The following is a 71,899-nucleotide window of genomic DNA, read 5'->3' as shown; positions in this document are numbered from 1 at the left end:
ATGGTGAGAAATTGAGAAGGAATCTAAAGGTGACTGCAAAGTCCAGCTTGATTAACGTCCCAAGGCACCAACTTCTGATTTTAAACCAGAATAGAGCTGCGATAAGGTAAACTTGTGCGTTAACGGAAAAGACCAGTGATGTCCTCGACCGTCCCGACAAGTGGACTCGGATATGTGAATCGTTCGCCGGCGACGATGGGCTCAGCCCAGTCAAGTGCAACACGATTTCGACTTGGGCGTTAAGTGTTCTTGGGAGAGCGCGCTTGAGATGCGAGAATGACGAGTGGCGCGTGCGTCGTATGCCACGCAGTCTGCCTTTGATGAACGCCTTGAATCAAGAAGCGGAAGCAGGCTTAAGCAGTCAGGGTCGTTCGTGTTCTTGCCTTAATTAACATGAAGGGGCAGGAACGTATCCAAGGCGGCCCAGGTCTCCCGCTGCCCGAAAACAAGTTCAACCCCCTCCCCCCCCTCCCACCCCTGTTTTTTGGCAGTGCTCACCCAGCTGCCAACATCCAGCCCCTCCCCCCCCCAAAAAAAAAAAAAAGAAAGAAGAAATCACCTTGCGCCCCTCCCGAAAGAAATCCCTATCTACGTGCCCGAGAAGTGGGATAAGTGATACGAGAAAAAATAGCACAGGGTGCTATCTGCTGATAAGTATTGCAACAAAAGCTCGTGCTTTCACCGTGGAAAGCTGGCTTGGTTTTACTCGGTGACTCTAATAAGCCGAGAGGTTTATCTTTTTGCCTGATTCGCCGGAGGATGACATCATGAGAGGACGTCGCAAAAGGGAATTTTCGTAGAAGTCCGAAAGGGGGAAAGAGCGGAGACTACGTTTCCGTCGTTCTCAGCAAAGCAGCCACCTTTCTCTCCAAGTGCACCCAAGGGGTCATATGTTATATTGACGTTGCTTCGGGCTTCTACTGCTTTTAATACCTCTTGGCCAGTTCGTCTGGCGCGAAGGCTTCGGCGTTCGCCTGCTAACGCTAAGGTCGACAGTAAGATCCCGGCCACGGCGTCGATATTTCTTTGGAGCAAAATGCGCAAAATATAACGGTGTCAGCGGATGTTGTTGTTTAAAATTGCCTGGAGACCTCTACTGCGGTGCCGGTCATAGCCAATGTGTCGCAAAAACCCTGAATTCACAATTTTTTCAGTCTCCCCTGAAGGAAACATCATAGAAAATTCCTCCATATGAAAGCAAACGCCTGCTAAAAACCACCGCTACCAGCCGAAGGACACTTGATGAATTCACAGTCACAACGTCTGATGAATGCATTGCTACGAGAAGGTAATAAAAAACGCACTTCCCTCCGCAGCTAGTCCTCACGTGTAACGGCGTCGAGTTCTATGGGCCGCAGCTGTGTTTGATATGGAAGCTGGAGTGGTGGGGCTTGTGTACAGACCGGCGGACACACTTGCCAAGGAAGAGTTAGCAATTTTTGCTCTTATCGGCAGATTTCTTCAAGTTTCAGTTCGCATGAGAAACCTCTTCTGCTGAGCCCCTCTTGTATGACCCTCCACGAGATAAAATAGCCATCACCGTTACGCACAGCAGGCATTGCCACTTCAGCACTGATATCACTCACGCTACCCGCCCACTGACCTTGCTCGACGCTCCTCGGCCCGCACTTACTGGGACAGAGGCAATACCTACTGATGTTGTTTTTTTTTTCCGGAAGCACTTAAGAGTACACACAATTCTTGAAACTGCAGGAACTGGTTCCTTGCTTATCGACACTGCAATCCTTGGAATACTTGCTTTTACAGAACAACCATTCGCGCTGTCAAGAACAGAATGTGCTTCGAAGGAACAAGAGAACACATGGCAATGCATTCAAGTGCAAGCGGATGCCTACAAGAACTTCGTCGTACTGGCCTCCTTCATTCACTTAGGAGCCCACTTTAGTGAAGAATCGTATAACCTGCAGATATGTAGCGTTCTGCCGTCCGAAGTTAAGTAAGCGACTCTTCGTTCTCTTTCCGTCAAAACGAACTGAAGATCCTGAGCGATGCGATAGACTAAAATCGGGCTGTGTGATTTTTGCTTCTTCTATTTGCATCGACGCACACACACACTGTGTCCTGTGTCCGACGAGGACTCACACTGTGTCCTCTTTTACCATGTCAGTTTCCGCTGCGCAAACCTGTACAAAGCATGTCTTACTAACGTGCCCAAACCTTAAAAATTCATTTTGAACATAAACGTAAATATGCCGGGCGTGATCAGTATAATTTCGAATAAAAGTTATCCCTTGTTTGTGTTTTCTTCTGCAGAGTGTCGGCGCTGTAAAGGTTTTTCCAAGCACAACCAACTCGGCCAAACTCTCACGCTTGTGGACGACATCTTTTTCTGGTCGACAATCATCGCATTTTCTCCTCCTAAAGCTGTTTGGCTCAATCACGCGCTTAAGAACGCCTGAAACACGTGCGTGTTTGAATCTTTTAACTATTGTAAATCACAGTAGGAAGTAGTGAAAGAAAGCTTCTGCATGTTTCCTTCAACTCGGCTGAAGCAGTTAAAACACTGCCCTACTGCAGCGTTTCATATGAGCGGCGCATACGGAATAACCTGAATGCGGAGATCTTATGATCGTATGATATGAAATAAAGAAGGAAACCTGTATGCTCTCCATACGTTAATCGTGTGGTTTCACCATTTTTACCGCTAAGTTTCCGCACGCTTCACATATTATATGTATGGATGCATGCGGAGTAAATTTCAAGTTTGTTTCGCGTGCGAACGTAGTATGGGCCGTGCACACTGTGTTTTTTGAATATGGCTTCCATATGAGCCATACAGGAAACATACGGAATTATGGTAGTTGGCAAATGGAGTTCTTCATAAATAGTGCTCGATGTTCATGTTATCTACGGCGTACACTGCACAAACTAGTTAGATACCAGAGTACTATTTGCAACAGGCTTGGTCGTGTTGACATTTGCCTCAAAAAGTACATGATATTGCTTTCATGATGTCATTAGTGAATATACTATGTATCCTCTATCAGGATATATACCGTAATTGGTTCCGCAATTGGCGAAAGTTATGCACTTGCAAAATGATGTCGAAAATGCGCGACGTTTACGCTAAGCATTGTAAATCGCTAAACTGAGCAGGAGGGCAGCGCCTCCTTTCGGAGTGCGCTGGCCTGTGCGCACTGCCTACGCACTTTCAAAAACACGAGACGGTCCCGCTTTTTTCGGAGCCTTCCAATGCGGGACCTCGTTTTTTCATCTTCATCTAATTTTCATCGTTTTAACCCCCCCCCCCCCCCCCCCTAAAAAACAGCTTCCCTGTAAAATGCACTCTCTTTACTTTGTTCATGCTAGTGATCCAAAGCTTGCAGTATCCATGAGCAAGGATGCAGTTCCCAATGTTTCAAGCACTCTGCGTTTTCTTGACGGCATCTCGGAAAAAAAAGACAACATCAGTGCGTATTGCCTCTGTCACTGTAAATGCGGGCCGATGGGAGCCGAGCAAGGTCAATGGACTGGTAGCGTGACTGATATCAGTGCTTAAGTGGGAATGCCCGTTGTGCGTGAAGGTGATGGCTATTTTATCTCGTATAGGGTCATAGAATAAGGGTTGAGCAGAAGGGTGTTTCTCATGCGAATTGAAACCTTGAAGAAATATGCCGATAAGGGCAATAATTGCAAACTCTTCCTCGCCACGTGTGTCCGCTGTTGTATATAAGCCCGACCACTGCAGCTTCCGTACCAAACACAGCTACCTACCAACGAACTCGACGTTGTTACAGGTGAGCGCTGGCCGCGGTGTGAAGTGCGTTATTTAATACGTTCTCGTAGCAATGCACTCATCAAACATTGTAATTAATGTAATTGCAAATTCAAGAAGTGTCCTCTGGAAGGCTGTGATGGTTATTTGCATGTGTTTGCTTTTTTCATCTGAAGGACTTTTCGATCATGTTTCCTTCAGAGGGCACTGAATAATTCTAAATTGTGGGTTTTGCGACCATCCACTATGACATGCGACACAGTAGAGGTCTGCAGGCCATTTTAAAGAACTCAAGAGGTAATCTGTTATAATAATGTTGCTACCTGCTTCTATTGGTTTTAATTCCCACTGAGGCGCCCGTCTGGTGCGGTGGCTCATCGACTTCGTCTTAATGCTGCATATACAAACGGCTTACGATACCGTTTTAGACAAATGGACAGTCCGCACTGTGACAACTGTGCCGCGATAGAAACTGTGGAGCATATCTTGCTTGAGTGCCCTGCATATGCTAACGAGCGTGCGTACTATGAACATTGCATGCAGAAGCTCTGCTCAGTGCCCCTTACAATGGACAAAGTTTTAGGTCCCTTAGCCTGCCTTAGGCAACAGAGACTTGCAATGACTTTTCTATTCACATATTTAAAAGACATTGGACATCTCGATAAGCTTTAAATTCACTAGCACGTCACCTTCATGCATTCTTCATGCAGTGAACTTCGTCAGCCCATTTGACGGACTATGCACTCCATCACTCCATAGGTTACATCAAAACTCGCCATTGCATCCTTAGTACCCATTTTATGGCCGCATTTTATCTTCGTTTTTTTTTTACCTCTTCCACTCTGCTCTCCTTCTGTCTTCATCTCCCAAATTCCGCTCCCTACGCAGAGTAGCATGCCAGCGATTTTTAAACGCCGGCTAAATTCTCTGCTCTTCATTAAAGAGTCTCTCTCTCTCTCTTTGGCGTTCGCCTGCTTACACCAAGGTCCAGAGTACGATCTCAGCCGCGGCTACCGTATTTCGATGGAGCCGAATTACGTAAAACAACAAAATACGCAGATACTTAGTAGAGCTGTCCACTACGGCACGTCTTTCTCCCTTCCTTCTCTCACTCTCTCTTTATCCCTTCCGTTATGGCGCGGTTCAGGTGCCCACCCAGATGTTAGACGGGTACTGCGCCATTTCATTTACTCAAAAACCAGTTTTTAATTTTCAGTTTCTTGTGGCGTGCGGTGTCAGCGTAGGCTAAAAATCCCGGGTTGTAGGAAATTTCAGTGCCCACCACCCCGCCTGGAGTTACCGCATCGCCAATCGAAAGGATAACAACCTATGGCTACGAGCACAGGAACTGGGCTTCACCTCTGTTACTGGCTTGGGTTTTTTAACATCCCCTCACGTCGCACGCCACATGGAAATGAAACAAAAATTGGAATACAATAGCGTAAGAAAATGAGGACCAGGACACGCAGAAGGACGGGACAAGCGCCAAATGATTGGCGCTTGCCCCTGCTTTTGAGTGTTCGGGTGCTCGGTTTTTTGGTCATTGCACATTTGCGGTGTCTATTCGCCTAATAGCTAAAAGTAAAGTCTTGTTGAAAATTGTTTTTTTTTTTTGTGGAAAGGAAATGGCGTAGTATCTGTGTGACATCTCTTCGAACACCTGAACCGCGCCGTAAGGGAAGGGATAAAGGAGGGAGTGAGAGAAGAAAGGGAGGAAGAGGTGCCGTAGTGGAGAACCTGCGTATTTTGCAATTTCGCGTATTTTGGCTCTATGGAAATACAGGAGCCGCGGCTTAGGAGCCGAAAACAGCGTTATTACCTCCTGATTGCACTTCGAGCTTGGAGAGAAAAATGACAGCTTTGCTGAGAAAGTCAGAAACGAAGTCTCTGCCTTCTTCCCCGTTTCGGACTTCCACGAAAATCCGCTTTTGTGATGTCCTCTCATGATTTCATATCTTCAGCGAATTGCACAAAAGGATGAAAGGTCAGCGTAGGCTATCTTCGTGGGGTCTTGTCCGCAAGATGTGTCGGCAGCAGTTGCGAAGAACTCAGAAGAGGTAGGGTAAAACGAGTGGTTGTAATCGAAAGAGAATGATGTGAGGATGCTGCGCAAAAACGAATTTTCTAAACCGGATTAGTAGTTAATTAATTAGAGCAGAAAATCTAAAGAAAGTGGGTGGAGCTAGGGCAGCGAGTGGCGCCAAATTTGAAAATGCCGGAAGTGTGGGACCACGTGAGCGGAAGAGTGGGCGGAGAAAACGCATGGTACCAAATTTCAAAGCCCGAAATGAATACTGAGATGCAACGAGTGAAAATGCGTAGGTAATCGAAGTTCAGTCACTAATTAATATGTATAGAAAAGTGTAAGAGAGGCCAACACGGGCAAAGAGAATCGATGAGAAACGACGAGTGCCGAGGAGGCTTCAATGCTTTCGCATTACTCCAGTGCGGGTTACCGCAGTGTTCTCTGAACGTTTTTAGAGACATCGAGTGAAACTAAACTGGCTTTCCGCGGTGAAAGCAAGGGCTTTTTCTGTAATGTTTACCAGCCGCTGGCACTCGATACTCTTCTCTTATCACTTATACCCCTTGACAGGCATGTAGACAAGCGTTTTTCCCGCAATGGCCACAGGTCATTTCTTCTATGTGGCAAGGGAGGGGGGAGGGAATTCTGGCAGCTGGCTGAGCCCTGCCAAAGAACGGGGCAGGAGGGGGTATGAACTTAATTTCGTATGTCTCGCCTTGGATGCCTGCCTGCCCCTTCATGCTCAGGTCTTCGAGGTGCCTCAGTGGTTATGACGCTCGGAAGCTGGTGCGAAAGACGCGGGTTTGATCCCGGCCACGGCGGTAGAATTTCGGTGGAGGCGGAATTCTAAAGGCCCGTGTATTGTGCGATGTCAATGGACATTAAAGAGCCCTAGGTGATCTAAATTTCAGCAGCGCTTCACTACTGCGTCCCTCATAGCCTGAGTCGCTTTGGGACGTTAAACCCCCATAAACCAAACCAAATTGTCATTTTCACTACGACCACAGCTGTGAGGAAGAGAACAAACGACCCTAATAGTTTAAGCCTGGCTTCCGCTTCTGAATAGATGACCATCATCAAAGGTGGTGGTGAAAAACATTAATATGCAAAGAGAGTTTGAGGGTCAAAAACCCTGCTACATGGTCAGTATCCTTAGACCGGGACACCGCACGACGAGGCCCCGTCTCGCGCCCGCTTTACTACAGCCCTTTGGGACTCCAGTGTGGAGCAGTGAGGAGGGCAGTCTCCCATGCCTGTCGGGTGGGGGTGGGGGAAGGGGGAAGGTGAGGATTCTGAGTACATGCCCACACCATGTGAAAGATGTCGCAGATCTCTCCACAGTGCGGGCAGCGCCCATCTGTGTTCGGATCGAAGTGTTTTGCTATGGCAGGACAGAGAAGAGTTCCTGTCTGCAGGCGCCCCTGAGTTCGCTCCTCCGCCTTACTCAGCCCCTTGGCAGGTACTGGGTAGAGACGGTGGCTGTCGCAATAATGAATTAGGATTTCGCGGAACCGAAGAAGCAGTTGATGAGCTTCTGAGCCAGGAGAGCTAGGATGAGGAGCCCGGTGTGTGAGCGCTCGGGCAACCGCATCAGCGGCCTCATTGCCTCGTAGACCCTGGTGGCCAGGAGCCCAGATCACTTTTGTGCGAGTTGGATCGGCGGGAGCGCGTCTCAGAATTTGGGAGGCAAGAGGTGATATTTCGCCTGCAAGATAATGTTCACAGGCCCGGCGAGAGTCTGTGATAACCGTTCTCGATTTTGGATCGGCAGCGAGAGCTATTGCGACTTCCTCCGCTCGTGTTGAATTTGGGGCCCGAAAAGATAGCCCATCGACATTCATTCCCCGGTGGACTACGGCAGCCGTGAAGAATCCCGTGGGCGACAGCCCTGTGATGTCCACGTAGTAGACGCCCTCTTTATATCCATACTGCCTCTCAAGCGTGCGAACCCGCGCTTGTCGTCTGCCTTCATGTGAAGCCATGTCCATGTTACGCGGGAGCGGAGCGACCAAGAGCATGTGGCGCCACAGCACCGGGATGTTCTCCGTCTCCTCTGGTATGCATGTGTGTTGGATGTGTAAGCGGTTTAGCAGGCGGCGCAGACTGCGCGGTATACGAAGCACGCGACATTGTCGCGTGTCAGGAGCGCTCTACTGTTTCGACAACACTTAACGTCCGCGTCGAAATCGTGTTGCACTTGACAGGGCTGAGCCCATCGTTGCCGGCGAATAATTCATATATCCGGGCGCACTTGCCGGAATGCTCGATTATGTTAATAGTCGTTTGTTTTTACTCACCATTCTGGCTTATCGTAGCTCTGTTCTCATTTAAAGTCTCGAATTTGGTACCTCGGGACGCTCATCCCCCAATCAAGCTGGACTTTGCAGTCACCTTTAGTTTGCTTTGCATTTACTTATCGCGAGATAGCGTTCAGAAAAATGGTAATCGCGTGTAGAAGGAAATAAATTTTCGTTCTAGTCTCCCTTCTTTTTTCTCGTTTTTTTATTGTGTGCCTGTGCACTACCAGCAAGAAAACCGTGACCGAGAATCATGTTCGTCATTACAGATGCCCAATCTAAGGAATATGAAACGCCTGATCACAGTGCTTTAGTCCATTCGTTTACGTTGTTGTCAGAGACGAATATATGAGACGCTTGTTACGATGTTATGTGCTTTTTTTAGAGTAACGAAACGTTAGCGACCCTAACTCAAAACGTTCTTCGGTGTGTGAGCGCAAACTAACGACGTGTGGGTGCCAGGACCTAAAGAGACTGACCACTCATGGAAATTTCCTGTCTCCTTTTCACCCGCAGAAGCAAACCAAGAAGCCATGAACACGGTGAACAGGCTCCTGCTGGTCACCCTCCTTGCGATGGCCGCCCTGTGCAGTGCCGTCAACGCCAACACGCGGGCCGGCTCTGGCGGATTAAGAGTCGGGCACGGAGGGGCCTTCAGCCTGGGGTACGGAGGTGGCTTCAACCGAGGCTACGGAGGTGTCTTCAACCGAGGCTACGGGGTTGGAGGCTACGGAGGCGACTTCAACCGAGGCTACGGAGGTGGTGGCTTCAACCGAGGCTACGGAGGTGCCTTCAACCGAGGCTACGGAGTTGGAGGCTACGGAGGCGACTTCAACCGAGGCTACGGAGGTGGTGGCTTCAACCGAGGCTACGAAGGTGCCTTCAACCGAGGCTACGGAGTTGGAGGCTACGGAGGCGACTTCAACCGAGGCTACGGAGGTGGTGGCTTCAACTGAGGGCACGGAGGTGGCTTCAGGCCAGGGTTCGGAGGCGGAGGCTTTGTAAGAGGCTGATGCGGATTCACAGGTTGAGGCTGAGGCTTGATGCGCACGTGCCAATATGTCACAGTGACGAAGCTTCCAGACTGACGCGAAATAAATAATTTGGCAGAAATCGTATCCGTCGGCGTTGTTTACTGACAGTGAGCATTTTCTTACATGGTGAGCGTTCTAATTTATTTTATGAGGAAAATATTTTGCACTGTCTCGTCTATTCGTGAGTGTCATATAGTTTTAACAACAAATCGTGATACGTGGATCCTATTGTTACTCTGTGCGAGGCTGCGCGGAGTCACCCGATTGTGTATGTGTGTGCGGGCCAGCTGCCAACTCGATGCCATGCGCGACCGGAACAAAGACTGCGGCACTCTTGCTGCGGCACGGAGCCCATGCATGGGATTTATACGTGACTGGGCTCGTTCTCACCTCTTGACGACAAACGTGGGCACTGCGGCATAAGGAAGCCACTATCGCGCAGCAAAGGAGTTGTTTGGTAGAGCGTACTCCGAATAGAACAGAATATGACCAATTTATGACAATGGCTTCCTTCATGTTTTTGACAGCTTTGATAGCCGTACTGTGAAACCCACTACTATAAGTTCAGGTCAACGCCTACTGTTGCACTGTGCAGCTCATGTGTCGCGTTGCCTCACACCCTCCGTGTCTTGTGGCCGTACCGACGACTCCATAAAACTGGGAGGCTCGTGGGGTTTAGGCGCTCTTTTTCACTTGTTATTCAGATAGCCAGCTTAGATATTCAATATTCCCGAAACGTCTTCTAACAAGTTTTTAAAGCGACAGTTTAATGATTCATTCCTTGAGCAAGCATCGTTTCTCTTTACACTATTGCCTACGGCTTTTACCGAAGTATTATTTGCGTATAATATATTGTCCGGGCTACAAACAAAACTTTCAAGGTGCCGGTTTATCTCATGTAATTAATTCACCCGTTTCTCTCATTTATTTCCATCAGTTGTCACCGCATCAGTTGATACTCGCATTAAAGCAAGTGACTGAGCTTTACAAGCGTAAATTTCTAGCATACTTTGCGAGGAATAAAAACTGGCTGCTGATAAATTTGTTGCGGTTGCTTAAGAACTTTGCTTATCAAGTACAGTTCTACATGGCATGAATGGTCTGCATAGACAATAGTAAAGGCTTACCTTTAAGGCTGTTAAATTTGCCATACACTTTCCCTCATGCCGGTGTGATCCTTTTCTGCCCACGCGCGGTATGCTTTTTCTTTAAATTTGTCACTCTCTCTATGCACATCACCTTTTTCTGTGAGAGAGCTTTTCGAGAGTACTATTCGCCTGAAGTGATAGGAATTTGCACTGAAGAGCGCAGATCCTATGCTCTTGCAAGAAAGAGACTAAAGACTTATAGACAAGACAGTAATGCAGGCCATGCGCTTTCCTATTTAACAGTGCGCATCTGACTGTCTCACAAAGCCAAGCATGACATGCTTGAAGTTTTTTTTTTTTTACGGACAATATCAGCCAACAATCTTTAGGAAGCGGCACAAGCACGCAACTAGGGAAGTAATAGTTTTCCTTCACACGGTAAAAAATTCTTCCACTCAAATATCTGTTTTCATTTCAAAAAAGAAAAAAAACTACTCCCTGTAAATACCCAATTATTCTGCACGTCACTTTTAGAAAGAAATTTATTTAAAGTAGGCCTGTGACCGGTAACTTAATGATTATTGCGGGTTTGTGTGGTGATGTAGCTCCGTCGGGTCGTGTTGGGGGGGGGGGGGGCATTAATATTTCGGCGGGGGAGCCCAATTAAGGTCAGAATTCTGAATCACGTGGGGTACAGTTCGAACTTGAAAGGAAGGACTGCGCTAAAAATACTACAAAGAAAGTACTTGAAATGGGGACCTAGAAATACACACTCGAATTTCTCCATTGAAAGTTTTTGCGGTAAAATAAACGATAAAACGTTCGCTCATTCCTATATGTTAACTAGCAAATCAGGCGCATTTAATAATGAGCTCACCAGCTGTACTCAACTGCCTGTCACTTTGCATTAGCCGGATTTTAGCAGAGCACGTCGATTTTTTTAAGCTTCGCATAACCCGGCTGAAATACCCTGCATACTCTAAGGTGTGCTATGAGCAGTGCAAATTTTCACATCTGTAATCTAACCGGTGAACTAACAACTGATATAAAAATGTACATGATGTGTACGTTTCAATCAACGGGCTTCTTGCTTTCGTCTTAGAGTGCAATTGTCCAGCTTAGCTATTTATGAGCAAGGCGGCACTGCAGGCAGGATCAGTACCATCATCACAAGCATAACCGCGTACACTGTGATGTTCTGTACACTGATCCCGCTGCTTCTCTAATTCCTGCCCGCAAATATATATATCTAGGCAAGGACAACTCATGGAGCACTGTTTTCCGTGGCCAATAGCGACCGAGCATCTTAGAGGGAACTGATTTGAAATGCGTTGCTGATATGGCATCATCTCTAATTTCAATCTCGATATGTACCGCAACCTTAACGCTACAGGTCAAGCGTATGGCTTGATCTCATATGAGCGTCGGAGAACTTTGGCCGCTGGGTACGAGACCGTGCTAGGGTGGCTAAAGGGCTCCCACAGTCCTCAGACGCCTCAAACATACCGTGAAACATAGTCCCCGACCCAGGGACCAACTCTGGGCGGCGCTAATGACAGTCCAAGCCACGCGCTCGAGCATAAGGGTTAAGTGTCCAGGTGACAGTGCTGAAACAGACCGCACTTAAGTATTAGCTGGTGCGGCACTGGAGTGAATAATGGGCCCAATGCACTTTTGAGCATACATTAACATCAGATTGTGTTTCAGCCGAACCAATAGCACGACTTTGACAGATAATTTTGTCGCGTGCAGCACTGTTCGTTCAATCAAAAATCAAATCAGCCTAATATTTTCCCTAAACAACATTGCAATTTGGTGCGCAGCATGGGGAAGGGATGCTAGCAAAACAACCCGTATCAGTTTTGTTCATCAAAAGGTACCGTACACCTTCGCTGATAGTCTAGAGGGTAGAGCTTTAACGTTTTTAGACACTGTAAAACATTTGTGACGTTCTCATGTAGACTAATATGATTCATTTGTTTTGATAGTAGGGTTCATTTGCAGCCTAGTATCAAAACAAATGCGCCGAAATTTAGATGCGTCACCACGCAGTTACAAACTGCGTATAAAATATACTATCAAGTTATACTTGATCAAACCAATGCCGTATGCCCTCAGCAACAGTTATTATATTGGTAGAGAGAACAAATAAACCGCATGAACTATAATTTTATTTCCTCCATATACTCGCCGTACTACGCAGTCACTCATCCACGCCAACACTGGTTCATACACCATCTCGCTGACATGCACGAAGTTTCTTTTTGTATTACTTGAACGCAAACAAAGATAAAACAAGATATCTGGCCACCATTTCAGAACTTGAGCAGAACCAACCATGGTAAGTGCATCCGAAATTTTTCTTTGCGTTTCGACGCATTTAAATGTTATTTTGTTTTAAAAAAAGCGTTCAAACATTGGAGCACCTTCTCGATGCAATTGTCAATATTCGATTCCTTGGTGCATTTTAAGCCAGAAATAGTATACTCTGACACGCGTAGCTCAGCGTGTGATTACTATACTCTTCCTCTAAAACTTGGATTCGCGCTTTTAATTATTATTTATTTATTTATTTAATATACAAACAAATAAATAAAGAAACTCTGTGCCTCCATACTGCTTGAACTGTTTGCAATGGTTTTCTGTCCCTGCATATTTTTGCAGGGACAGAATTTTGCCCGTCCCGTCGAATTTTTGCCTTCACCGCGCACTTTCCTTTGCATGGAATTTTTTTTTGCGTTGGCGGTTTTTATTTTTTTGATGCCTTATTACATCGCAATAATTAATGAACCGCAATATATATTTATTGCTCCCCTTTCAATTTTCCTTCGCCTTCTGTCTTGTGACTTACTTTTGTAGCTTGCTGTATTAAGATGTAAACAGAAGAATTTCAAAACATCCGATCTTTACTGTTGATCGCCGAGTGATATCATGCATCGGGGTGCGCAGGTAGCGCGACATGCAGCCGCGGCGAGGTTCCAATCCGGTTGCGGTCGTTAAGAAAAATGTTTACTGTTTGGTACAATATAGTCAGGCAGAAAATGCTGCTTCCGACACTGCTAGTTGCGCCTTCAATTCGCAGCAACTTGGGCACGGGTTCGTTGGTAACTTCGGAGATTTTGCCTAGAATAGACCCTGAAGCTATTTCATGCTTAAAATAATGATGCACGCAGTGCTGAAAACCATTAATTCGCTTATGACATCACACAGTGATTTAGCCCTCACAGTTAGAAAGAACCAAGCAGATATGACTTTGGTTCGGTAGGTCCTACACTCTCGGCACCGAAACCATTAGAATGTTCCCTCTATGACCCTTTGCAGAAAACTGAACTAATCGTGCCTTTTATTTGCGAACGGAGTAAGCGCTCCAGGAGGGGGTTGTAAATTTAAGACGTTATAAACGGCCGTGTTTGCATTCAAGCATGTTTTATCCGCAGCGCAAATGCTTCTCCCAACTCCTCGAATTGACCCGGCCCTGGTATAACTACAGCAAATCTGTCCACGCTGATGTGCTAATTTATATGTCCACCTGACTCTCTGTGGCTCTTTTTGTACGTTTACCTTACCGTGAAATCAACTCCGTTACCCAAAGTTCTCGTCGAATGAAGATGTAGTCACTGCGAAGCAGTCATTGCTGCATTTCGCTTCCTTTGATATTGCCTGCTTTGCTTAAAAACTTAAAAAAAAGCCTGGAAATTTGTGAACGATGTACTTGACCTTCGATGCTATATAATGCCACCTGGTGTTCTCAGGTGGCGCTGAAGTGTCTTCGAAGACGTTGAAGTGTCTCGCGCTGGCTGGCTGGCTGCTTGCTGTATTCTGCCGGTTAGCGACCTGTCGTCCTATTTTCCGTTACATATTTTGGTGGAGGTGCGGGGTTACAATATTGATGAAATGAAACGAATTTCAAGAAAAAGAAATCTCGCTTTATTTACCAGCATTGTTGAAGCGACCTAGAACGCAACCACTATAGCAGTTTCTTAACTCATCAAGGCCCGTCAGATGATTAGTTAATGGGCAGCAGAAGACAGCGTAAGAATCAGTGGTAGGAGATAATGCTCATATGCGATAAAAGCATTCAACGTCACTTAGTAGATTACCAAGCATTATTAGAAAAAAAAATTCAGTCTTAATTTCTCATCCTTATTTAGAACCCCACAGAGGTTGGCTGGCCATAAATTAGGCTCCTGAAAGAATGGGCAGGACACTTTTTATGGCCGCATGTTTTCCGGCAAATCTGCGTCCGCCGGAAGGAAAGGAAGACCCGAGGATGGCGCGTCCTTGTTCGTGGGTTCTTTGGATTCCCTGCACATTTCTTTAGGGCTACGCTGCCACCAAGGAGACCAGCTGCGCTCGTTGGTAACAACAACGGTGCCGGTCTTCACGAATTCTATGATGCGTTCTGTCACAGGTGTTGAGCATTCCCGCAGAGGGAAGTGTCCAGCTCCCTCGTAGTAGATCAGAGCAGATCGCTTGAGCCATTCCTGGTTGTACCTCGCAACGGGCGTGGTGATGAAGGCGTCGCGTTCTCCCCAAAGTATGAGCGTCGGCACTTCAAGCTTGTAATAAGGTAGCTTGTTCAACTGGTCGCTGTCGTTGTTGAAGGCGCGGTAGTAGTTGATAGTACCAGTAAGTGCTCCTGCAAACGAAAAACGTTTTTTTTTTTCATTAGCAGGTTGCTTGCATCAGCAAGACTATAATACGCAGGAGCGGAAGGCATGTCTTTACTTTGCCTCATGCACAACAACAATTTGTGACTGAAAATTGCAGGAATATTCAAGGACAACAAAAATGAATTACAATAATGCGTCTGGAAATAATATTTCTTTATACGCACGCAAAAAAGTAAATTTTAGCAGGCATTAGAACAATAGTCACTGCCGGTTCTCACATCAAAAGCCAATGGTAGCCTGTTCCCCTGTTTCATTGTTATTGGAAATTTAATAATTGAAAGTTCAGACTTATGCTCATATTGCAATGTATTTATTTGTTCTCCCAGAGGAACAATATGCATCTTCATTCTAGGAGACACATGTAGCTGCGAACAGCAACATAACTTTGATTACTTGATGGCAGCGATTAAGATTCTGGTGTAAACAGTGACGTGGCACTTTATGAGAGCAAGAAAAAGGTGTATTCTCAGTGGCAATGTTTAATTTCTACAGTGACAGCTGTATGGTTCCCGTTCAACGTCACAGTGCCGTCGGCACCGTCAGCGCACTCTGCGCTTCAAACCCCTATATACACGCCTGATCCCCACTACGCCAACTCATGACTGCTTACTGTACGTTTTCTTTCTCAATTTGCATCAGTATCATGTGATATGTTGCATACAACTTTCAGTCGCACTATGACGTAGATTTGCGAAAATTCGGCAATTATCTTTAGAGATTAAAGGCGAAGGCGCCAGTAAGGTGCTGACCTGCCAGGATTGATTACTGCTCAAACTTGAGATTCCGGAACCTTACTTGCGCTGCCAGTTATGGTATGGAGGGACTGCTTTGAGTACGCAGTCGCGCCTACACTCTCAACGCCGCGCTCCCTTTGACTACCGCTCGTTTTATTTATAGCATAATTTTCTAGTGATAATTTTATAGCACTCAACGTATGTACCTGGCTGCGAGTACATGTACTTGTGGGCATACTCCTCCCTCTCTGTGAATCCCTTGTGCGCTTTGTCCAAGAATTCCAAGTCTTTCATGATGAGGTACTTCTCCGGAGTGTCAGGACGTCGGAACGGAAGCATGTACCTGCGCATGTGAGAAAGGTGAGGGAGTGGCTGCTGAATCGATTTTGGACAGGCTTCGCGTGTTTCAAGACGTGTAAGTTGCATACCAGCAAAGTGAAGACTCAGTTGCTGTCTAAATAAGGCCTTTTATGCGCACTCTGAATACGAACTTCTACATACGCTTGTCATTCTGCGGTTCCGCTAAGCTGAGTGATAAACCACATTCCTGATTTTGGTGCACCCTATCTTTTTAGACATGAACCTCTAAAAAGCAAACAAGTTTGCAATATTATTCCGGGAGACCCATTCAGAAAACCATGCCAGTTTTGGCAACTGTGCCAGTACATGGAAGTTTAAGAACTCATTATGCATCCCTATTACCCTATAATTAAGTAAAGTTTTTGCCAAATACGCACGAGCAGCTGCTTCATATATTAGTGGGAAAAATTTATATTACACTAGTGAAAAAAGCTGCACTTACATTCACACTCATCACAAATAACTTATGCGCCACACGCAGCTTGCACGGAGTGTTCTCCGTTCTCAGAAGCATCTTTCCGTTCTCTGTGTTAATTGGAGGGCTAACCTTATAGGCCATTCAGTGCAAAATGACACCAGTTGTGGTGCATAATCGTAGATCATTTAGTAGCCACACGAGGATAACTAACGCTGTAATATTCTGCACCGTCATTTATAAATCTACACCATGACTCGCTGCTCTTTTTTCTACATGCATTGAATGTGGCCGCCATTGTACAATTTTCGGATAACATGTGTGCAGCCATTACTCCTGCGCGCGAAACTACGAACCATTAAAACAGTGGAAGGAGGGTAATAATGAGACTCTCAAATACTGACACCCAGGCCCGCCCGGTTCATAGAAACGGATAGAAGACGGACTCACCAGGACATCCTCATCTGAGTTGGGCTCTTGAACACCTGCTTCAGAAACGCCTTCGGGTGCATGCCGTTGATGATGACCATCCTGTCGATCATCGTCTCGTGGAGTGTGGCGAAGCAAAAGCTGATCATGCCACCCCAGTCGTGCCCCACGAGGACAACCTTCCTTGTGTGGTTGGGGTCTGCAGTGGATGAAAAATAAAATGATCTGCGGTGTTAGAAAAACTGCACACCCACGGCGTGTCTTTCTGAATGAAGTTTCATGTAATTTTTATTATTGCTAGCTCTTCTTGTCATTTGTTTCTTTAAGTGTGAACTAGAAATCTGACAAACTTGACAGTCGCGGGCTTATGCATGTGAATAGAATTCCGCATCACCATTTAATATTAGATACCTTCCCTTGATCTTTGATTCTTGGTGTCATGCAGGCCTGTTCTGCAGCTCTCAATTCGCGCTTCCTTGTTTATTCTTCTCCAGTGGCCCTCACGAAGGCGCCAGGGAAGAAATAATGCTACGTTCCGGTGAAAAATAGTCCGTCGGGAATGAAAGAAAGCCCTGTATAAGTACTTCACGCCTAGTTGCAACACGAGTTAACGTAGTGCTTTCAAACTTGTCGCATAAACGAATCCTGAATGTAAGCGCAGTGCGAAAATTCAAGAAGTTCCGGCATCGATGGCGCCTCATAATAAACGCTTGCATTATAGTCACGGTCTTCGGGTTAGCACGATCACATAATTACGTGGCAAATTTTAGTCTCAGCTGAGTTTACGTGCTTAATATTTGACTAGGCATGCTTAAGAATTGCAAGAACACCTTTTCGGGCGACTACTTACTTAGGGCTTCGAGCAGTCCTTTCACATCTCCAACAAGCTTCGGCATGAGGTACTCGGCTGTATCAGTTGGTCTGGTGGTGTTTCCGTAGCCGCGTAAGTCGGGTGCCACAACACTGTGATGGTCAGACAGACGTATAAGACATTTCGAAAAAAATTATGCTCTCATTACTGGAGCCAACACAAGCAGACTGATTTCTGAACAAAGGATAGATATATGGGAAATAAGCAGACTGCGCAGAAGAGGGAGACGGGACATAGTTACACTTTAATAAGTTTCACACTAGGGTTCAAAGGGAAAGCTCTTCGTGCACAAGATCGCTTCATGACTTCCGACCCATCTGTGCTGTCAATCTCGATATATTCAGTAATCAGCAAATCACAAATTGATTGTAAGTACACATACCCGCGAGAATCCTTATGAATGATGACCCAGACATATACTAAGATTATTTTCCAAGCGTACTGGTCTGAAGAAAATATTAGTTCGCTGCTGTCACTAGGCATGTAGTAATGTGGCACATCCTCTTCGGTGCTAGAGTCTCTTCTTTTTATCGCTCAAGAAAGCTCCGGAAAACCGGCTCTCGAAAAGGTTTCTATGACTACTTGCCCGCTTTTAGGTATAACTAGTGAGAACAGTAGCAGCATCGCAGTCACCTCCAAGTTTCATAATAAGTTTAGTCTAGGGACATCCGTGAGTACACGCCACTCGCAACATTAGGGCGGGGTCAGCGAGGACGTTACGTACAGTGAACAGGTGCAGCCTTTATTTTTGTAGAAACACCGTGGTGCTATCTAAATCTAGGCGAGTGCAATTAACATAGAAAGTCGTTTCCATGCCTGAGGATCTCGCGTTTTACGGGAGCTCTTTTGAGTGCAATTTCTGTTTCCTTGTTTAACAAGCATGAACATTAAGAAACGAAACACATTCGCTTATATATCTACATAACCGAAATAAATATAACGATTATGATGAAAACGGCGCTGAGTGAAGATTTGTGTATTGAGGACGTGGTAGAAACTACACAAATGATAATCTGGGAGAGGTTTTGTGCAATATTCAAATGTTCCCAAAGAAGCCAACTTTAAAAGTTTTTCTCCCATTGGACATTACCTTTTTACAACTGAGGGAGGGCACCCGCACATCGTTTTCAAACGATGGGCACCCGCACATAAAAAACGCGCGCTGAGACCACTTTTTTTACCATGGTCGGAATGTGAAAGTTTTTATTACAACGTTCCTATACAGCTGCGACGCCAGTTGCCTGGATCGAGTCCCCTACGCAACTTAACACCATCTTATCCTACACCAGCTTACCGCAGTTACCCCGTGCTCAGCGCTTTCTTGACACCGTAAAAGGGGCTTAAGTCTAATGTAGAGATGTTTACGTCCGAGAGAATCACGTGGCCAGAAACATATCTAATGCAGTAGCTCTTCACAGTCATTATAATAGTCATTACCTGATCAGCTCACTTCCACACAGAGGAGGCTCTCGTTGATTTGTGATAAATACTGACGCGTGCCTGTTGCCTCTACTATATCCTATAAAATTTCCTAGCCTCCTCTCCACAGCCTGTACACTGTTCTCTGTTTTTTTTCCTTTAAAAACCACTCTGCCTCTTTCATGCACTGCAATTCATTGGTTTAGCACTACATATAGAGCCAAAGTCCATTTCGTCCTCTTTCTTTCTGTTTTGTGTCCGAATTCTACCCCTGTAATAAATGATGTGTGCTCTTCAATTCCGTTTCCAGAAGGTATCACCGTTGAGTGATCAGCTCACACTTTCTATTGGACATTTTTCCCCAGCGTAGTTGGTCCTTGTATCAAATGCTTCCTTTAAGTTTGTTTCCCCTTCTCAAATGCAGCCCATGTAGTGTACACTCTAAACACGAATGTGCCGAAATCGGAGTATACAGGGGGAATAACTTTTGCACTAGCGCTCTCACTTTTACGGAAGAGAGTTTTTTACAGCGTTTACTTCTTTTTTACACCTTTCTGCTTAGAGTGCAGGTAACCGGAACAGACTCTTGGATAACCGACCTGTCTTTCGTCTCTATCACATTTAGGTCTCTCTCTCTCTTTGTTTTTACACCAGTGCTGCGAAACAGCTGACACATTTAGGCGAAGCTCCTTTCCTAGCTTTTGACTTCTTAGTGCTCTATGAAGGCGGCAATAAAAGGTAGTAAACTATTCCGAACAACAAAACCACTTGGCTCTCACACCAGAGGTTTTATACATGGTACGCCGCGATGGCTTAGTCGTTGTGATGATCGGTTCCCAAGGTGGCCAAATGCGAAAGCGCGGAACGCAAAAGCGCCTGTGCTCATTGCGTTGTTATTTAAGGTAAAATTGCCCCCAGTTGGTTCAGATTAAACCAAAACCCTCCACTACGGCGTCCCTCATAGCCTCCGAGCATCTTTGGGACTGTATGCCTCATCATACCAAGTGCAAAAATGCCTGTGTGTCTCTGCGTGATAATTGTTTATCGCGAGCTAGAGAGCACCACCTGGTCGAAATTAGTCCAGTGTCCTCTGCTGCGGCCAGTTTTTGTCAAGCCCTTCTTTTCCTTCCCTTACGCTCTGGTCACCGCTATGAAGCAGCTACTGCACCTTTTCCTTAGCACATATCGTACCCCCATTGCTCTCGATCTCTCCAGTAGTCACATAGTTGCCCTACAAAGCACGAGTGCCACAAGCCTGCTATCAAGCTGGCAGCCGGATACCGCGGCGAACCTCTGGCGGCGCCGTGGGCCCTTAAAAGCTTATCTCTCATCTTAGAGTGAGAGATAGTGAAATGGCACAAGCTATAGTGTTGTGAGACGCACATTGGCGCGCTCTGGAATGGCTTTCTACTGACTTTTACAAATCATCTTGAATAGTCTCTTATTTCAAAGCGCACAGCATTTATATATATATCACTGGTACAAACAGTAGCTGCAGCAGCGGCATTATCCGCAAATAATCCTGCTTAGTTTGTTCGCCATGTACCCTATTTTGTTTGTTTGTTCCCTTAGTTTGTTCGCCATATACCCATAAAACCTGTGCTCTACCTGTGCTCTTACCTCTTTGGTGCTCTACGTCCTACTTTTGCTCTTAACAGTAAATTAAATATAGATCTTTAATCACCGTAAGAAACTGATTTCCTTTGCGAGCTTTCTATTCTGATTTCCTGGCTAGTTTTATATTACAAGACGGAACTGAAAAAAAAGTAAAACTGCACGCACCAGAACTCCTCGCTGAGCTTTGGTATCTGCCTGTTCCAGATAAACCAGAAGTCCAGGAAACCGTGTAGCAAGAGCAGCATAGGTCGGTTGCCCTCTGCGTCGCAGCCCCTGGTAACGTAATGGACTGTGATGTCCTGAGTAAGAAGAAGCTTGCGTTAGAAAGGCGTTTTTTTATTATTTACCAAAAACACGCATCACAAAACCACGATTGGTTGCTTCGTTTATGACATACAGAAGCGGTCATCACAAGTGGCCTTTTTCATTACATGATGCGTCTGACATTTGCTTTATAACGTCACTTTGCGAACGAAACGTGAATGAGAGGCGTACGAGCTTCAATATGGATGCTGCATTAATAATAAATTTGCTAGTCACAAGCACCGTGTTGCGATTCGTATACCCCGCTTGAAAAAATTATTTGCAATGTGATTTTGGCAGAAATGTTTCGTACGCTTCTTAGCATCACTTAGTTTATCTTTACTGGCACACCACGGTTTACCAGATGCATATTGTCGATGCAGAGGGGAAACGCTGCTCGAACACTGAGCCGTGACTGTTGAGTTTGGATGGCGGCTTGGAAGCTCATGTGCTAAGATATCAGAGTACGCTTGGGGCCCACGGTGTGCTTTCCGTTGGCAAGTTCTTTATTTTGCAAATGATGTCTTAATGACATGCATAAATACATGAAATAAAATGGCGATTGACACCGAACCGTGATAAATTGAACGGTGAGCGCTGCCATTTCCATAGTCTGCCTTTGGAATTGTTGCATTAGTTTTGCAAGCTGATTGTTTTTGTTTTGCCAGGTTGGAACGTGTGCGTTAAGGCGTGAGAACTATATGGACACTGCATGGAGCATCTTTTCGCGCTTGGCGTTAGCGGGGAGCGTCCCGAGAGCGTTCACCCTATGTTCGACCCGCCGCATGTTTGTGGCTCTTGCTTCCAGCGTACGTGCAGCGTTCAGAGCACGAGGCTCCACCTCGGCTTCATCTGTGGCCCTCCTGCAACTCGACTTATGCACAGCGTCGCCTCTGGCTGTTTTATCATAACTGTGGCGGCTTCAACTGCGCAGACGCGCTGGATGCCGCGAAAACTAATCACTTCTACATGTTTTCTCGTGAGACGTTTTAATGCGTTTAGTGCCATTTTGCTGGCACTGTTCGGCCCACCTGACGACGACAAAGTTAGCGCGAGGTGGGAGTCATTGCCTATGTCCAGAGAGGAGGGAGATTCACGTGATCACGAATGTTCGGTCCTGACACCGGCCGCCGCTCAACGCATAGGCAGTGGAGCTTCCATCTAACGATAGCAATGTGAAATACAAACTGGCTAGGCATCTTTTAGAATGTTCTTTCAAAGTGGTTAATTCTTAATAGAAAGGCACAGTTCAACAAACGTAGGCGGCAGAAATTTGTATAATACTGTAAAGATATTGATAGTGCAGGTTAGCTATAACATTGTTCAAGGTTATCCCGAACATTCATGCTTGCTACATTGGCAATGTTCCTGATATTGCAAGTCCTTGTCCTTCAATCCCAACCTAGAAAAACCTCTGCCTTTGCGCTTTTGATACCTTCAGAAACGGCCAAAATTCAAGCATGTCAGGCGCAATAATGTCAGCAAGTCGGGCTTCGATGGCAGCCTTACAAGCACCAGCACCAGATACTCACCGATAGATTGACGAACTTGTGCTCTCCATACTGGGGGCTGTCGAATTCAACTGGATATGTCCGGTTCTTCGGAATGAGGATGGACTCTCCGTGGAATAATACGTTCGTTTTCACGTACGCTTTCATCCAGATGCCCATGCTAGTCGCGATGGCAAAGAAGAGTGCTTTTCCAAAGATTGTGAGCGCCATTTTCGCAGCTGGTGCGTTTGCGCAGCGCCTGGAAAATGTAAAAAAATAAAATATCCCGGTTTCTGATGTTATTATCAATGAGCACCGCTGGGCATGCTGTGGTATGTTAAGGTTGTCCCTGCAATGAGGCAACCATGAGTGATCTCATTTCTAATGCTGTTCACGAAGACGAAGCCCTTGAAGGAAAAGAGCAAAGTATTTCATGGCATTCGGAAAACTGAAATAATACTGTATTGGGAGCCGTTTAACAAGAAGGTCTTTCCCATTTGTTTTCGTCGTCATGGCCTGTACTATACTTGAACATTTAACATGGGAAAGTAGTTACGTTTTCCGCATTTGCAATCTACATTTTATATGCATTATAGCGCGGTATTAGTTTCTTTACACAACTACATGGCATAGGCATACCAGTTCAAACAGAAACAAAATCATGCACGTATCATTCTGTGTATTCAGTCTTTTCGGTTAGGTACCTTTCAAGACGAGCTCAATTTTGCGTTAGCGCTTTATTTCCCATACAAAATGTTAGGGCCTTGTTTACTGTAGAATACAATCTTCATTGGTTCGAAAAATTAATGAGTAATTGACTATATTTCGCATGTCCAACATTCTCGGAGAAAAATTTTGGAAATCGGAAAATTGTAACACATTGTTAAGGAAATTTTGAAGATAATGGCGCATTCTTCTGATATGCAGCGAAATCTTTATTTTAAATTGTTTCCATCCTTAGCATTGAACAGTTAAGACTTCCATAGAAAAGCAATGAGGAACTTTCTTGGCGATCATCGTAAAAAGGTTAATAGAAAAAAATACAAGTCTCCCGTCGGGTGATCTCCAGATATATTAATTCTTATAGTGAAATCTCCCATTATTTGAAAGAACTGTGATCATGAACGGCTTTCAGTTCAAAAACGCTTTTGTCCAGAATTGTTTGGAATGTCATCTCATTAGGCTTCGTTCGTGTAACAAGTAAAGCACTGAGCGTATGTAAAAAGCGGAAGCTAGAACAATTCCCATGATGTCTTTCATATACGCACTGAGTAAAAGAAGTCATAAAGCACTTACTACGGCACACTACAAACAGCTGACAAAATGGGTAAAAATTCAGTATCCAGACACACACAACCGGCGTTAGAATGAAGTACTTCATCCTAAAAGAACCAGACAGACAATTAATGAACCGGTCTTAGGCTGCTTGTACTTTTCTAAAGAAAGCATAAGCTGCGCAATTTACAACTTTTACTCACTAGTATTGGAAAGCCTTTCGTACTGTCTAGCGTGATATATTTGCTTAAGTGCAAGCTTGGTTGTCGTGTAGACCTCAGTAGATTGCGCTGCATGCAGATGACCCTTCTCACTGGCTTGCGATTCGACATCGGCATGGCTTCTATCTATGCCTTCTTTGGGGAAGGTCATGGGTTCGATACCGGGAGCCGTATTTAGAAGGACGCTAAAGCACAAGAACTCCAGTTCTGCTGTGCCATTTGGGCGCACGCCACAAATTCTAAATTAATATGAGGCCCTCCCTCGTAGCCCATAAAATGCTTCGGCTCGTCAAACCGTACAGTTTACAATTTTTCGGACCTCCTGTGGGAACTCTTTTCGAATTCCATGCGTAACACTGAACAAAAGGGTAGGTGTGAATGTTGTTATTACATCGCTTGATCATATTTAGCTCGCGTCGCTGTGGTGGCTCGGTGCTTATGGCACTTGCGGCTGACCCGAAAGGCGCGGGTTCTACCCCGGCCACGTAGGTCGCATTTCGAAGGGGGAGAAATGAGAGAGTCCTTTGTACCGTGTGATATAAGTGTACGTTAATGAACACTAGGTGGTTGAAATCATCCGTAGTCCTCCACTACGGTGTCCCTCAGATACTCAGTCACCTTGGGGCGTTAATAGTATAAGACCAAGCCAAACCAAACCATATTTAGCCCGCATCGCTGCAATGTGAAAAGCGCTCAATTAATATTTGAATTGAATTCTTGAAATTCAAGCTTCTGAAATACTTCAGTGATAAGCTATACGAGTCACTTTTAAAAAAACATTCAAACGACCCACTAACTAATATAATGCAGGCACACAGGCTTCGAACATTAGAGTAAAGAGAAAAATTTGAAGAATTAAATTTCTTTATCTTGAGCTCAAATTTGTGAACAAAAATTCGCAAGTTAAGCTGTTTAACGTCTACATGGTCAACGAAAACTTTGCCACTCTGATTCACTAACCGCGTTCATTGCCAGAGCTGCTGTATTTAACATTCTTCCTTGCCTCTACTCGTATAATGTTCTCAAAAAATGTTCTCAAAACGACTGTACACCGTTGCGGTACAGTCGTTTGCAGAATGCGTTTCGTTGACCACCATGATGTTTTCTAGAGCTTTTTTAAAACTCTGGTATATGCTCAGGACTGTGCAGGCTACAGAAATTTGCAAAAGCATGTTGGCACTGCTTACCTTCAGAGAGTGCCCTCAGGCTGCGCCGACTGACGACTGGTTTCAGTGTGCCTGGAAGCCTGCTTGCCCCGGCCCAGAAGCCACAGCAAACAAGCGCGCCGCCAGCCGCGTTTATATACAAAATGCGCGAAGAGTGGACAGACTGGATAAAGGCAGCAGAAAGAGAAAAAGAACGAACGCTAACCTTCAATGCAATGTGTATAGATAAGCTTTAAACCGAATGCTAGCTTGTACTCGGACCAAAGTTGCACCAAGCTAGGTAAATGAGAGCAAATCAAAGATCAGTGATCAGTGCATTGGTCCTAGTTCCCCAGAAATTTCGTCGCAGTAATCACCTGTCGATTCTTTGTGGATGGTGGGTGTGCAGCTAATGAAACATCTCTTGACCCAATTTCTGGACGCCCCGTTTATCGTTGTTTCCCCTCAACCGATCGCCTTTCGCTAAGGTGCAAGATGACTGCAACATTACAGGACAAAAGAGTGCGCACCCTTATTGACCAGACATTGCCTGTAGCTTTCAAACTGTTACACCGAAAAATGATCAAAGTGCAGATAAAAGTTAATGCGCAAAATAAATATCGTGGCTGAATGGTTGGGGTGCAGTAAGCGCGTATAGCATAGACAAATGAATAGGTACTTGGCCCCGGATCCGTGAACAATAATCGGTAATGATAAGGTGCTGGAGTACGTTATCAGCGGCGTTGACCTATTTATCATCTTCTCCACCTGTTGTAACAGTTCCGGTATTCAATAGACGAGTTTCTGCAATGCGCAGAGCTGAGATAAGCAGCTGTTCGACCTCTGTACTCGTCCCTTACGGGACAAAACGGTTCAGGTTGGAAACCAACTCACGTGACTGATTTTGTATATCCACCAGGAATTGCGCTAAAAGACGACACACGTTAAGAAGAAAGGTCGAGCGCTTGTCTTTGTTTTTTTTTTTTTACTGTGTGCTACCTTTAAGAGCCATTTCTCATAATTTCAAAACGTAGAAACCAACTCGCCTAACAACGTCTAGCGATGTGAGTGAAACTTCACAATTACACTTACACGAATTGCGTTTGTTTTACGCGTGCACTAAACCAATAAGAAATAATGATTTCTTTGGCATCTATAAAAAGCGTTTTAGGCATTTATTATTTTTTATTCATTATTTAATGTTGTCACCGACAAACGCACCAAGAAGCGGGAAGCACATCCGTTTTCTGGGGCGAGGCTCGCCGACCAGCCGAGCTCATTTAAGACAAAGACGACGCTCGGCCATGCGCTGGTAGACACAAGGTTCGGCCACCAGGTGGCGCCGGCAGAGTGTCAGCAGTGTGGAAATATTATTATTATTTTATTAACTACGGCAAGCCGGAATATAAAATAGATGACCATTCTCAGCATTCACAACAATTGATTGAAACCCTTTCTTTTAGGTAGGATAGCTCAGTGGCCTCTTTATTGGGAGAGGAAGTTAAGACACCGGTAGTGCGCACAAAGGTCTGCATGGATAGCATAATCCAATGCTGTAGGCAGCGGATATCAAGGGTAATGTGCCGGGCGTGGATTTCTTGTAGTCCGACCCGCTTCCATAAAAGGTGATAAATGGTTGTACAAAGATATTCGCTTGATAGAGTGGGAAATCCCCCAGAGGCCCATGAATTTTTTCGAGACAATCGTCTTTGTTCTTATTGGAGTTGCCAAAGAAGTACATGCATTACCTCTTATCGAGGCTAGATCGCATATCAGAAGAATGTTGAGGCTTGTATGATGGGCGGTACGCAGCTAAAACATTGCGCACGCCAGTTCCGTGGGGCTTGATGTTCTGCGCAAAAGAAATGTGGATGCCACGAAGACCATGTGACCACTCTTACGATTACGGAGAGGAGGGCCAAAAGTGAACGGGGAAGCAACCTCTGAGGTTTTCTCGGTGTGCGACTATGAAGCCCACGATATTATACGGATGTCTTCGACTATTTTCCAGTGTTTCAGGAAACAGTCTAGCCCTCTGAGAGAAAGCTCTTTATCGCACGTGGGCATGTCCCCAAATACCCCAACATTTAACGCCGCGTAATACGGCCCTGGAGTAGTCGGAGGTGAAGCTTACAAGTGCACACCTGGCCGAATAGGCAGCCCTCCTTGTCATCACCAAAAGGTCGGCAGAAGCCTCCGCAGCCCTGACTGAGGGCCCATTCGCAAGCTCTGCTACTATCATCCTCGTGAGGCCTTTCTTTCTCTTTCTTTCTTTCTTTCTTTCTTTCTTTCTTTCTTTCTTTCTTTCTTTCTTTCTTTCTTTCTTTCTTTCTTTCTTTCTTTCTTTCTTTCTTTCTTTCTTTCTTTCTTTCTTTCTTTCTTTCTTTCTTTCTTTCTTTCTCTCTTTCTTTCTTTCTTTCTTTCTTTCTTTCCTTCTTTCTTTCCTTCTTTCTTTCTTTCTTCCTTTCTTTCTTTCTTTCTTTCTGGACTATTTAGAGAAAATAAAGAACCGCATAGTGGCCAGCGCAAATTACCGCAATCTGGTAAGTAAAAGAAAGAAAAGACGAAGATTTGGTTTATGGTTTGGTTTATGGGGTTTAACGTCCCAAAGCGACTGAGGCTATGAGAGACGCCGTAGTGAAGGGCTCCGGAAATTTCGACCACCTTGGGTTCTTTAACGTGCACTAACATCGCACAGTACACGGGCCTCTAGAATTTCTCCTCCAAAGAAATTCTAGCCGCCGCGGCCGGGATCGAACCCGCGTCTTTTGGGTCAGCAGCCGAGCACCATAGCCACTGAGCCACCGCGGCGGCAGAAAAAAAAAAAAAAAGACGAAGAGTTCCGGAAGATCGAAAACTCCTTTCTCGTCGAGGTGGCACAAAATAACCTCGCAGCCAAGCCGGTAAAGAAAGTACGAAAAGAAGGAACTTGATCTTCGTAACCATATTATCATCCAGTTGACCACCACGTGTAGTAGAAACATACAGGAAAGAAAAAAGTATAAAAACAATTCAGGGCAGCTGCTGACTGTATAATTGAGTTCAGTTCTGTATTATTCAACTGAAAATATCTGTAACGCATTCATTGCAAGCATGAGGCGCATACACCGACATATGAGCGAAAGGCAGTTGTTTAGAAAACGTATCCCGTCCACAACTTTCAGTGCAACGTAACTGATGTAGCAGTGTGTGTTCTTAATGGAATCTACTAGGTGAGGAAATTTCACTCCGTAAGTGGTTAATGTACCATCTGGGGTAAAAGAAGTAGCCCCCCCCTCCCCCCCACTTCAAGTTCCGACCGTGGCAATCTGCCTAGGTGGGCCAGCTGACGAAGAACTTCGGGTGTCGAAACGTACCCAGTGCGCCGATCTCGACACCAGAAGTGTTTTGTGAAGCGGCGAGGTAGAGGGGGGATCTCTTGCTTTTGCCCCCGATGGTAGGTATGGCAATTAGGCGTTGTCCAGAACCACGAGCTTTTAAGAAGTTAGGGTCCCTTGGCGGATGGCTCTTGGCGCGTGGTATACGTAGATGGCGCAGTCACCGTCAGTGAGTTTTTGTAATGTGGCTGTACCGTTTAGTCCGCAAGCCCGGACCATTGCCAGGGATTGCTGGCAGCGATGCAACCAGACGGCATCACCCTGCTGCGCTACTGCAGCGGGGCGTTGTCTGATAGGCTGACGCAACATAGCTGCTTAATTGCATCACCGACCTCTGCGGCGGCTCGCGCCTCTGCTTGCTCGTCTGGGCGTTATCGACGCTCGTGCGGAGGTGAGTTAGACTGCGCAGCTCTGGGTAGCCTAGCCTCCTGCTTTCAGCAGGCGTACAGCTGAAGGAAACTTTCGTTGTGAAACTCTTGGCAAAACAAACGCAGGAGAGAGGCAATGTACCACAGTGCCACCCGAGCGAACTGGGATTCTGCACAACGCCATCGTGTTCGTCTTCGCGTTTACCGTGCGCGACAGAATCTGGAAGATGCTGCGGATTTGAACGGCCTCATTCCCCAGTAGCGCATATGGAGTATGGAGGCGCAGTTAAGCGGCCAACAAGCGTTGAAATTAGCAGCGTTCTTGATGGTTGCCTTTTTTTTCTTAAAAAAATACATACTCAAAGCTGGGCTGCCTTACGCTTTTAGATAAAAGATCGCACTGGAAAAGTAGCTGACGAGGAATGGGGCGGCTTTATTAACTGAAATCTTGACAGCAAAGCCAATTAATATTTCGTGCATGAATTAATATTGTGACGAAGACGAAGCTGGCAGTGGCGCGGGACGGAGCGCCCGTGCTAGGCCAGCGGCCATTAAATCATCTCATAGCCATGGTTCACCACGTCTCATTCTTCGGCTGGCCGCCGCGTAACATTTGGTGTGAGGTGCTGGGGTCCCTTCATCGCCATCCTGGTCACGGAGCTTCGGCGTCCTGGGCCTGCCATGGACGTCGGCCGTGAGTACCTGGTCAGCGCCGCACGGCCGTGCCCCAGCCCGCCCGACCTGAACCGACCTCGCCGCTCACCCCAGCCCCGTCCCCCGCCCGGACCACACGACACGACGACCCAAGACCCGACGGACCCAAGACCCCACCGACCCAAGACCCCACCGACCCAAGACCCCACCGACCCAAGACCCCACTGACCCAAGACCGAAACGTGAAGACACCGCCCCCCTGCCCCCGCCGTTCGGTGCGTCCAGAGACCTCGGCCGTCAGCTCCTGGCATCCTACGGCGCGGATGCTTCGTGGACCGGGACTCATTCTCTCATCTTTCTCATCGTGGCGGCCAGCACTGCACCATCTTCTACATATTGTTCGATCCTTCACTCAAGACCATCGCCATTTCGCCGTCTGTTCGTCACCGATCGGGACGATCGCTCGGAGGCCCCGGGTAGTGTGACGAAGACGAAGCTGGCAGTGGCGCGGGACGGAGCGCCCGTGCTAGGCCAGCGGCCATTAAATCATCTCATAGCCATGGTTCACCACGTCTCTTTCTTCGGCTGGCCGCCGCGTAACAATATCATAGAAAGCGATATAAATGCTAGAATTTTTTCACGCGCGACAGCCTTTCTACAGCTAAATATGCTTAAGGTATATTTTTTATTGCATGCCTCACGGAGTACTACTATTGCGAGGAATACGCACAGCCCTGGTCAAAAGTGTTAAGGTAACAGCGCTCAGCTGCAACGAAATGAATGATCCTAGAATGCTCCATGACGCGGATCATCCAAAGCACAAGTCAGTCAGGACGCTCCACCACAGCAAGAAACCTTCTGCTAGCATTTATTTTATTTTTATTTATACAATACTGCGGGCCGTTAAGGCCCAAGCAGGAGTGGGATAAACATACAAAGGTAATTCGGTCTTTAATAGTTCCATAATGACTCTGTTATGCAGCTGAAGCGGAAAGGCTTTGGCCTTGAGACTTCTGACCAAGACTATACGTGTACATATATTGGTAAACCGGAGAAACGTATGCGTTCTAATTGATTATTTCGCCGCATTGCTGTAATTTTAACAGGGTATTTGCGGAGTCGTCACAAGGTACGCTTCTAACGCTGGTACAAAATGCAGTATTTATCTCAGGTGAAACTTCATGATCAGCACTGACAATGTCATGATCGTCAGGTATTAATATTTGCTAAAAAATTTCGTTTTCGAATGTCAAAAGTATTCGCCACTTTTACGCATCATAGCGATAAAAGATGGCAATAAAAAATAAGCACGTTTAGCATTGTTACCGCTTAATGAAAACGTTTGAGAATAGTGATAGCTGAGTGTGCTTTTGGAGTGTGTCATTAGAAGGCTTGCCTGAGCGTAAAAGCTATTTTGTAGTTTTTTAACCACTTCGCAGCAGTGTTAAAGGGACACTGAGCGCCCGTTCATTCAGTTTATTATGTAACATCTTGTTATCAACTGAAAAAAAAAAGTCTTCATCCTACATATGCAATGCCTCTCACTTATCGACGCGAAGGCACATTGTTAGCTGCATTCGATTCAGCCGTGGTTCTCTGCACCGTCGGAACCGGTTCACGGTGCGCTGCACCAAAGCGCTCGATTCCCAGCGCCGCCTGCACCACCATCCGCGATTGATTTTGGTGCAGTCGTGGTGCCGCTTCGGTGCAAAGAACCGCGGCACCCTCGGAGACGGAGGTGCAGGATAGTGGTGCACGTGTTTGACGGCGTAAGCAGACGACGCGCGCAGCCGACGTTTTGTTTGTTAACATCAATGGCCAACTAAAGAAAGTTTTTCCCGTTTCTCGCGACAGCCTGAACAGCGTCTTGAATTCGAAGCTGAAATAACTAGCTACTACGCTTTCGTAGTGGTTGAGGATTCTGTTGCGGTCTGTCCGAACTGTGTTGCTGCAAAAGAAAGCACCACGTCGGCTTCCTCATCTTCGCTGTCTGACGACTCAGAAAATTCCATAAAAGTGGATTCGGCGATGTCGTAGTCCATGACTCCATGAGGCACGAAAAACAGACGCGACGCACCGCAACACAACACACCACGACGGACGAGAACCGGATAGCAGACGACAAGGCCTGTGCGTGCACGCGCTCGATTGAAAATCTCCGCACCAGTGATTTGTCACGCTGCTGAAGCGTTGCACCTGCACCAAGAAACTGGAATTGCACCGCGCCGGCACCACTGGAACTTTTTCAGAATTAGTGCAGAGAACCAGTTCTGAATCGAACAGACCTGTTGAAGCAGGCCAGTGGTTGAAACACGACCGTATTTGTTGAAAATAAACCTTGCTTCTTTTCGTTGGATGCGTTGAAGTTTGTTGATATTCTATGCTATTAACGGGTCCCACGTTATGACGACATATTGAGTTGTTCGAGGGGTTATGGTTGTGTATGCAAGAGATCGTACAGTTGGTGTTGCTGATTTTAGAGACCATCTAAAAGACAATTTAGGGAGGGCATTAGGACTGCCGATGTGTTTTGTAATTGTTAGTGATCGAGATACCGAGCTATTTGTAATGCATTACTTCTGGAACATTGATTTTGCTAGTGCTGTACTGGAACATGAGGAGACTTTTCTTCTGAGTGATTCGCATGAAAACTGTCTTTTCAAAGTTAATTGTCATTTGCCACTCTTCACACTACGCTATAACTTTTGAATACTCGTTATTTAATCGTTGTTTGACCTGAACATCGTTATATTGTTGTAAAGGACACAATCATCTGCATGCAATTTAAAATTAACAGAAATATTCCGTTTATGAAGAGCAAGAATAGCCTTAGCCTATAAAAGCGCCATTCTATGTCGAAGTATTGTGTTTGTCATTAGAATACCGTAAATTATCGACATAGGCAAACTTCAGTTTTGTCGTTAGTGTCCTTCTAAGTAATGTCGACGTCATCCTCTCGGTGGGACAAGTCCAGCTTTCATTGACATCAGTTTTAATTGCGAGGAAACTGTGGAATATTCTAAGATACAGTTATGAGCATATTGATGCAAGTGGCTTAAGCTTTGGATCCGTAGCATAGTCTTCCTTTTGAAGCTTGTCGTGCTCTCGCATCGAGTAGTTGAGACTACATTAGAAAGCCAAGTGCGGAGGGTGAATTTTTGAGCATAAATAGAACAAAACTGCAATGGTTCTGAGAAGGGATCTATGGATATAATGAATGCTATGGTGCAGTCTTACGATGTGCGAAAAAATTGCATTCATTAACACCTTATTGTTTAAAACAATGCGCGTGTCCAGAATCTCTGGGTTTCCATAATACGGATGTTTATTTTTAATTTTTTCATTGTGCATTTAACTTTTGAACAATTGAATTCCGTGCTTCGTTATTGACAACCATTACAATCATTTAATAAAATGTTTTGCTCTTATTTTAAGGTTGAATATTGACGTTTGGCGCAAAGTATTCATTTCTTACGCTGATGGGATAGTCGACGCGTACGAATAGTACAATTCCCTTTTTACTCAGGCCGAGCAGAAAGGAAAGGACTTAGATGTTAGCTCTATGTATTGCCAGTAGCAGATCGGCAAAGATATCAAATATTTTGGTTTTCTTCTCAGGATGAACAAATAGTGCGCTAAATTTACGATGAGGCATGAGCTCTCGAAGTCGCATCTCAGTATTAATGGTTATCGTGCGCGCGGATGAATGGAGCTCTGCGTGTTATGTATGTGTGTGCGTGAGCGAGAGCGGCCCAGCCAGGAGGAGAAGCTCCGTTGGCGCACGGTGGTCCGAACTCGAGAGGAGTTCTGCAGGCGGGCGGCGTACGGACGGCGAGCAAAAATACAGCCGCTGTCTGCAGGAAGCGCGGCCCTCAAAGCGACATCGGATACTTCGTCAACCATCCCCAGCGAAGCCAGCCCGTGTGCAAGATAAGAGAACTCTGCACAACAGCCATGCGTTTCTAAGAATGCACAGAGTCTGTTGACTCCCTGGTGCGAAGGAAGAGCCTGCGGAGGCAGCGGCCACCAAGAGCTCGCTGAGAACGGAAGAATAGAGAGAAAGACCAAGAACCCGCTGATGAGGAACATCCGGGCCGGGGCATGATAGGAAAAAAAGGCTCCGGAGGCTGGGACCGCAAACGACGAGGGGAACGTTTTTGGACACCGTGCAGACAGGCAAGCACCCTTACGGCAAAGTTTTGTCACCGCACTTGTAAACAATTTTAAATAAATGCGCCACTGTGTAATATTCTGTCTTCTATGGGGTCTAGCTGAGTCAGGAGAAGAAGAAATATACAAATGAGGAGGAAACCTGTCTTACTATGGTGTATGTTCAAGCAGCGCGTAGAGACGAGGACGGGCAGGGAAGAAGACGGAAGCAGCGCTGTGTTTGTCTTCCTCAATGTCTGACCTCGCAAGAGCGCCTCCTAGTAAGAGAGCTTAAATGCTATTTTGATATTTGGTATTGTGAGCTCTGATTTTCTGGGGAAGCGAAGGAGTCACCCGTGAGGACTGCTTGCAGAGAGCGGACAAAAAATACCTTCAGCATACAGTATATTCATGTTATAGAATAAGTTTTAAAGGCTTAAAGAATTGGTTATTTTGTGTTTACAGCGCGTCGTCCCAAAACACAACCATCTAATTTTAAGTCGCATTTTAAATTCATTCCTAACCTTCGCCGCCCTTTTCCTACCGCTTTTCGCCACCCGGGCCCTTGGCAAATCCCTGGACTGACTTGTTACTCTGCACTTGGAAGGGATTCAGCGAATTCAAGTCATGGAATTTAAACGCCAGCTGAATTCTGTTTTTCGATTGAAAAGCTTCTCTCCCCCCCCCCCTTCCTTGTATTGAGGCCAGTTTTATTTTCTTCAAAAAATTAAGTACCTTTCTTAGTTGCAGGAGGCCCTCATCTGATGCACTTCATATTTCGCTGCCTTTGAGAAATGCTTACTTCAGCGAGAAGATCATGAAATTTTCAAATATGGTGGACCAGCTGAGTCATCACGGCACAGATCATGTTCAGAAATGACGTTCTTGTCAATAAAAGAGCATTTCTTTTTTCTTTCCACGCCCATGAAATCAAACTTCCAATGCAGCCATTGCAGTCTTTTAATAACCTTTAGTGACCCGTGAGATGAAATGAAAGAACACAGCGCGAAAAGAGAGCCAAAGAGTCGCTGGCTGATGGATTATACTGATATCTTATATGACAGAAAAGAAGTAGCAGCGCTTTTATTGCGTAAGCAATACTGCGCCAAGTTTCGAGCTTCGCGTACCTCCCGGCGGTGGCCACGGTCTACCTTTATCCGCAGCGAGGTGAAACAGATGGAGCGCCGTTGCCATAGCAACCGTTTCAGCCGCGCTCCACCAGGCTTCACGCTGCTTACGCAACTTACCCGGTTTAACCAGAGCTAAACCTCAGCTAATTTTTTTTCGAAGACGGGACAGAGAACGAGACAGACACCTGTGCTCAACATGTACTAACCAGCCCATATTATTCTTCTTCTGCAATATAGAACTTTGCAGAGGAAATATAAACTAAAAAAAACATTGTCAGAAATTAGAACTTGCACAGAACATCTAAATTTATTTCGGCCCGCAGCAGGTCACTTGTCTACAACACAGTCTGCTGAAAGCGTGAGCACACACGCTTCATTCCTTCATATTTTTGGGCAGGTCCGCGTCATCTGGAAGCAGAGCAGGCCCGCTGGATGGCGCTTGCTGACGCGAAGGTTCTTTCGATTCCTTGCAGGGGTCGTCGCTGTTCCGCTGCCACCAACGCCACCAGCTGCGTTCCTTGTTAACGACAACGGTGCCGGTCTTCACGAATTCCTTGATGCGGCCTGTCACATGTGTGGAGCACTCCCTTAGAGGGAAGTGTCCGGCTCCCTCGTAGTAGATCAGCTGTGAGTCGGCAAGCCAGTCTTGGTTGTATCGAGCGACGGCTGTGGTGATGAATGCGTCACGCTGTCCCCACAGGATCAGAGTGGTGACATTGATCTTGCGGAAGGGCAGCTTGTTAAACTGATCGCTGTCGTTGTTGAAGGCGCGGTAGTAGTTGATCGTGCCTGTGAGCGCACCTGAAACCAGAAAGGATTTTTGTATACTGGTGTATTACTTGCATCGGAAAGAGAAGATGATTACACCGGCAAGAAGTAGAAAATGCATCGATAAACTTTTGGCCCTTTATGAAACCAAAGCTTGACTCGAGATAACAAAACATTCAAGACTAGGGCTGAAGCATAGCATGGTAATAATAACAATACTGAATCAGGAAAGATAAAGAAAAATCAAACAAACAGTAATAGAATAGATCGCAAGACCTTACTTTGTGAAGTTTCATGAAAATCGCACTTTGAACCAAATCCTGTTTTGCGGCATCCATAACCTGTTTCGTTCATCTGTTTTTTTTTTTTAATCATTAAGAGAGTGTATCAGTGTTAAGCTGACTTTCCGGCTTCTTTCTTTGGTTCAGTGTGCGGTACGAGACGTCTTTTGGGTCTATGAGAGTTGTTGCGTAAGGGCAACCCGGTCATATTAAATGGGATCTAGATGAATTGTGCAATGCAATAAATTGCGCAACGGAAATTTTTAACGTGAACTTACGGAACATGCAAATAGTTTTGTCACTAGAGGCGAAGCGCTGATTTTTTCGCTTTCAGGCTGATCTCGTTTCATCTCTGTTTCTCGATCGGAAAAGGAGATTCTTAATCACGCTTCCAGAATAGCATTTACCACAACGCAATACAGAGGAGATATGGACAACACTCATATCATTTACCTTTACCCTTCCTTGCCTGCGCCTTGTTCTGAAACCCCTAAATAATGACTCTTGATTAAGGTCTAGCAACTTGTGCGCAGTTTTCTTCGACACTCTTCGAAAGTCGGCCCAGAATGCGAATCGAAAAATATCCCCAGGCACCGAATGTGGATGGTGTAAGCTGTATTTTGTCTACCTCATTGGCGAGACGTAACCGACCGCACTAGACAAAATCCAGAAGCAGAAGAGCTCTTGTTACTGTAGATCTTCTGAAATGCGCGCTGAAAAAATTGGGATACCTGCAGTGAACAGCCAAATTCAAATTTTGGGGAACATGCTAATATGGCTTGGTATTTCGTTTTTCTTTTACGCATGAGCTTTACAAGGTAGTTATAGTAAGGCTTAACACACGTACCTGGCTGCGAGTACATGTACTTGTGGGCGTACTCCTCCCTCTCGGTAAATCCCTTGTGCGCTTTGTCCAAGAATTGCAAGTCTTTCATGATGAGGTACTTCTCAGGAGTGCCAGGAAGTCGGAAGGGAAGCATGTACCTGCGCATGCAAGAAGAGTTAGCAAGTCGCCGCTGAAGGAACTCAGGACTGGCTTCGCTTGTTGACAGCCATGCAAATGTTCCTCGAGAGCAGTGATGTCTCATAAAATTTCACCATACCTGCTCCTTATGCCCAGGTCGATTAAAAACTTTACAAAGAAGGCACCTTAGCCTGTTTTTTTTATCTAAGCGTAGTCAAATCATGGGTTTCGGCTTTTTAAAGCAGCCTGGAATTTTTTAGTCGCGATCTCTTTACAAACGAACAAGCTCAGCTTTTTATCAAGGTCGAGGCCCACATAAGCCTACTCTGCCGCCTGCAGATCAAAAAGCACGCCTAGTATGAAGTTTACAGCTTGCTAAACTTCGTCACCATATTACCAAAGGGGAATCGGTCGCACAAACAAAGAAGAATAAATTTGTAGAACCCTTTCGAACATACTGCATGCACAACATTCGCTCTTTACATCGACCTTCCTTAGGCGGTAAGATTCATTTGTATAGAGTGTTGTTTCCTTCCGTGAGGTGTCTTTACCGTGCTTTTTTCTGCCTACCAGGGAAGTTTGTAGAAAAGATAACTGAATGGAAAGCCATCTAGGCAAAGCATGCAGCACAGACTTAGGTCGTTTAGTCGCCATCGAACATTGACGTAGGCCCTAGGTCGTAAGATACGATTTCGCGCCCCACAATACTACGGCTTGTTTATTTCTAGTTGTTAAATGGCTTGCATTGTATAAAATTACTTGCCACGTTAGTTTCCCCAGTAGTAACACATGTGGAAGGCAGCGCATTACGATGGGGTAAAGATAATAAGACTGAGAATGTGCAGTGAAGAAACTCCAGTCACTCAGGCTCATAGAAACGGAAAAAAGAAATTGACCCACCAGGACATCCTCATCTGAGTTGGGCTCTTGAACAGCTGCTTCAGAAATGCCTGCGGGTGCATGCCGTTGATGATGACCATCTTGTCGATCATCGTCTCGTGCAGTGTGGCGAAGCAGAGGCTGATCATGCCACCCCAGTCATGCCCCACGAGGACAACCTTCCTTGTGTGGTTGGGGTCTGCAGTTAAAAAAAAGAAGAATGTTATGGCGTTGGAAAACATCACAGGGTCCTCTTACGGTAAATTTCGTGTAGTATTTTTACAACTATCTTGTTATTGCTCATTTATTTATTTAATTGCTACCATACACGGGTGCCCGCTAATATCCACGTGATCACGTTTCCGTTCCCCTAATTTCAGCATGTATAAAACAGTACATCAAAAATGCTTACTTATTTAACTCCCTCATGTAAAACACTGCGTGCAAGTTTATGAACTGACGGGGCACTCAGAGCGCAAATAGGCAAAGCTTGGATTAAAACTATGCTCCTCAAATAGCAGCTGCAGTCATGTGCTACAAACATTGGGCCGAGCCCAGAATTTATGTTGAGCTTTCTGTTCGATGTGCTTGCGCATTACTGGAACACCTTTTCGTGCGCGGACTTACTTAGAGCTTCAAGCAGTCCTTTCACATCTCCAATGAGCTTTGGCATGAGGTACTCGGCGGTATCAGTTGGTCTCGTGGTGTTTCCATAGCCGCGTAAGTCCGGCGCCACAACACTGTGAAGGTCAGGCAGAATGGATTAGTCCTTGCCAGAAAAACGACGCACTTGGTATTTCGACCGTGGTAAAAACAAGCTCCTATCTGAATAAAAAATACATATATGTGAAACAAGCAGACTGCGGAGGAGGGGGGCGGGGGGATTGGGGGGTGACTGAATATTGCAGTTACTTGCGTTTTAGACACTTGCGCGAAGATCCAACCTCCACACTGACGATATTCTTCGCACAAAAGATCATTTGACGCCCGGTGATGCTTGCCGCACTTTCAATCACGGTAGTTCTAATTTTATATGAGCCGGGGCTTCACTATACGAAAGCGCTTTAAATTGAAAAAAGCAAAGTGTTTCTCTAATTGAAGACCCAAAAACACTAAGAGCTCAGGCAATAATTGGTGATGCGCCAAACAGATTTTCGCACCCACTGAAATGATTAAAATTTTACACCCTAGGCCACTTCTCTCAAAGCCAATCACGTTATTCGCCGCATACGATTATCAGAAATTTCGGTAAATATATCATCGTTATCTCTAGACAACCCTGCTTAATATGTTACCTTTCAAGCCTCTTTATTTTTTATTTTTTTTTGACAGCATGCCCAGCGCGTGAGAAAAGTCCCAGCCTCCTAAAATGCTGTTAACTTGACTAATATCTTATGAATTTCTGATATTTTAGCCTCTTTCGGCAGCTTTCTGAGTATAAAAATAAGGCTTACCGAAAGTGAACCACAAATGGCACCTAATCTCTAAGCTCTAACAAAAAGTAATGTAATGCAATAGCTGTAATGACCACGCAAAAGCAGCTTTCATTCCAGGCAGCTCTATGCTTAGATGTCCTCATTTCCGCACAACTGCGTGCTCAGACTAACAGAATTCTTACAAAATTACACGTACCAGAACTCTTCGCTGAGCCTCGGTATCTGCCTGTTCCAGATGAACCAGAAGTCGAGGAAACCGTGCAGTAAGAGCAGCATAGGCCGGTTGCCCTCTTCGTCGCAGCCCCTGGTAACGTAATGGACTGTGATGTCCTAGACAAGAGAAAATATGCGTAAGGAAAGCGTTTTTTGATATTTAAGAAAAAAACATACATCGAAGGTAGGTTGCGCTGCTTCTTTCATGACGGTATGAATTGATCTTTACCAGTGAGCTTTTTCACACTCTAAACAGATAGAAGTAAAAAAAAAGTAAAGTTGTCCTCTAGCGCGCGCACCAAGAAGGAGTGCGTTAATGGACAGCTTACTGTCTTTTTAGTCCCATATATATGCATTTGTGTTTATAGTGCACAATGTGACGCATTCGAAGATGTAAGCGTGTCTGTAGAACGGAGCTCGAGTGATCAGGGCAACATTCATGCTTCATCAAGAAATAATTGACTTCTGTGAAACCACATGCTGTGTTTCGAGGAGCACATCGTGGAAAAAAAAATTATAACGATAATTTGCGGCGATGATCTACCACGGTACATGCTAGCTCGATTAGTTCATGCCTACTTGCCCGATGTGGTATCTCAGTGTTAATGAAGCATTGCTGACGTAGAAAAGCAGCGATGTCTGAACACCGAGCCGCTGTTGTCCTTTTTGTGGTTGCCTGAAAGCTCACCATTTAAAACGTAGCGAAAATGACCTCAGGAACCAGCTTTGTGTTCTCCCCTATACAGTTCTTACTTGTTTTGGCCCGGGATGGCTGTCATAAAAAGTCGTAACTGTTCGCTATTTTCAAAGCGCTCCTTCAGTCTTTCATCTGACAAACCCACATAAAGGACACTACTTCCGTAAATACGATACTGTAATACTAGTGATATTTCTTCTTAGCAGTTAAAGAAATAGGGTTATCTCGAACACTGAAGGTCGCTTGATTGCAGATATATGCGATTTTGCAATGTCAGGCACGCTGTGATTACTGGGCGGTTAACATTAGTGGCAGTCACTTACCGAAAGATTCACGAACTTGTGCTCTCCATACTCCGGGCTGTCGAATTCGGGTGGATATGTCCGGTTCTTCGGAATGAGGATGTAGTTTCCGTGAATTAATACGTTGGTCTTCACGTACGCTTCCATCCAGATGCCCATGCTAGCCGCGATGGCAAAGAAGAGTGCCTTTCCAAAGATAGGCAGCACCATTTTGGCTGGCAGTATGTTTTACGGCGTCTGAAAAATGTAACATGAGCATTTTTTCGATGGCCATCATCACGCAATTTTAAGCTGCATCGTAATAGAATCATGGCACGTTTTTTAAATGGCATCACAAAATTTCAACCGCAGGCCATGAAATAGAAAGGCGGAACTGCGCATTGACTACGAAGGAACATGCAAGTTTACTTGGAACAAACTGAATTAATGCGACGAGTTATCGCTTACAAAAAAAAGCGAGCACCATTCCCCGCCCGCTTGTTGAGAGACCTCAAAGTCTCCAAGTGGAACAGTGAGAACGAGTTTTGGTCCAGTAGGCATCTAGCTCGGACACCTTCTAGCTTCCAAACTAAGCTTTCCGTAGCTTTCGGTGCTAATAATAATGAATTTCAGTGGGCGGCTAAGCTTGATCATTTATATTGTGAAAATCCCCTTCAAGCGCAATTTCTGCAGCTTCACGTTAACCAAGCCTTTTGCAAAGTTGAAAGACTCACATGGGCCCTTTGCCCACGGGCTACTCAAGCTGTGGTTCAGGCAACGCTTTAAGACATTATGAAATTCGCATTAGATATAGTACCCCAAATGCATTTTACCGTACATCGTCGAATATACCGAGTAGAACGTGAACTTTTGTCTTGCGCAGCCGGTACGTTTGTACACAGCCATAAGCGTCTGCACGCGTTCTTCAAAACAGCCGAAACGTAAAGGTGTGTGTTTCGCGAAAAGTAGTGCGTGAATGAGCCACAAGGTGTCTCCCGCGTCAGTCTGTGGTTCCCGTCGTGTGCATCCAGTGTCATCCTATGTCTCCCGCCGCGATTGGTCGGAAACAGTCATTACCGCTAACTTAGCGTTTAATAATTTTTGCATCCCGCGCATCTGTTACACCTCCATTTTTCAGTCCGGTTCAGTGCGCTGAATAACAAATTGATTTGGAACTGTAATTGAAAGAAAATTTGCAGCCGAAATTCGCATTGCCACGTATTGTTTCCTCTTTTTCGGAGCGCACTCAACGAGATAATACTTATAGCAACAACTCCGTAATTCAGTTCATCCGTAGAATAAAGTGCTGTCGGCGTATCAGAGACAAATCTCAAGTGTCCGGTTTGACCGGAGAACATGGATTCCCACAGTCAAAATTTTATTATTCATGAGAAATAATCTAAGCCTGAAGAACGGACTCCGCGAGCAACTGAAGCTAGTACGGTCAAGTGCCAAAAGCAATAAAAATAGTCACCGGACGTTTACCGTTCTACTAATGCGAATTTTACCAACTGCTGAGGTGGTTTGGAATGGTGACGCAAGTCGCAGTGTTTAGTAACTCTTAGTAGGGGTGTAGATTATAGAGGGGTGGGCTGAAGAGTACGAGTGTATCGTAGACATTCCTCATACCCGGCCGCGAGTCCGCATAAGCAACACCTCGCATGATCGCTCATTCATTCAAGGCGGCTGTCCAGTGTGACAGGCAGCAGATGCAGTGCCATGGCGCCAGGCATGACGTCCCCACTCCCTTTTCCTTCCCCTGCTCCTTCGCTCCTGCTTAAACTTATTCATTGTCACTCCCTGATTTTTTTTTAATAATCATAAAGCGTGCATTTGTGCTTCTGTGCTTGCATTTAATGACTACACATGAATTGTCCGACATGCGCATTGCGCAGCAGGATATGTTCTCGTCTTTACGAGCTCGTATTTTCATGCACACCTTAATGTCTTCCACTGCAAGCGAATTATTCATCCCACTCGCTCGTGAATCAACATCGGCTTTGGCTGCATTATGTTCTTTCTGTATTCCCCATTCACGCGCGCATGCATAGCATTAAACTAAAGGTTCTTCAGCGTAATACAGTGCTCCCTCATGTTCACCTCGCTTCGGTATAAACTCCCGGTGCAACTGGCTTGGATCAAACACTAATCGGCACTGTTTCTTGCTGGCCTAATTCTGCAGAGTTGGAAGCAATCTCGTGAAACTTGTTCCTGTCATAACTCGAAACTTATTTTTATGTGAAAGCAATTATTGCCTCATGAGTGGCGTGGACAGGATGTGTCACTACAAGCTGTGGAGAGAGCGTGTCCTCACCAAATGTCGATCATCAAGTAAGAGGTCAATTATTATTTTTAATGATTGATAATGATTGAATGGAACGTTTAAATTACCGAATTACTGAATGATTTAATTAAATAATAAGACAATAATGTTCTGTAATTAATCCGAGTAATTCACGAAAGTGGTGAATTACTTGTAATTCCTACATAATTAAACTAAACATGAAAATAATAATAAAGTTAATTTATAACAAATAAAACAAATATGTAATGTTTAGATATTTATAAGAACTAGTATCTGACTAATAATTAATAATAAATTAGTTGATGGTTAACTAACTATTAATTGAATTCAATTGGAATGTTTTATAATTACCATCAACTGCCGCCGCGGTGGCTCAGTGGTTATGGTGCTCGGCTGCTGACCCGAAAGACGCGGGTTCGATCCCGGCCGCGGCGGCTGAATTTCTTTGGAGGAGAAATTCTAGAGGCCCGTATACACTGCGATGTCAGTGCACGTTAAGTAACCCCAGGTGGTCGAAATTTCCGGAGCCCTTCACTACGGCGTCTCTCATAGCCTTAGTCGCTTTGGGACGTTAAACCCCATAAACCAACCAACCACCAATTACCCTCAACTCTTATTTTCACTACTAAGTAACAGAGGAGGAAACGGAACTTGACATGCTTTCGCAATTACGTACTGAAAGAACTGAGGGCCGTGCCTGCTCATCCAAAGGGGTTCGAGAACGGCGAATGACCCGACATGCAACGCAGGTTCAACAAAAAGGGTGCCTTTATTATGGCAACGCAAAACAAAGCGCAACACAAACGCCCACGCTTACGCGAGTTTCAAAAAAGAAGGGCCTATAGGCTAGGCAATGGTAACCCGTTCTAATAGGCATAAAGAAATTGGGCGTAAGCGCCCGAGCCCACACTTACATATGAAGCAATCGGGCAGACACTCCCGCCGTCAGTCGTCCTCTCCAAACAAAGAATCCCCTGACCTGCCCTTCCGTGGGCTTTATAAAGCCAGGGCTACGCCCCCCCCCCCCCCCCCCCCCCCCCGCCTCAGCCGCCTCTGCTCATGTCCCTCCCGTGTCTCTGCCTTTCACGTGCCACTTGATAAGCGTTCGCATGGACCCTATGACCTACAGAACATAGCTCCAACTATGCCGCTAATCTCGAGGGCTCTCTCTAAAAAAATTCTAAGAAGTCAAATCGGAGCACTGTACTACAGTAGGCATGCCAAAGGATATGGCGGCATCGCTTACCTTACAGGACTGCTTTCAGGCTGCCTTGCTGACGAGTGGTTCCAGTACGGTCAGCAGCCTAGGCGCTCGCACCAAGAAGCCGATGAAACCAGGGGCGAAGGTTTCCCATTTATATACAAAATGAGTGAAGCGCGATAAACGTCGAGGGAAAAGAACAAGTACGAATAAAAAGAGATAATTGCCTTCAAAGCAATAACAATAGATAACTGTTAACCTACTGCCAGCTTGCACTCGTAACAAAGTTGCAGCAGTTCGTGTTAATCAAAGGCAACTAAGTATCAGTTATGAACCTAACGACCTTGATTCTGAGAATCAACGTCGCCATTGTTGCCTGTTGATTTCGTGTGGCTCTTGAGAGGGCAGCTAATGAAATCTCTCTTTTGACCTTGTTTCTTGAAGCTCTGCCATACCGCGGAAATCATTGAATGGCTCCTGTTTCTCCACATTTCTTCATCGTTCGATCGTCAATAACTCAGGTGCAAGATCGTTGCAACACAATGTAACAAGATCTTGCACGCTCCTATTGATCAATCTGCAGCTCTCATATCACTACGCAGGCATTTTTCAAAGTGTATGAAAAAGATTACGCTTAAAATTTGATACCCTCCTTTTAGGTTCCGGTTGCAGCTAAGGCGCCAAGCCGGTAACAACATGAAAAGGTACTTGATCTCAATATCCGTGCTAAATAACAGGAAGAGATAAGATGCTCTCCTGCATTGTCGGTTGCGAGAGCCCAATTCTTCCTTTGGGCTATCGTAAAACATCCTTCTGATAAGGGAGAGGCGAGTTTTTGTAAGGTGTGCCATTAAGTGAAGCGGCCGTTCGACCTTCGAACTTACCTCTTATCACATTGTGCAAGCAATGTGTGAGAGGTGTTACTCTAGGCAGCAAAAAAAGGAATTTTGCTTGTGTTGTACGCGCCGTAAACACCGGTTAAAAAACGTCACTTGTTCGGCACTTGAGAAAGGGTCCTCTGTATGCTTAATAATTTTAGGGCCCAAACAGTAAAACTGCGGAATGTGCATTCACACACAAAACAATATTATATTCCGCAAACATTATCTTCCTACGGGAAATGTCATCGAGGTCCATAGATTCTATCTTGACAATCTTCATTGTTTGCATCTTTCGGGTGCTCCCATAAAATCACATGCATTGCGCAGAAGCTACCTTCCACATCTTGCATGCGCATACTGAACGCTACATAAGTTTTAAATGTTGGTGCAATAAAGATGTACCCATGTTATAGCGGGAGTTTAAATTATTTAATGAAAATTTCGCTCTTAAAATCCGCGAAATATGAGTGCCACACCCTGTGCACGAGGAATTTATGGCACAGGTGATATTGTTAACGTGATGAAGTGTATTATAAAGGCGAATACTTAGCCGGCAATATTAGCCAGATTTAAAATGGTGGGTTTTACTCTGAAATTATAGAGAAATTGAAAGCCGTCAGTGTTGAAAGTAAGCGTACTTTTTAATATTTCCGAATGGGCAAAGTGATTTGAGACATCTACTACGACAAAGATTTCACCGATTACTCTTCACGGGGTCACATGGTTGGCTGAAATTGAATAAAGAAAAAAAAAATTCACAGCATTTTCTATGAATTTCTAATATCGAAACTAACTTGAAAATTATTCATTTACTCATATGTCTTCCTGCTTTTTAGAACAGCCGGAGCAGCGGAGACTACAAACCCTACTAGTGAGCAAACAAGCGCGCTCGACTTGTTTGGAACTTTCCTTTATTCTAACTTGTGGTTTAAAAACATGATAAAGAAAAAGCGGGACCTTAAGCTCACAGAATTTCTAAACATCTTTCCGGCAAAGCAAGGAAAGTATCTTGAGTGTCTCATTAAATGTTTGCACGTTGAACTCTTCGTACTTCTCGGCGCATATTAGGCGCACGATTTCTTCATTCCGGTGTGGATTTTTTTACAGCTTTTCCTCAGTTTTGCTGGAGATTTGAGAAATATGTGCAAGACTATTTGGCCCACACATTTCAGCATGTCGCCTTCCAACTATGACCCCTGTCACGGGGTTTGTTGGAAACACCCCGACATTTTGTGTGCGTACAAGTTTGAAATGAACACGCCTCTGTTGCTGAATAAGTCGCCCATACCAGTGCCTTATGCCGTAAAGTTTGCTTTCCGGAACTAGCGCAGCTAGAGCACTTGAAGGAGTGCCTCTACTGGTAAAAGCATCGAAGTAATCGTTGAGAGTAAATCCAGCTCATTTTGCAGAGTTGTCGTGTCAGATCTGTGGGATAGACTCATTTTTCTGCCCCTAGAGGGAGCCACCGAGGTCATCACGAAGCACCCTGATCGCCTAGCGTCGACTGCAAGTTCATGTTTTCTTTTTTCTCGAACTGTAGTGATGTTTTCCCTCCTCAACTACAGTAAAGTGTTTCCTCGACCTCCACTGCAAGAAAAACTCGAACTGTAGTAAAGTTTTCCCTCCACAACTACAGTAAAGTTTTTCTTCCACCTCCACTGCAGGAAAAAATCGAACTGTAGTAAAATTTTCACTCCACAACTAGAGTAAAGTTTTTCCTTCACCTTCACTGCACGAAAAACTCGAACTGTAGTGAAGTTTTCACTCCACAACTAGAGTAAAGTTTTTCCTTCACCTTCACTGCACGAAAAACTCGAACTGTAGTCAAGTTTTCACTCCACAACTAGAGTAAAGTTTGTCCTTCACCTTCACTGCACGTGAAACTCGAACTGTAGTCAAGTTTTCACTCCACAACTTGAGTAAAGTTTTTCCTTCACCTTAACTGCACGAAAAACTCGAACTGTAGTCAAGTTTTCACTCCACAACTAGAGTAAAGTTTTCCTTCACCTTAACTGCACGAAAAACTCTAACTGTAGTGAAGTTCTCACTCCGCAACTAGAGTAAAGTTTTTGATTCACCTTCACTGCACGAAAAACTCGAACTGTAGTGAAGGTTTCACTCCACAAATGGACTAAAGTTTTTCCTTCACCTTCACTGCACGAAAAACTCGAACTGTAGTGAAGTTTTCACTCCACAACTAAAGTAAAGTTTTTCCTCCACCTCCATTGCAGGAAAAACTCGAACTGTAGTAAAGTTTTCACTCCACAACTAGAGTAAAGTTTTTCCTTCACCTTAACTGCACGAAAGACTCGAACTGTAGTGAAGTTTTTCCTCCGCAACTGTAGTAAAGTTTTTCCACCACTGGAGGTGGAGGAAAAACTTTACTATGGTTCGAAAAAAAAGGAAAACTGAACTTGCGGTTGATGTAAGGTGATCAGAAGATATTGCTCCGTGATGACCTTGGTGGCTCGCTTGAGGGGGGGGGGGGTGATTATGAGTCGATCACACAGATCTGGAGCGACAACTCTGCAAAATCAACTGGATTTACCCCCAATGATTACTTTGGTGCTTTTACACGAATAATGCTTTTCCTCTAAGCCGAGGCTTCATACTGGCAGCAGAATCTTTCTGGGTGGTAAAGGTGGGTACGGGCAGGCAGGTAGGCGATGAGTGGCGCTTCTAGAGGGTGCAAAGGTGGAAGGGTGGCAGTGGATAGCTGGCCAGCCCTTACCTGGAGGGATGGGGTTGGGAAGTGACAGGTTAGGGGTGCTTTTAAGGGGCAGCTGTGTTTCCTAATGCGTATATGATTTCGATTTCGCCGGCGCGTTTTTTAGGGCGAAAGCCTTGTATGGCTCATCAGGAACGAAACCCGGCGTCAGGCGTTTAGCATTTGCGATACCATGAGGATGCTACACTGGGATATAATTGTCAAAATGCACACCATTGTGCACTGTAGTTCATTGGGTAATATACTGCAGTCATCACAAAGTACGAGACAACAGCAGCTGCCGAGGGCAGAGACCCAAAATTGACACTGCTTGTGACTACATTGGTAATGGATACTCCACAGATGATTCGGTGCGTGTTTTTCCTGCCGCAAGGTGAAGTGAATATGTGTTTTGTAGTTTTGCCTTTGACCCTGAATGCCTGGATGTGTAATTTTTTGTTAGTCAGTATAGTAAAATATTCGTGTAAATATTCACCTCCTATCCGATTCGCCTTTGAAAAAGCGCTTTTTCAATGCCAGCTCTTAGCGTGACACAAGAGGGATGCGTATTTTCAGAAGCCACGCATTTTTAGGATGCGTGGCTGCGGGAGCGCCGTCACTCAACCGCTGGTGACCGTTGCAGAGGTGTGTACCCGATAGCAGAAGGAAGAGAGTTCTCCACAGAGATGTTTGCTTTCATCGTCAGTGGGATCTCTAGTTCAGAGCTCTCAGTGGAGGCGGCGGTCAGTCGGGCCAGGTGTACCATAGTGTAGGAATATATAATATATTCTTATATTATTGTACTCATGAATCCAGCTAAGCATAACGGCATTAAAATAAAATTCGAACACGCCCACCGTTATTTTCTGATGCGTGAATATGGCCAAGCCATTTTTTGTGTGCTCAATTCGCTCACTAGTATCATTTGAACTAACATCTGCAAAATTACGGGCTCCACGAGCCTAAGAAAGCCTGTCGGTTTTCGTTAATTATAGAAGTCACTGCTGTGATGACTGTATTGTTACAGCACAGGAAGCCTAGTAAGTCGACAGTCTTTTCCTTTGCAGACTGCAACAGAGAGCAGCAGAAACTCATCTTACCTAGATGCATGGTTATCGAATTATCACAGCATGGTCATACTGGTACGACAACAGATAATGATGATCTATAGGCTTTAACGCCGCGAGGCCGCAGGTGGACTGTGGCGGGCACTGCATTAAACGGCGGTGGGTAAATTTTAACAACTTGATTATCTGTATGGCGCACATAGCCTTGAAAGTAGTAGCAGTAGTATGCTTGTTTGGCCATATTATGTACAATATTTTCTCGAGGTGAGGCTAAAGGAGAATGACCAAGCATGCCTCTTGACAAGGCCTACACCCTGATTAACACATCATGGAAATGGTGGCCGAATGGACAAAAGAGAAAAAACGATGAGCAACATTATCACCATAGAAAATAGTTAATGACAGACAATAATACATATAAATTAAGAATAAACAAAACATTTCATAATATGCACATTCAGGTAAAAAAAAAGGAAGACAAACACATATTCAAATAACTAAGTATACAGAGGTAGCTGAAAGTTAACAGGGGGATAAAGAATCTTCAGTTTTTTCTTAAATACAGACACACTATAACTTTCTAAAGCAATCTGAATAAGAGGCTGGTAGGCATTACACAATGCTATAATTTGGTAATCTGTTGTTTGTTTACCATAATTTGTTCTGGGTTTTGCAGTAGACAGGTCAACGCAACGTAAACCATACGCAACGTTTCTTGAATTGTAAGTATTGCAAAATGAACTGAAGTCATGCTAGACTTTATAAAAAATGTGAAAAGCCAAACTCAAATTGTATGAATGAAAGAAATTGCGGACATGAAATGTTTGAAAAAGATTTGCTTCAACAGATGGACTTGAACTTAATAAACGTAGAGCTCTTTTCTGGAGTGAAAGTAAAACAAGATATAAGAGGAACGCGAAGACTTTGAAGATTGCTTTGAAAGAGGAAATGAGGTCCACTGGGGGACCCTCTTTGTGCCCGCTATGCGCTAAATCTGAAAACATAGGCCATTTTTTCTTGTTCTGACGCCGCATCTCCTCTTTACGGAGGCGCCTTCTAGAACACTCGCTTTAAAAGCTCGGTCTGAGTTTGTCTACTGAGGTTGCTCTTTCGCTTGGTACTTCTATGCTTGGGCATAGCAGCAGGAATGTGCACTCCGCCAGTCAAACTTTCCTTTTATAAATTAAACGGCTCAAATCTTTGGGAATTCCAACTTGTGTGGGCTGATGCACAAATGTCATCCGTAATCAAACCATCCAAAACTGTGCTCAATAGCCCTGCTCTCATTTTCAGTCACTAATCTCGCAGCAACCGATTTTCACTTAATTTTAATTGTGAAATCTGCATTTTTCCAAAACGTTTTAAGCATCTCTCAGTCGTCGCCTGCTTCTTAGGCAGTTCTTTTCAGTGAGTACGTGCCATTTATCCCCTGAGGAGAACAACGTCTAGGAGTCCATCTGGTCTCTACGATAGTGTAAGTTCTAGCTCAGTTAGACGACCTAGGAACACCCATGTATTTACGAACTTACACTGTAACACAACCACGTACTGCGCACAGTGCACATATGTCCGCATAGGTAGGAATCTTTGTTAAACATATCCTTGCGATGAGCTTGGAATATAAAGTCTACAAAGTTAACAACCTCAATGAATACCGTGGCCTCTGTATTCATTGAGGTTGTTAACTTTGCCCCCTTGAAAGAAGCGCAGCGTCATTGTAACATACGGCATAAGGGAACACTTTACTGAATTTTAAGCAGAGGGTGTGGCATGATGAGGCGATGCCGCGAAATGTTCAACAGTATAAAAACCCTTTGTCAGAAGTTCAGAGCCTAGGGTAGTTTGCACCTCGGCCACGCAGAGCAGCTTGTTCTGCATTCGTAGCGTTTCAATTCTCTGGAAGGCGAGAGGAACGCTTCTCCTCGCCCCGCCAAAGATTACGCCATCTGTAGATAGCACTAAAGCCCTACTACACGCCTTAGAAGCAGATCCTGGGCCCCTGAACTCTGAACTTCGGACAAATGCTGTACACGGGTACGCACGAACTGCGCTCCAGTGCAAGCCTCCTGTGCTAGGCTGTGTCGCAAGGTTGACTCAGATAATGTCCAGGTTTCGCGCATTATCACATTGGTTCCTGCGCCGCACGCCCCCATTAAGTGGCTGTGAAGAGACAAGTGTTCGTGTAGTAGTGCACAAGAGTTGAGGTGAGATGATGCAAGCTACAGGTGGGGCTAGCCTTGCGGGTTCTGCCGGAAATTGCTCGGCAAGAGAGTTGCCGATACACCGAGTGATATTGTAACGACCGTCTCATTGTTTCTTTTATGCGTTGCATATTGTAATCACTCAGTTCAGCCCTTGGGCGCAGCCGGGCAGCCACCAAACCACGTGACGTGAGGTCACCAAACCACGTGAAAAAGAAAAAGAAAGAAAAAAAAAGACGGCTGAGCATGGTGGCGGTTGCCACGGCCCCGTTTCAAAGGGGGTGCTCCTATCCATCCATCCATCCATCCATACGTCACGGAGGAAAAGCTGCTGAGAAAATCGAGTGCCGCCAAGCAATACCTCGCGCAAAAAGACCGCGCAATATGCAACGCATTCTGGGCTTAACCAAGCTAAGCCTGGGCATCTTTTTTTTTTTGTCCCTTAACACGCCTCCGTTGCAATTGAGTTTTAATAAAAACGAAACCGTTGACGTCCCACAGATGTCTTGCGGGTGCAAAGCTTCCATTTCATTTTCTTTCGAGGACGTTTCCATCTGTGCTACAATGGAGACGGAGGTGTATAGTCATCCCCATAAGGTACATGTACAGAACACGCACACACATCCACCATCCATCCATCCACCCCTCAAAGACGTCCTGGACTGGGGGCTTCATTGGTGCTCTGCGTAGGGGTCGTCGTCACAAGGAAGACGAAGCACAGAAGCAGTTCGTCAGTACCGGTCATGTCCAAACTGATGTTAAATACGGAATACGTGAATTCCGGGGACTTATTTCGTAACTATTCATTTCATTTTCCTTTACTTTGTTCTTTACAGTGGTAATAAAAATAACGGCAGGGAAGGAAAAAACGACCAATAGTAGGTATGGCTGGTCTGATCGCTGTCCCGCCGCTAGACACTCTACTGCAGTCACATGCAGTCTGGCTGAACTAGAAGGCCAATGCTAAACCAATTCGTTACACAACCACGGCACAGTTTCTTTCCAGCGACGAGGTTAGCGCCAATAAATCGCATACAAGTATGTCAAACCCATCGTAGTGCTCTGTCATGGTGTCAAGCGACATGAGTGCGAGATGCGTTTTTTCAAGTGAGAAGTATTTTTTGAGTGTTCCTTCCACGGCCATAGCGACGCCATTCCGACTGCCTGCGTCATCGAAAGCAGCGACCAATTGCAAGTGACCAATGAAAGCGGAAACCAAATGAAATGCTGCAAAATGCGGCTCCAGAAGCCACAGAGTTTCTAACTACCTAGAGGGAAAGCTGGCGTCACCGTCTATGCCACTTTCTTAAAGAACACTTCATCAATCATGCGAATGCCGGGACGAGAGAAGTATATTTACTTGGCTTGGCTAGTGTTAGCCCTAAAACAGAACTATGACTACGGAACTACAAATTTTCGCCAAAAAACAATATTGAAAGGAAACGTTGTTCTACGATTAATATGTCCTGTGTTAAATTATGCTTACTCCGCATTTCAATAAATGAGCAGAAAGGAAAATTGGTGCAAACGAGCACAGAATTTGCCCATGGCGACAGAGGGCTTTCTCTTTATGTCGCCAAATGTAGCTAACCGACGAAAACATTTTTTTGTATTTCGTAGGCACACTTTTCAGAGCAAATGTTTTTTTCGAGAAAAATTGAGTGCTTAAATAGCACACCACAGAAGCTTCTGTTTTCGCATTGCGAGAAATGTAATAATTTCATTAGTGGTCTGATAATGTAGGTTCACACCCCATATTCGTGCACAGGCTATTTTTAGCTCCGTAAGAAACTTGCCCAAATTAACTTTTTTATGAGAAACTAGTTCGCACGAGCTAAGTGCCGGATTTATAATGGTTTGGCCCTAAGTTTACAAATTATGCGAAGGAAATCATGAATTCGGAAGCGCAAACATGTCCTACCCGTAAGTGACGGTCGTGTTCATGCTTACAAGTGCAATATGCGCGTATTGGCGTGAATTAAATGATGAAGTGGAACTCATTCCATCATGCTATGCACTACCAGCGCCAGACTTCTAAATGAAGCAAAAGCAATCCTCGACGAGTAGGCGTTACCATAAGTCGCACTTGTCGAAGTTCTTTGCGCTTCTAACATACAAGTGTCGCCGAGACTCCTACGTGAAATGTGCGCGGTGTTGTCACAGTAGGAGACTGTTCCGTAATAAATTCTCAAAACATTTGTTCATATCTTTCCCCTTTCAGTGCGTAGGTTCCCGCTGAGCAAACCCAGCTTGTTGCTTTAAAGGCTTCAAGGGATTGGGTAAATGTATTACACTTGTGCTAGATCCAAATAAAGTTATCCTATCCTATCCTATCCTATCCTATCCTATTTCAGGCCTATCAGCTACCAGACACAGTGCTCAGCTCACTTCAAGTCAAGTGGCTTCGGATGCTTCCAATCTGTGATAAACTACGTGCGTAGCTGGATAACTGCACCACCACAAGGCGCACAAAGCATAAATAAAAACAGAACCGAACAACCAAACAGTTCAATCTGTAGCACAGTCAACAAGCCACTGTTCATCCGAAGCCGCTATCTTTCCGGCATGCCTTGGGCGTCCTTGCTGCATGGAGTGGGGTGCCGCTAGCTTTATCTCTAGTTAATAGTAAGGAACTTTATGCCAAAAGCATAACGTACATGCGCGGCAAGAATGATACTGAGAGAGAGAGAAAGACATAACTGAGCATGCTTCGGAGATTCATATTTCCTTCCGCGTTCCCTTGAGAAGATATAGTTTACTGGTGTCATACGTGAGCAGAGCAGCGGCACATATCGCCATATGTATAAATACCTGCTCATTTTCGCTAGGTGAAGCGAGAAAAGAATTTTTTCGCCAAATCCTGCTCCGCAATAGTATGGCATGGACTGTACGTAGACCGGGTCTCGTGGTTTTCGGTGTCTCACATTCCAGAGCCTTTATTTCTTACTGAGAACTTTCTATGCAATTTTCGGCTTAATGCATTCATATGCCTGTATGAGTGACTTTCCTGCTCATGTAGCTTGCAGACTGCTGCTCTTATATGCCGGCTGGTTCCGTAAGAGCCATGGAATTACTGTAGAAAATGAACGTCAGGGGGATAAAAAACAAAGGTTGCCTTGGAGGTCTCTAGGCATTTCTACCTAACCAAAGGCAGTTTTTATACTGAATCTTACATTTAAATCATAATTAAGAACACCCTCTTTTATTTGCTAGAGGTTTTTTATTTTACGGATGCGTCCCTCTGCTGACCGACACACTGCGATTTGTAAAAGCCTACTTCGAAGAGTGTGGCATTCTGACGCTAGACCTGACACTATGAAGCACTGGGAAGAATATAACTGACACATGGGTGTTTTACCCCATGTAATTAATCTAAACCGGCCTACATACACCAAGCTGCAAATTCTACTTCTCATGATGCCCTATTTACAAGGTACCACGACTTTTGCCTCGCAGTGCCTTTAATGTGTTGTGCGATGTTCGTATTATATGAAATGGCTAAAACGTTGCCTCAAAACGGTAAGAATTCGTAACACGTTAAAGAACCTCATGCGGTCGAAATTCATCTTGTTGTCTCCTTATGGCTTTCCCCATAGTCGACTTCGTAGGTTTGGCATGCAAAAAATGTTTTAATCCATCGTATACTACTTCCACTTTCGCAATGAGGGAAACGATAATTTTAACTTCAAAAGAGGCTGAAAAATAAGAACTGAAACGATATTACGCCCGCGGTAATGCCGACAATCAGCCCTAGCTGTCTGCATTTTGTCCTCTCGCATTTGCGTTGACTTGTAGATTCGATTACGAAGGAAGCGAAATAAATAAGCATTCCCGTGTTCAGATCTGGGAGCATTAAAAATATTTAGATAGTGCAGTTAATTCTGGAGCCCTACGGTGATGATGGCCGCACCGGTTCTATAGCCTTGTTTTGGCTCGCAAATGTCTATCAATGAAACACTTTTATTAGCTGAAGGCAGTGAACTTTGTGAGCCAGCAATTAATGACTATGAAATAAAACTCGTTTGTTGAAGATGCCTTCGCATGTACCTTACACGCGCACTGTCCCGGTAAACTCATGGCGATAAAATTTTTGCCGAAGCTTCGCGACTCTTGTGCTACCTAAACGAGTCACCCGAGGGCATTGTATCACTGAGGATGCCAGCCAGCTCATTAAATTTCCGTCCGCTCTAATCTCAAAATTGGGTCACTGATTTCGTCACCTCAAAAAAAGTAATTTTATCAGTGTTCTCGAAGCTATCATAAACTCGGTCGACACACTTCATTATTGGCTACCCTTCTAGGGCGGCTCGATCAAATCGCAGTTCGGCTGCTGATCCGCAACACGCGGGTTCAATCCCGGCCGAAGAGATACCATTTCGGTGTAGGCGAAATTGCATGAGCTCCGAGCACGGTGCGATGCCTCTGCATGGTAAAGAATCATAGCTGGTCTAAATTATCCATACCCGCCACTAGAGCGTCCCTCATAGCTTCAGCCGCTTTGGGACGTTAAACCGCAATAAAACAAATCAAACCAAATAGTGTTTACTACACCTCTCAAGTAGAACTGCCATGATGGTACACCTGTTACATAAAAATAATGTAAGAATATTAGCACTCAGCCTATTCCCCATCAATATCGAAATCTGCGCCACCTCGATAACGCGCGAAATCATAGACGGCTCCAGGGTAGCACAATGGGATTCGCGTCGTGTACATTCCAACTCGCTCCAATTCACGGGTATCCATTGCTACCACTCATGACTCGGTACACAACAGAAAAAAATTCGTACATGCCTTTGTAGGCCACTGTTTATGCAAGTTCCGCGCTGTAGTTATGTGATATAGTCAATGCTATATAGCGGCAATAATGTTTAATTTGCTTGTTCTTAGTTGCCTGCTTAGCATTCACTGGTGATGCTAAGCCTAATATGGTATGCTTGTTCTCTTACTCTTCCTCGCTTCTTTCTTTTATTTCCGATAGTGTCAGTGTAAATAAAAATAATTCATTTTGGTGACCACTCTGATATCATTCTATAAATGTGTAATTGGTAAATGTAAAACTTTGCTAATCCTTTTTTTTCGCACCTACATTTGTATACCCTCTCCACTACTTTTTTTCTGGAATGTTTTTTCTTGGGAATGATTGCCAGGTATTTGTTATACGTAATAATGTTCCCTCTGGGTGAAATAAGCGACATAACCACACCATGCAAACTCCTTTCACAAGGGACGTTTCCTTGAATTATCGCTGTTTTTACTTCAAACGCCTTTTGTACACCATTACCTAGAGAACTGGGGAATCTATTCGCGAGGGTAGATCCAGGAATAACGAAGTGCAAAGAGAGGTTACTTTATTTATTCATTCATTTATTTATTCATACTGTTAATTCTCTGTAAGAGGGTCATTACTGGGAGGGAAACATATACAAATACAAGTGCAATTCTCTTCGCTAAAGTACACTCAATAACACAAAATTACTGATTTGCACAGCAATCCTCCAGGAACGCGTTCAAACCCGTCTCAAATTTTTCTACATTTGTTTGGTCAACAACGTCGCTTGGTAGTTGTTGGTAGTTGCTTCTAAATTTCTACTGTATCGGGAAAAAGGACTAGCGATAGACATCAGTACTTGTAATAATAGGTTGTAATACCTTACTATGATTTTTTAGTGGGCAACGCTTCATGGGAGGGGTAACATAGTGTTATTTATTCACAAATGAAAATTGCGTCACTGACCAAGTCGAAAGATGAAAAATGACGTTTCGGGTCCCATACGGGGCCCTTGTTCACAATAAGGCTGGTCGCCCTGACCGGACGGTGTTCCGTCGAACCTTAGACTATATAACATAGTGTTGTTTATTAACTTTTACTTTATCATTCATTATCAGAAAAAAAGTTCCAATTTCTGCTTTGTTCTTATTTCTAGTGATTCTAACTGACACTGTTCTAGCATTGCTGTGACTGAATCAAAACAGCTGTCACTGAAGCCCAGGAATTCAGGTGGTCGTTGCTAGAACCGATCTCTGCATTCCCGTTACTAACTGAAGGCGCATACATGTCAAAATCCGATTTTAGTGCTTTGTTAAACGAAATTTGTTGCCATTTTTCTTTCATAAAATCTCTCCAAAGGTTAAGGTTCAAATGGATTTGAGCCTAATCGGGTTCAGTTAACATTCAGTTCATTTTTTTTCCAATGGCATTCTGGGAAAAGCAACGAAGTTGTTTTATTCCAGAACGCTGTCCTGCCATCTCAGCAATTTGTTCTAGTTGTGGCAATAGCTCTTTTTGGTGATGGCAATAGCATTGGACGTCGCTGGGTTCTCCTTGAGCCCTATCCTTTGTGTGAGAGTGCGTGTGTGCTTGGGGGGGGGGGGGGGGGTTGCTTGGAAGAGACTCGCTTTCAGCATTAGTAGAAAAAATATGCGTATAGAAGACAAGAAAATGTTGACTTGGCCAGTGAAAAAAGCCGAGGTGGTCTCTGCTCATTTCTCAGCGTAATTGCGGGTAACCGAGCCCGCTCTTGTAACTTATTTTTCTTTGGCGCGCGTTGGCATGCTTTCTGTGCTCAGGTGTCCACCTGCGTAGCCCCCCGCGCTAGGGGATGGGGCACCCGGCTTTCCACGTGCTCAACGCGTTCTTGAAACCGTAAGCCAAGCACCTGGCCGGTCATCTCTACACGTGAACGCCGGAGGTCTCCCTGATCATTATATTCATTATGTACCCCGAACGCTCCAAAACTGAAACGTCGCTACTTTATTTGACATGAATCCTGTCTTGCGCCAACCACGGCCTAATTCTCTAAACCTTTCTGTCCCCCTGTCAGACTACTACTTTTTCCTTAAGACAACGTGACAGGTATCCAAGTTTCGGCGCCTGTCACTTACAGTAATATGAACGAACTTAAGTTCTCCATCTTCCGAAGTGTCTAATTCGGCCGAGTATGTCCGGTTCCTATATTGATGAACACTTCCATACAGATTCCCATGCTAGCCGCGATGGCTGGCCGGAGGGCTAGCCGTGAGGCATTGCAACAGTATGGCATGGTCCTCGCAGCGACGAAAGAGCGTGCTTTCATTCGAAACGCATTGCACCAAACCACAAATTCTTAAACTTGCCTTAACCTGCAGTAAGGATGACGTCATTCAGGTGAGGCCACTTTATCTCATGTTGGAAGATTTCTGACTGGCAGCCTTTCAGTGGAAGCATCCGTTCTGCTTCCTCAGCCTAAAACAGTTGGAAGCAACCTTCCTGCGTCCTTGCACCGCTCCTGGACCTGGACGAGCACACCAACTCACTGCTGCCCCAAGGGATATTCGCTTGCGCATGCGCGTTGTCGCCTGTGGCTGGAATGCGGCCAGAGGCAAGCCCGCCGTAAACGCATTCGCAAGAAAATGGCAGCGTGGGTGGGCAAGATTGGTAACATTAGTAGTGTGTGAGTGGAGGACGCAGTTGGAAGGGTGTGAGTTGTTCGCTTCCCTCATGAAGACAGGATCCCCTCACAGTTTTTTTCAGGACATTCTCTGCCCGCGTGGAAAACAGGCGTATAGAAAGGAGTTCTCACGCCTTCTTTAATAGTTCCTTCAGTACTCGGATCTGGACTCAATATGGTGACAGCAGGAGTTGACTATTGACTATTTCTAAACGATTTTCTGTATAGCATTGAAAATCAGTCAGGACTTAGGTATGTACCTGATTTGTGGACCTCATTTAATATTAAAGTGTCGCTACGGTGGAGAAATTGCCGGCAGAATCAGCAAGGCTATCCCCGCCTGTAGCTTGCAACAACCTCAATGACGCAGAGTCAGTGTTGCTAGGCTACAATAAGTTTTGCACTCGACTGTGGCGATATTCCACGTTGATCAAGCAAAATTGGAAGAAAGGGTCCACGCCTCTCTAATTAGTATTTCAATTTAGAATTATGCGACGAATTTTCGGTACATTGTAGAGCCTTGTGCACTGCGCAGAATTTCGACAAATAGCAGTCGAAGTTAAAGCGGTGCTTCGCGTTAAGTAGCCGAAAAAAGTTTCTTCTACCGCAGCTGTGTATAATTGGCTTAAGCATACGCCTTGTATGCTGGAGGTGTGACGTTCAATCTGCAGTGCCGCCAGGCACTGGCCGGTTTCCCCACCCATCTTCACGAAAGAGGCGCTGTCGGAAGGTAAGGAACATATGCGGCACATCTGGGTTCCGGGGCACCCGTAATATGTTTTACGCGAACACCTTTAGTCTATAAGAAAAGGAAATTGGTTTGGTTTGGTTTGGTTTATTGGGGTTTAACGTCCCGAAGCAACTCAGGCTATGAGGGACGCCGTAGTGAAGGGCTCCGAAAAATTCGACCACCTGGGGTTCTTTAACGTGCACTGACATCGCACAGCACACGGGACTCTAGAATTTCGCCTTCATCGAAATTCGGCCGCGGTGGTTAAATTTGTCAAAATTCTGCGCAGTGCACAAGGCTCTACAATGAACGGAAATGATATGCGAAAGTAAGGCAGCGCTTTGAAACGAGCGCTTTCAGGCTGCCTGTCTGACCTCCTGCTTACGATTACCTATATGGAGAAAGCACAGATATCACGGGCACAGGGGCGTGTGCATATACAGGGCGTTTTACTTAACACTGTCAGCATTTCTTAAATATAGGCTTTTTGAATTAGGAGAGCGCTTTTTTTGGCACAGTATTCTCAGCGCTGTAGTGCATCAGAATGTAGCTAAGACGTGCTAACTAGCAGGCCGGTTAACTAATACTTAATACTGAAATTTTGGCTTTTACTGTTAGGGCCCTTATTTACTGAGAGGCTTATAGCCCACCGCAAGTGATCTTCATATCATTTTTCAGATTTAAGAAAGTGCCATTTTCGTTGCTGCTGCAGTGCAAGGAATATTGGGGCCACATACGATCGAAAGCAAAACTTTGCGTGAAGAAAGAGCACTAGGCACTCCCACGAGAATGCTTCAAACATCGATGTGCCTGTCATGTGACCGCTTGCTGCTCCTAGGCGCGGCTAGTGCCCTTTGTTGCCGCGTGGTTTTACTGTCCACCGTATGCGGCCCTAAAATTCCTTTCGCTGCAGGAGCAACAAGAACGAAATGTTCTAAATTCTAAAAATTTATCTGGATATTACTTACTGTGGTTTACAGGACCTTCAATAAGTAAGAAGAGTATAAGTAAGAGTTAAAGAGCTAGCTATTCAATATTAGCTACCCAGTATATCAGTTGGCCTGTCTTAGCTGTATTCTGATGCATTACATCGCGGACAATGCCTGGCAGAAAAAAAGAGTTCATCTAACTCAAACAGCCTATCATTAAGATTTGCTGACAATATTAGGTGACACACCCTTTTACAAAACACTGATTCGTGGAGTGCGAGAAAGGTTGCACGAAAAGCACCATAGAGCGACGATGTAAGATAACCTTCAATGCAATACAAATGGGAAGCCGTCAACCCGATTGCAAGCTTGCACTCCAAACAGCATTGCAGCAGCATGGGCAACTAAGACTACAGTGCCAGAGATTGATGTACGCAACTCCGATTTTATCAGAAAGATAAAACGTACACCTGAATATCTGGGCTCGAGTGTCGGGGTACAGACTACGCCTGAATCCGGGAACACATGATCGGAGATCAGTGAGCAACACTGGCAAGAGATATCGCCTTTGTCGACATTTTCACCTGCGACGGCCGGTTTCCTACAGCTTGTAGTCATTGCAAAAAAACAGCCATTCGATCAGGGAGGGACCAGTTTCTGTAAGGTGTGCCGATAAGATAGGTAGAGGTTCGACCTCTGAACTTTGTATTCAGCTCAGCCAGCCTGTCACAAAAAGTGAGTGCGACTAAAACACCTAAGGGGCGCTGCACGAATGCACTTTGCCATAACTTGCGCGAGCACAAAATAGCATTAAAATGCGATAGCATGTCTCTTGACAAAAAAAATTACGCCTCCTCTCGCATGAAATTTCCTGATTGGTCGAGAGTGGTCATGTGAAATTGTGGTGTCGTCACAATCTGCCTTTGTGGCAAGTGATAATCTTCCAACAGGACCGGAGCAAACCGCTCACCATTGCTAAATTCAATCCAATTGCCACCCGGCCACAGTGGCGCTGCGCATCAGCATTAAGAGAATTCGAAAAGAGAAACCTGCGTCTCACAAGCCCCACCGGTGGATGTGTTTGAAACAGCCACCTGCTAGGTCAATGCCGGGGCAATGACGCATCAAATATCCAATGCACCACTGCGCCAGTAGCGGCATTAAGACTCCCCGCGCTCTATGAATACGAATGAAGGGATAGCTATGTCATCAACGCCACGTGACATCAAATGGGACAATCATAGGGCACCACCAATTTTTAAAATCTCAGAGCACCTAAAATAGATAAAGAACACCGAAAATGTTCGAATTAGACCCAGCCCAGAAAATGGATGAAGGCGGATAAGTGTGTGGATTAGGTTGGATTGGCGGGTCGGACAATTGTAATCCCATGTGGTAATCCAATGGAAGGTGCTCGATCATTCTAAAAGCAGATGAGCCGCCGCGGTGGCTCAGTGGTTATGGTGCTCGGCTGCTGACCCGAAAGACGCGGGTTCGATCCCGGCCGCGGCGGCCGAATTTCGATGAAGGCGAAATTCTGGAGGCCCGTGTAATGTGCGATGCAAGTGCACGTTAAAGAACCCCAGGTGGGAGAATTTCCGGAGCCCTTCACTACGGCGTCCCTCATAACCTGTGTCGCTTTCGGACGTTAAACTCCATAAAACATAAGCCATAGAAGGTGATGACTCATGCATACAATATAAGGACGATAGATCCGATTCAAACTGGAGTTTTGGTGAGAAAGTCTCAAGAAAAACATTAGACACTCATTGTAGACTTCGGAGCAGGCGACCTAAATAATATTCCATTTCATTTTTCGAGAATGTGGTTAACAAGCCCCTAAGTTTTTTAATGTACAGCAATTTGAGGGCATGGGGCTTGCACCAGTTATTCAAACTTGTGGCCTGGCTACTGATATCCCACACAGAAGAATTCCAGGCATGTATTAAAATATCTATGTGTGCATACTAATCATACTACTATTACACAGAATAGAATATAACGAAAATACTTTATACTTTACACTTTTTTCACTTTCGAGTTGCGTTGGACGAAGCCCCCTTATTGTATGGTAAATAAATCAGTTCTGTTTTGGGTTCATTTTAAACGAAATTTTTTCTCGCCTTCCGTCCGAGCTCGAAAGCAATTTCACCCATAAAGGGTCTTTACTTGATTACGTATGCGTCATAGGGACCCATATATGGCAGAACTAATAAAAAAACTGGCTGTGGCTTAGCTTGGTTAAGCCTGGTAATTGTGAAGCAATACGATAGATTCCGCTGCATATTCAGCACGCCGCTTGGAAAGTCGTTCTTATCGTTCTTCTGCCGCCTCCGTAGCTCGCTGATGCTTCCTCTTTGCATTCTGCCGAAGTGTCTTGCTTGCTTGAGGCGGCATCTGTCAGGCTTGACGAGAGGAGCGAACAGGCGTTGGTGCCTACCAGCCTCGCGCTGCGACGGCGCGAGATGGGGCCTCGTTTTTTTTACACAGATGGTATGACGTCACTCCGCGCGCGGCGCCCCTGGTGAAAGGAGCGGGAGTTAGGCCGCCGTTGGTGCCTACCAGCCTCGCGCTGCGACGGCGCGAGATGGGGCCCCGTTTTTACACAGATGGTATGACGTCATGCCAAAGGTCATGTCAAAGGTCAAGTGGTGCCTACCACCGCCTCGCGCTGGAACGGGCTGAGGTGGTAGCTAAAGTAGTATTGCTTCGCAATAAAAGCTTAAAAATGACAAAACCGCGCTGCCCAGTTTATTACAGGTATAACCAGACACTCAGCATGTCTACAACTGAGCGCAACCTGCAATGGCAATAATAAAAGGTTTGCAGAAAAAATCTCCGAATAATGATGTTCTTTCATACCGTACACCCTCAACAACTGGCACTGTTCATGAAAAACACATCAGACTTCCAACATAAATATCAGACAGGAGAGATCATTCCGTCAAAGTCAAAGGTCTTTTTTTTAGGTGCCGTCTTGAGTTATTCCTCTTTGGTTCATACTGTGCGAGGCTAGAACCGTGTGCTACTGAATATTGCTCAAAGCCTGTATGTTTATGCTTTCCAGCACGATTTAGGTGCGCAAAATTTGTGTTACTTGTAAACCACTCTGTGACGACTCCCCACCGTCTTTGTTGTAATACCTCCGAAGGCGATGCAGATAACTAATAAATAAGCAGTAAAATACAGAGTAGATCCCTTAGAGGTACATGAATTTTGTCCCGACGAAATGTGTGAGAGATAGGCAGCGAAGTTGAAACTGAGGCCACTTTCTTTGCGGACTTGCTACGGAAGCATGCTATCTTTATTTTCTTCTTCTTTTCCCTGATTCACCTATATGACATTCTATTATACTCTGGCTAGGCTAGATATGAGGAAAAAAACATCAACGTCGGAATTTTATATGTTTCTCACTTGGAACTTTGCTGATGTCAGCTTAGCTTTGCCAAGGCTCATTAGGTAACAAATGTACATGGGTCAAAGAGGTGCGCAGATCACATAGCAACGCTCCCAGCAACACTCAACCGCTATAAATAAAGGCGAAATACGGAGTGGCAACGTGTGAGGTTCGGAGGTGTCCAAAGGGTTTTACTGAACACACTGACACTTTGTGTGTACTTGTGCCTCATGAAAAAAGCAACATTTTCGCAAATAGCGTTTCTAGTTACTCCGTGCCAGGAGGTTGTCATTTCCTCAAGTCCTATTCATTTCTAGGAATACTAGCACTGCACGTGGTACCTAGGGGCATGATATCTGCATCTGCTGTGTGAATGAAAGGAAACAGCAGGAGTTGTGCAAGACATTGAAGGTTTTTTTTTTTTGCAGTCTCAACATCACCGAAGAGCTTTTTTTTTAATCCACAGTGCCCGCCGAGGCTCTCTTCGCAATACTTTTCTCCCTCTCTGGCAGCCTTGCAGGGGCTCGCTCTGAGTCATACGACAGCTCCACCTGCAATGTTCTACGCAGTAACACCCGCTTCTGCGTCGTGGCGTCCCGTTGTGTTTACTTGTATCCAACAGTCGAGCCAACTGGAAAACAAAGCCGCTGCAGAGTATATATATATATCTATTGTGACAAAGAATGCGCATATCATTACTGTGGGAAACCTGGAAGTGCAAATAAAACAAGGTAAGTTCGCATTGGGCTGACCAGTAAGAAGAAATTGACTCATCAGGACATCCTCATTTGCCTCACACTGTGAAACAATTGTTTTAGGAAACCCTTAGGGTGCATTCCGTTGATGATGACCATCTTATCGGTCATCAACTTGTGCAAGGTGGCAAACAGAAGCTGATCATGCCGCTCCAGTCGTGACCAATGAGGACAACCTTCCTAGCGTGGTTAGGGTCTGCAGTGTGGAAACAAATTGAATGTCTTCGTAGCCTTGACAAACGAACACAGCCAAACCACGCGATTTTTCCCTGTCAGTTTCGCATTGCTTTCCTTTATTACGTATTATTCAATTATATTTACGTATTTAAACATATTTCCACCTCCCGTGTGGAATGCAGTGACTGGAGCACTAACATAGTGGAATGAAATTACGCTATTTGTTCTTCATTGTAACGATAGTCGGTAATAATAAATGATATGCATGATGCGCCACCCCATGCCAATGTACACGCCTCCATATTTACATAGTTTTTCGCACTACTTTGCATGATATTAATGCCATCGATCCTTGAAGCTTCGTGATCTGATTAGGCTTCCCGGAAGGTTTATTCTGCGCGGGCGTAAAGTTTGGAGTATGTGTTCAGGGGAAAGCCAAACTGGTGCAGCATAATTCGAGAAATCATATCACAATACCAGCGAACAGTAGTCACCTCCTTCGAGATGAAGTGAGGATGTCTATACGTAATTCTGTACTAGTAGCGGCAGAGAACAAGTCAATAGTTTCAGAGAGTACGTATATTTGAAACTGATGCAAAATCCCATTCAAGAAGCCTGGAGAATTGCATTACTAATCGTGCACAAAGCCGGGGCTTGTATTATCTTCCCTGACTTTATATTGGTGCATCCACATTAATGTATGACAAATATGGCCTTAGTACTTCACGGTACGCTTTAATTTTTCTCTACGTCCGGAATTCCAACTACAACACATCTGTACAAATAATCACGAAGTTCTTCAAGGAGCCCCTTCACGTTTCCAATCAGTTTTGACATAAGACATTCGGCAGTATCTGTGGGCATTGTGCTGTCACCGTATCCACGCCTATCGGGTGACGCAACGCTGCGAATGAAAGGCAGACTTTACTTTAAGGACCAAAAGGGCGCAAGAGATACAAAAAGCTCCTATGCGTAGTAGAACTGATCTCGAACAAACAATAAAATCGAGAAGCCATCTGATGAGATTTTGGCCTTCTCGAACCATGTTGCTTGCATTCCATTGCTGTTGCTTCGATTTCGATACAAAAAATGCTGTTAGTACGTTAGGTTGCATTATATTTGGCGGAACCTCCACGCAGGCGCCTCACGGAGAGACAAAGTGGAAAAATCCGAGTCACCAGGTAATCCTCCGAGAATAAATTGTACTTTCACTAGATTGTACGCATGTTAAAATATATTTTGCCCCAATATACCTTCCAGAAAAGACATATAATCTTGTTTCCTCACTTCTGCTTTCAATGTTGACGCCCACCCCAAAAGTTTTACATACAGGCACATCTCTAGGCACATTTAAAACGTTTGTGGGCGTGCCAAAGAAACAGAAAACTAGTACCGATGCCTACAGTTAACGTAGAACACTTTTTTTTCAGTGCCACCATTCCGCGTTTTAAGTCTTCTCATCCGGAGTGCGTTCTTTTTCCCGAGCCAAAATCAGGGCACCGAGGCCGCCCCTCTTTTGTACGCTTAAAACCACTGTACAGCAGCCGCTTTACGTTAAACGAACGCGATTGCGCAGCCATCCTAGAAATGCAGTAATATCTAGGCACTTGAGTCAGTTTTACTGAAGCCTATATTTCTCTTGTTGTCCTTCATGCAACGCGAACCTTATCGCCCTCCGCATGCGCTTGGATAATTAAAACGCTGGCGCGCGCGCGCGCGCACACACACACACACACACACACACACACACACGCACGCACGCACACACGCACACACACACACACACACACACGCACGCGCACACACACACACACACACACACAAGTAATATGGTTGCCTCTAATTTTCGTTTGCACCAATCCCGGAGGGAATTTTCCCAATAACAGCGCATCTCCAAGGAGTCGCTGTCTGTTATGGTTGAGAACGTAGCCTCAAGTTACTCTAGTAAAAAGACGGCCCGTGCCCAACTAGATGCCTCCTATGACCACATATTTATCTCCGCGGGAATAAGTTGTCGGCAAGGGAGCGCTCAACATCCGATGAGCAAGGCCATGATCATTACCCACTGTGTTCATAAGCTGAGTTGCTCACTGACGTACACAGGCCTTTCCCCATTTGTTACCACTGTGCCTTGTCTTTGGCTAGCCGCGAAAGACAAGGTTCGGCTAGCCGCACACTCTATAGATTTCTGGAAAAGTTTCTCGAAAGGTACATGTCCAGCATTCCTGACAAAAATTTTGAACATTTTATTATTATGAGCTCCTTTATGGAAATATTCAAGGGAATGGTTCATTATTCTGATGCAGATCAGTGTTTATTTTTTTTCTATCGCTTGCATCGAGTACATAAGACCACCATTAGAAACAAATTGGAACATTTTTGACGATAGCATAAACCAGGAAAAATTCAAACCTGCCGAATGAAATCTGTAGATATATTGAGTGTTCTAGTGAAATATTACAATCTACGAAAAATTCCGTTCATAAAACCTTTCCCCTTGAAAAATTCTTTTTCCAGAATTGCTGGATATAAAGTTTACGCTACTCTTGGTATGTTTCCCTAGAAAACTGTTGTCCGTTCGTTATCTACATTGCTCTTGGTGATTAAAGTCCATTTACTCCCTATAATCTCCAGGAGGCATGCCGCACCACTGCGGTGCGGCTTCGGCTGTTTCGACGAATGAACTGCTTACCGCTCAGGAGACTCGGTAATAAACATGTGGTAATGTTCAGGTAGCAACGAAAGCTGATGGGTGTCGTATGAAGGCCAGAATTCCCGACGTCTAGGTTAATGTAGGTTTGGCTGTTGACGTATATGCGACAGGTGAGCTACCATGTTTTTCACCAACAAATGCGGTTGGTTTTACCGGCACTCCTCACCATTCAGATATAACTAGAGTTAAAAGACTACAACTGTTTGTAAGAGCCACGAATTTACTACAATTACTACGAATTTATTACGAATTTACAAACGCCGACGACAAACCTCCTGACAGATGAAATGCGCATGCCCACTTTGGAAGGGAGCCGCACTTGCTTGTACTTTCTTGTGAAACAATTTAGTCGTGTGGATTAGTTCATCCTTGCCATCAATTCAATGTTTCTTTAATGATATCTTCATTACTAATATAACTATTTTTATCAATGGCATCATTATTTACAGGTCTTGCATTATTACCTTCTATGTGTATTTATCATGGGTAAAATTTTCGTCTGCATGCATTAGTCATCGTAGAAGTACGCACACATCGTCACCAGTGTAAGATAGGATGATCCTGGTCTCTGCGCTGTCGATACCTGAATTTTAGGTATATTTACTGCGTCTTCTGAATTTGAAAATTAATACTATCCCTCTATGTTCTGCAGGTGTGTTACCAATAAAATTCGTTGCTCTCAAGAGCGTAAGAACAATTTTCCTCAGAGTGAGTTTTGCGAACTTTTGAATCGTTTGAACTTGTATCGCTTTAAAATCAAATACATGAAATAGCAAAAAGGTCCAAGCATTTAAATCACCAGAACTCCTCGCTAAGCTTCGGCATCTGCCTGTTCCAGATAAACCAGAAGTCGAGGAAACCATGGAGTAAAAAAAGCATAGGACGCTCTTTGTCGTCCCAGCCTTTCGTAGCGCAATTGAACGTAATGCTCCAAACAAAAAAAAGAGGATACATTGAAAACATTTCCATTTGATAACACAAGCATTCATAATAAGGCAGTTTCAGTTACTTCATTTACGGCGTTGGTGAAGTGGCCTGATTCCGACGCTATGAATATTTTCGGAGTGTTCTACACAGACCAGACTGTTCAGAGTAGACCAGTCCGCGGTCAGCAGAACTTTGAGCATTAATAATTGCGTATCTCATGAAAACAATGAGCAAAAGACATAGTTTGTGCCATTGTATTTCTCAAGAAGAAGATTGGCGGTTCTCGTCTGCTATTTTTTTTTTTGCTCCAGCTAGAGCAGGGGCATGCCGACTAGAGGGAGCATGCCGACATGTCTAGCAAAAAGTGTGACTTCACAGGCTGGTGCTGTTTCGCTGGCAGAAGTGTTTAAATCTATTGCTATTATAAGCAACGTTCCTCCGCGCAGAGCGAAACAAGATAATTCACTAAAATACAAAACCATCAAAACTGACATTTTAAGAAACGCGGCAGTTAGCGTTTAAGCATTGACGCCCGGACCCAACAGGCGCAGAAACAGCTAGCGCTATGAGAACAGAAAACATGCTTAGGAGGTCTTTCATAAGTGTGTGCTCTCGGCACTGCTAATTCTTGAATCTCACTCAACTCTGAAAAGTGTTCCATTGGCTACGCTGGGCGTGCTATGGCGATGTATAATGCATCGAAAGAGCCGCAAACACCACCTGTCACCAGTTCACTTATGTTAAATGTGAACAAAAGGATATGAAGAAAGAAGCATAATACAGTTCATTTGAAAAAGTTCCCACATAGAAGCCTGAATTCCTTCAGAATTAGCTTTTAATTTGCCGGCTGGTGCAAGTTTGCTGGTGGCTCAAATATTTCTAGCACTTGATCGGTCTTGGTAAAATACCTGTCGCGATTGTCGAATTAGGTGCATTATTTGGCAGGCATTAATTTTTGTGTACCTTCTTAACGTTCCAGGTCCGGGTATACTAATAAAAGTTGTTTACAGGTCACTTCCATGTTCTTTCAGTCTGGTAAAAGCTAAGTCATGCTTCAACGATTCATTTCTGTAATATTTTATGCGATAATCCAATCATAGTGATGATGCACGCGCGTTCAAGTTTATTCAGTGATACACAGTAATAATGAATGCAACAAAATCAGTACAGAAGGAGGCCCTATAGTACACGACTGTCGGAGGGCCTCCTACAGCAAAGCAAGCGGGGTAAAATCACAAACAATACAAGGCAGTGTATCAATAGTTAGCGTAAAAATATCACTTAGAAAAAAGCAGTGGAAACAATAATATGAGTAAAAAATTAGAACAAAGACAATATAGAGTACATACTTCGGTGACCAATAAAGAAAAAGTAAAACGTTAAACAAGGGTTACTACTGTTTGAGTACGTGAACTACACAGAAAATAGATTAAATATTATTTAATGCGATGAGGAAATGAGTGAACAGTAAACGATGCTTTAATTGCACATGTTAAACATCCCACCAAGGTATGCCGGGAAACATTGTAGCAAAATTTTTCATAATTAGACCTCACTTTAGGCAAAGAGATTATTGCGCTGTTGAAGCCTAGTAGGACTAGTAGCTGATCAATAAAGCTGTCAATATGAGCCCCATGGTTATTAAGATTGTAGGAAATGATAGATAATTTCAGACCGAATAATTGTTGCAGTGGAAGTATGCGCAAAGACATACATGAGGGCTTCCAACACAAAATATGTTGGAAATCGTTATATCTACGCAAGCCCTTCGGTTCAAGCCACTGTGGACCTAACGCTTCTGGAACCGCAACTTAGGGTCACTCGTTTTGATTGCTATAGTTAACAACGCAGGAAGCAGAGATGAGGGCTGCCGATGTATGCACGTCCACAGCTAGATCGCTAGACATGTCAGTTTCTCCGGTCCTTACATTTGCTATATGCTTGGCTAACTTTCCGATTCTTCATCCGGCCTTTCGGCGCCCTTCTAGATACCGCACGACCGGCAAAAGATCGCCCAAACTGACAGCGCTGTGTTGAAAGGTCAGTAAATGTGGGCGCCTGTCACTTACGGACACATTCACGAGCTTGTGCTCTCCGTATTTCTCGTCGTACAATTCGTTCCGTACACTACGGTTCATCGGAACGAGGATAGAGCTCCCATGAAGCCAAAGCCTCGTTTTTACCTGTTTTTATCCAGGTACCCATGCCAATTGAAATGGCGAAGAACGGTGCTTTCCCCCGAATAGTCAACACCATTTTGGCAACCTGCGTTTTTGTAAAGAATGTGGAAAGTAGAAGAAAAAAGGGCATCGCTTTTTTCACCGCTCTGGCAATGCGAGTCACCAGCAATGAAGAAGTTCGAAAAGGCCGCCCGTTGATGTGACGAAAAGAGCACATAAGCCCAAGACCTTCGTAGGTAAAGGCTCGCCGCTCTGAAATGCCGTAGCGTTGGTAGCGGTAGCACCTACGTGGTCAATCACGGAAGCTTCCCCCACTCCTCGCTACTGATATTGTTATTGGTGACATCTAAACCTTCTGCAAACCTCACTTGAGTCCTCTGTTCCTAAAAAATTCATTTCAGTGGTTGCTCACCTTAACGTACGGACCCGGATTCAAAACGTCGCATGCACGGCGCCTCGAACATGGGTACTGTCATAACCCAGATTTGTGACTTGGTTGTTATCAGCTGCATCGCTATCTGTGCGGTAGGCATCTAGTTCCCATCTTAATTGTGACCAGCCAAAACAGCACACTGTCGCTCAACTTGTTCTCGACGTTGTTCTCGACGTGTACAATGTTATGAGGTAGGACGATGTTGTGTTGTAGAGTGACGTCGGTGATGGGGTTGACAACATAGTCGCCGCCGTCAGGAAGGGAGGGAAGAGGTGCCATGGGCACGTATACTGCCGCCTTGGGAGGTAGGCGAGTAAATGTACTGGAGCGGAGGCGAGGCTTGGAATGGTCAGCACGAGGGTCGTGAACACAATGGGGCAGGGTAGGCGCAGAAGTCCGAAGGAACAGTCGATGAGAGCGGAATGGGCTGTTAAAAAGTCTAGGCCTAAAATGACGTCTTGAGGACAAGTAGTAACGACGGCGGCGAGCACAGGGACGTGGTGGCCGGCGATGCTATCGCGCGCAGTGCACATTCCGGTGATGGTAGCAGTGTTTTCATCAGCAACACGAACTGCAGAGGTGTTAGCGAGCGTAAGAACATTTTTGAGGCGCTGGTGGAACGACGAACTAAGGACTGAAATATGGGCTCCAGTGTCAATGAGAGCGGGCACAGGGACTCTATCTACGGGGAGATTGATCAGGTTGCGGCGTGGTGTGATGGTCTAAACACAGTTGGCTGTCCGGGTGGGTAACGCATCGTCACGTCCGGGCGCTGTGTTGCCTAGTTTCCCGAGTAGGGGTCTTGGTACGTTGGGGACAAGCTACGGCGAGGAGTAGGTGATCGGGAACGATGGGCTTGTGGCGATGGCGAACGGCTAGGACGACAGCTTGATCAATGTTCTCGGTACGAATCTGTGCTGGGGTGACAGAAACGCGCCGTGGTGCAGAATAGTCGTGGCGGACGGGGCTGTAATAGTGGTGAGAGGGGGGAGCCGGGCGGCTGCAGCAATAGCGGGACGTATGGCCAGCCCGACAGAAGACGAGGCAAATAGGCCGATTGTTAGATGTGCGCCACTCAGCAGGATTGCGGGCAGCGTAGCGCGGCGTGTAGGGCGGGGCTGTGGTACCAGCAGCAACCACTTGTATTGGCCGTGGTGCAGGGGGTGGCGCGGTAGGATTGGAAACCAGGCCCACATTCACGAATTCTTGGCGGACAACAGCCTGTATCATAGCTATTGTTGCCTCTGCAGGAGGTGATCTAAAGGTAACAGGAGTCAAGGCCTCGATTTCCCTGCGGACGATGGTAGTAACACGGCCGCTCAATGGAAGCGCACTTGGTGCGGCCCGCCGCGTCGCGCCTCAATGGCTGGGGGAGCGCGTATTGGGAGAAGTTCAAGTTTCCGCCGTTATTCTCCGCGGGGGCGCCACCTCTCCGTGACAAGCCGCCGCCAGCACGGACGGCCAGACGACGCGGAAGGAGTGCGCTGGCTGTGTTAGCACGTGTTATCGCTCTAACTGCTCTGCATGACCGCGTGG

General features: G+C 45.1%; 2 protein-coding genes and 1 pseudogene across 2 annotated transcripts; all 3 read right to left on the bottom strand.

Annotated features, from left to right (window-relative positions):
- Nucleotides 1-14,097: 14,097 nt before the first annotated feature.
- On the bottom strand, nucleotides 14,098-25,308 carry LOC149333077 (uncharacterized). The gene is made up of 7 exons (XM_089555978.1): nucleotides 25,176-25,308; nucleotides 22,535-22,751; nucleotides 20,865-20,998; nucleotides 17,643-17,755; nucleotides 16,814-16,991; nucleotides 15,795-15,931; nucleotides 14,098-14,820 (listed from the first exon to the last, which is right to left on the bottom strand). Exons 2-7 carry the CDS (start codon nucleotides 22,721-22,723, stop codon nucleotides 14,393-14,395), a joined length of 1,179 nt encoding a protein of 392 aa, XP_089412104.1. The 5' UTR covers nucleotides 22,724-22,751; nucleotides 25,176-25,308; the 3' UTR covers nucleotides 14,098-14,392.
- A 9,791-nt stretch (nucleotides 25,309-35,099) lies between these two features.
- On the bottom strand, nucleotides 35,100-43,981 carry LOC149333076 (uncharacterized). Its single transcript, XM_089555977.1, has 7 exons — nucleotides 43,882-43,981; nucleotides 40,373-40,588; nucleotides 39,336-39,469; nucleotides 38,331-38,443; nucleotides 37,725-37,902; nucleotides 36,708-36,844; nucleotides 35,100-35,612 (listed from the first exon to the last, which is right to left on the bottom strand). The coding sequence occupies exons 2-7, from the start codon at nucleotides 40,559-40,561 to the stop codon at nucleotides 35,185-35,187; spliced, it is 1,179 nt and encodes a 392-aa protein (XP_089412103.1). The 5' UTR covers nucleotides 40,562-40,588; nucleotides 43,882-43,981; the 3' UTR covers nucleotides 35,100-35,184.
- A 19,970-nt stretch (nucleotides 43,982-63,951) lies between these two features.
- Nucleotides 63,952-70,006, bottom strand: LOC149333075 (epoxide hydrolase 4-like; annotated as a pseudogene).
- Between the last annotated feature and the right edge of the window lie 1,893 nt (nucleotides 70,007-71,899).

This window comes from Amblyomma mixtum, chromosome 8 (assembly GCF_055824585.1).
Source record: "Amblyomma mixtum isolate Tamu chromosome 8, ASM5582458v1, whole genome shotgun sequence".
Taxonomy (NCBI): Eukaryota; Metazoa; Arthropoda; class Arachnida; order Ixodida; family Ixodidae; genus Amblyomma; species Amblyomma mixtum.
The sequence above is the reverse complement of the archived record's forward strand: the minus strand, read 5'-3'. Positions and strand labels throughout refer to the sequence as shown.

Coding starts and splice junctions, on each gene's coding strand:
- LOC149333077 (XM_089555978.1), bottom strand. CDS start 22,723: ATGGCGCTCACAATCTTTGGAAAAGCACTCTTCTTTGCCATCGCGACT. Junction 20,999..22,534: donor ACAAGTTCGTCAATCTATCG/GTGAGTATCTGG, acceptor CTTCTTACTCAG/GACATCACAGTCCATTACGT. Junction 16,992..17,642: donor AGGACTGCTCGAAGCCCTAA/GTAAGTAGTCGC, acceptor CATCCACTGCAG/ACCCCAACCACACAAGGAAG.
- LOC149333076 (XM_089555977.1), bottom strand. CDS start 40,561: ATGGTGCTGCCTATCTTTGGAAAGGCACTCTTCTTTGCCATCGCGGCT. Junction 38,444..39,335: donor AGGCTCAGCGAAGAGTTCTG/GTACGTGTAATT, acceptor TGACCTTCACAG/TGTTGTGGCGCCGGACTTAC. Junction 35,613..36,707: donor GTACATGTACTCGCAGCCAG/GTACGTGTGTTA, acceptor TTCTGGTTTCAG/GTGCGCTCACAGGCACGATC.